The sequence below is a fragment of the Artibeus jamaicensis genome, unplaced genomic scaffold (genome assembly GCF_021234435.1).
Source record: "Artibeus jamaicensis isolate MK-2021 breed Jamaican fruit bat unplaced genomic scaffold, CSHL_Jam_final contig_497, whole genome shotgun sequence".
In the NCBI taxonomy this organism is placed as follows: domain Eukaryota; kingdom Metazoa; phylum Chordata; class Mammalia; order Chiroptera; family Phyllostomidae; genus Artibeus; species Artibeus jamaicensis.
In genome coordinates this window covers 9,430,492-9,502,580 of record NW_026521863.1, presented here as the reverse complement: position 1 = coordinate 9,502,580, position 72,089 = coordinate 9,430,492, and the positions used below count along the sequence as shown (strand labels likewise).

The 72,089-nt window shown below is 37.2% G+C and overlaps 1 pseudogene; it reads left to right on the top strand.

The window, feature by feature from the left end:
• The first annotated feature begins 34,623 nt into the window (after nt 1-34,623).
• On the top strand, nt 34,624-56,960 carry LOC119058446 (small ubiquitin-related modifier 2-like; annotated as a pseudogene).
• Nucleotides 56,961-72,089: the final 15,129 nt, after the last annotated feature.

The following is a 72,089-nucleotide window of genomic DNA, read 5'->3' as shown; positions in this document are numbered from 1 at the left end:
AATAAAAAACATGTACAGTAAAATGACAGCAAACTCACAATTATTACCAACCACACCTAAAACAAAAACAAAAACAAACTAAGCAAACAACAAGAACAGGAACAGAACCAAAAAAAATGGAGGTCACATGGAGGGTTATCAACAGGGGAGTGGGAAGGGGAGAGGGGGGGAAATGAAACAGACAATAAGTAGTATAGAAGGTAGGTAGAAAATAGACAGGGGGATGGTAAGAATAGTATGGGAAATGTAGACGTTAAAGAATTTATAAGTATGACACATGGACATGAACTAAAGTGGGGGAATGTGGGTGGGAGAGGGTGTAAGGGTGGAGGAGAGTGAAGGGGGGAAATGGGACAACTGTAATAGCATAGTCAATAAAATATATTTAAAAAATTAAGCCCAGAATATTTTATGACTTTTTGGTAACCACAAAGAGACTCAGAAAAGGCTGTAAATGAACTGAAAGCCCATCAAATGCTTGCACCTACAGACCTCGGCTGGTGGATGTGGATTCCCATCCAAGGCATCTCCTGTTCCTCTTTCTTCTGTTCTCTCCACTATGTCCCACCAAAGCCACACTAGTCCTTAAACATGCCAGACACATCAGGGACATTGAACTCACTGTGCCCTTCCGTGGACACTATTCTATCATGTAACTCTATGGCTAGCTTTTCTCAGCAATTCTTCTAGTCTTTTCTTAGCAATCTTCTTCTCTTAGACACATTTCCTGGTCACCTAATGTTCACCACCTTTCTCCTCTGATGAGTTTTTATCCTCTCAACTGCTTTAGCATTTTCATTCACCCATTCATGGCATTTTTTATTATCTAACATATATTTTGTGCTGTTTATTGCTTAAATATAATAATAATATATATAGCATAAATAAGAATAAATAAATTATTATTTATTCTCTTTTATTCCCCTTAGCTAAATATAAGCTCCATGGGGAAGGGATTTTCATTGTTGTCTGTTTTATTCATTACCATAGCCCTAGCATTTAGCAATTTGTTGAACACATATTAGGCGTTTAATCAACACTTGTCGAATTAATAAGTGCTATTTTTATTTTGAATTCCTTAATTTTACTAAATATAGCTCCTGTTGTAATTTTCATATTTTGAGTAGTACCATCCTTCCCCAGTTTTTATATATAGTATTTACATTACTCAAGTGTTTCTAGTGCACATTTCCATGACCCTTTGTTGAGTATCATGTTGTATTATATTCTCCCCTATTACACAATTATGGTGGTATTTGTATTTGATTAAAAATATTTTCCAAGGAAGAGTTTCAAAATACAATATTTTTATGTGCTATTTGGTTAGAGTTGTAAAGTAATAAACACAGAGAAAATCGAGAAAAGCCGATAAAATGAAAATGAACACAATCACATTTAACAGCCTGTGAAGTGAAACCACATTGAAGAACTAATTCCACATGGTAAAGGGGCTACAGATGCATTTTCTACGTTCAACTCTTCTCTTCCTTCTGTGTTGCTGGTAGGTGTGAAAAAAATATGTGAAATAATACATTAGCCTTAAAAAATAGCTATCTCTTATTTCTATTTGCATTTTGTAACTATTCTTTACAGGAAAAATATAATAATTGAGACTATGTGAAAAAATACCTTTACAATTTTTTTTTATATTTAGGGATTCAGCTTCCATGGAGATAAAGGCAAAAATGAAAGTCGAGAGGAAATCTCAATGAATTAATAATAATAGAAAGCATTTTACAGCATCTTTTGGATACTTTGTACCCTTTAACACATCATGTCATTTAATCCTATTATGTCATCTTAGAGGGAAATTCAGACTTAGAGAAAAGTAAGTTCTCTCTAGATCACAGAAGAAGTAAGTTTCATAATTTTACTTTAAACTAAAATCTGTCTAGATCTTGAGCCAACAACTAGGCCATTTCTTCCAAACTTGTATATATTGTTTTACCCAAGTAACTGTTCAATTTCAGAAGGTTGCTAAGAAAAACTTCAATAATTTTTACATTTGAAATTTTACTTAATTTACATAATAGGATTTTTAAAAATTCAAAGATGTCTCTTTAACATTTAAATTCAAAGATAAGATGTCATAAAGTTAGATGTGACCTTATTGAAAAAAATCAAGATTTGCTGATTATTCTAATATTAATCCAGAAACTATAAAAATATACAACACCTTTTATACACTTGTGAAGTGTAGAATATAATAATAAAAAGCCAGTAACCTTTTCTATTCCTCAAATCATTTCTACCTTTTATATTCCTCAAATCATTTCTAATACACAAAATTTTATATTGGCCCTAAATTCTTTAAATATATATCTTCAATATTTTCTTTTTCCTAAATTCCCTTTATTCACCCCTTATGTTTTTTTTTCCTGTATGAATAAAGTTACTACTTTGACTTTGGTTCATTTTACTTTCTCCTGCACTCTAGCAAGTTTATTCATAACCACCAGACTGGATGCTCCCTTGCCTACCTCCTCTCGGAAATACAGAAGTGGGACCAGTTGTCAGCAGATGCATTATCTCAACTCAGCAGGGGGATACCAAATAAAAATTAGGCTCTCAGCAATTTCTTAAATTCTTACGGGCTGAAAATCAATGGTTGCATGCCCAAAAAGCTAGGAAATTAAACAGTGATCTTTAAAATCATCAGTGCTTTATTAAGTACTGGGAGAAATTTCTTTTTATAAATGTGCAGATTTATGGTTCACATATTGCCAGAACTGAAAAAAACATGAAAATCACTTTGAACCAATTTTCTCTTTCCATAAATAAGAAAATATAAGATGTGGTGATTTGCTCAAAGCAACTTTGGTAAACAGAAAAAGAGTCCAGAAAAAGGTACTGGAAAGCCAAAAGTCCATTGTTTCTCTTTAGAATAGAACTTTCTAACACTACATCTGCCTCTGCTCTTGACCTCTATTGGCAATTCTCAACCCAGCAGCCAGGGTCACCTCTGTACCATGTAAATCAGATCATCCAGCTTGCCTAGTGAATCCCTTAAAATGGCCTCCAATCTCAGGGTGAAGTCAAAGTCTCAAAATGCCTATTAAGTTCCTACATGATCAAATTTCCTTTCAGTTCCCTTATACCAATTGCTCATGTTCCTTTAACTGTAATTAGTCCTACCTGTTCTTCCAACATGACTGTTGACCTTTCACTGTTAGTTGCCTCTTCCTGGAAGCCTTCCGCCAAATATAACATAACACACCCTCAAGTTCAAATATTACCTTCTTAATGAATTTTATCTTGACCACCATATTTCAAACTACAATTTCCCCCCAAAGCAGCACTTCTAATACCTTCCATGTACCTTTGGTTTTTTCCCACAGCTTGTATACCACCTTCTAACACCTTCTACCATTTATATATTTATTATAGTTTTTGTTTGTTTTCTCTCTTCCTTTGCTATACTGAAAACTAGAAAAGAGTAAGCTTGTGGTTTTGTTTCTGTTATATCTTATGCCTCACTACAGTCCCAAAGACCTGATAAATATTTGGTGAAATATTTGGTGAATTTGGTAAATGCATGAAAAGGCTATCACCAATTGTTCTAATGTTAATGTACACTTGACCTTAATAAGATTGAAGGCTGGAATACTCCATGTTAAACCAACATAGTATTATAATATTTTTAAATGCCCACAAGAAAGCACATTATTTTACAATAGAACAGGAATGGTATCATAGAATACCATATTTTGCCATGTATAATGAGCATGCTTTTGCCCAAATTTTGGAGGGGAAATAAGGATGTGCATTATACATGGGTATAACAATGACCTACTACGGGTATAATAAACCCAGGAACAATGCTCACCAAAATGTGGGTGTGCATTATACATGGAAAATTACAGTATACAGTCCGTGCAATTTCTTAGGATTTGGAAAAGTGTAATCAGTCTTAACTTTCTTTGGGTTCATACTACAGCTTAGGCATATGATTTTGGAATGAGAAATTTCTGATGCTAATCAAGTGTGTCTTCAACAGTTAATGTTTAACCACAAACACAGCTCCAAATGTTAGCTCTTCAAACACAGTCTGGTAAAAATGGAAATATTGATTTAGCATTTAAGACTACTAGTTTTCTCTATGGAAAATGTAGTTTTATGCAGTCTGAAGCTTAGAAAGCACTTTCACATAGAGATCACCATTTAAGCCTTACACATTTGCAAGAAAAACTAGAAAAAAAAACACCTCTTTCCACACACCTGGGCCTCTTCCTCATGGACCACCAGGCACTCTATGAAGAGGGGCCCCATGGATCCCTGTGAGATTATGACTCAGTGAAAAAATAGTTTACAGGGAATTCTATATTGGCAAGGCCTAGCTGCCATTTCTCCACTGATGAAATGTTATTTATTTTTCCACAAACAAATCAATTGTTATCGTGTTTGTTTTTTATTACTTCTTTGTCCATATTCCCATGGGATTTTGTAGTCTAATATTGGAGAGAGCACACTCGGGTACACAGTATATCATGTCTAGTTGCACCTGTTTCTGTTTGTTCTTCCGTTAGAACAGGATCTTCTTGAGGCCATGGATGACAGAATGGAAAGGGCGGAGTCTTTGGAGCAAAGCAGGCGTCAGCCAAAAACCCGAGCTCTGCCACTGACTGAGTAAATTCTCTGTGGCACATCTTTGAAGCTCTCCAATCTTCGGTTTCTTACTATATGGTTTATCTGCCTTTTATCTCTGACTTTTAACTTTTTTTCTACATAGTAATAGAGCTGTCCAGTGAGTTGGTATTTATTTATTGCACTGAAGATCTATTGTGTTTCCTGCACATAAAAATCCATGCATATTGTCAATTCTGGAAAATTTTCAGCTAATTTATATTTAACAGACTCCTCTTAAATCTGTTAGATATATGGTATATTAGATCATTCTTTCTTCACTTCTTCTTTGTCTTGTTTTTTGTAACAGAGTTCTCTGTATCTGTTTGGTTTTCTCCAAGGACATAAAATTGTTTATCTCTTATCTGCTAATAGCTAAATTAATAATTTAAGACCCTAAATTCCCTAAGGACCTTTAAGATCATGTTTAGTGTTAGAAAGCTCAAGAAGTTTTAAACTAGTTTCTGACACAGACAACAAAAGTAGCACATTATATGGTTAATCACTCAACTTTAAGAGCTTAGTCATTAGGACAAACAGGGAGATTAACAGAAACACAAAGACCCCAAAGCTGGTGCCAGGATGAGAACAGAACTTCCTTAGAGGGAAGGCGGTTAGGTACCCAGAGGCGTTGCCCAGGATTCCCTGAGTCATTTCAGTAGAAAACTCGTTTATTTTCCTTTCCTCTTCTTTATCAGCTCTAACATTTTCATGCCATTTTCAATTTGATTTTTATTGCAAATCTTTGTTCATTCAGTTTAATAAAGTTTATATTTTATCCAAAGTAAAATGTGTTTTGAATACCAGCATATGTGTATACTTTGCAACACATTATTTGAGATTCAGTTTCTTAGAGGACAGTATACTCCTGCGGCATGAAAATATTCTAGAAAGCATCTGACTGGAATATAGATTTAAGTTTGGAATTGTTTCGCTTTCAAATTATTTCCAGTACAAATCGACTGGATGAATATAAAAGCAGACTACTGCATGAAATAAACATTGCCCTTGTACAGGCTGACCCCTCTCTGGAGTCAACTCCTAGGCTATTCCTGGGAAACATTCAGGTTTATCTAATGCTACCCAAAGAAAGAAGTTGGTGGCACGTGTGTTCCTGAGGCACAGTTCACAGTGGTATAATGCCTCAAATATGCCCTTTAAACACCTTCCTTAGGTATTTCTAGCATAGCAGAGGACAGACTAAGAAACAGCATTCCTATCTGCTGCTAGTTATGTTTGTCTCATTCAAGAGTGAAGCTGGGATGTTGGTTGTTTGCTGATTGTCTCAGCTGTGAGGACTACAGAAGTAGGACGAGGAACTATCATTTAGTACACAATATACAGACAAAGAATATTACCATAATGCGCTTCGAAGTATGCTGTCGCTCCAGGCACAGCAGAGCACTTTTGTGAGACCCCAGTAAGTTCTAATGGCTGGATGAAACAGTCTCAGGCCTCCCCTTATCTTCTGAATAGTTTTGATTATAAAGGACATTTTGCATTTACATTTGTCAGTGAATTAACAGCTTCTTTGGAGAGTAAAAATAATACTTTAAACAATGTTTCAAATTTTACTATGATTCTGGGTGCATAATAATATGCATATTTTATTTGAATAAATCTGAGAAAAATCAATCATGGGATCAGATATTGAAGGACCTGGGATATAAGCTACAGATACTCTAAAGATGATAGCGATGAAGCAAATTTTGACATTAACAGTTGAGAAGGAGATTAAGATCTCTTTGGAAGTGAAAAATAATACGTGTGTCTTCACTGATAACAAATGAGACTATATTGCTAACAAGCAATCAAAAAACAATGTGATACTGCTGAAAACTGCCCTGACAAAGGGAAGAAAGATGTAATGTTCAGGGCAGAGCAGAAAAGGAAACATTTTCTATTATAGTACTCCAGAAAAAATAAATGGATCCCCCGCATGGACTATACAAGTAGTTGCTGTTAAAATTTGCAGTCCTCCAAGACATTATGGAGAGCATGTTTTTATACGCTTGTTTACCAATCTTTTGTGAGGAATCCGTTCGGATCTTTTCCCATTTTTTAATTTTCTTTTTGTTGACTTTTGAGAGTTCTTTGCATATTTGGGATACAAATTCTTTATCAGATCTCTGTTTTCCAAATATTTTCTTGCTGTCTATACTTTGTCTTTTTATTCCTACCAGCATGTTTTACAGAACAGATGCTTCAATTTTAATGAATTTCAGCTTATTTTTTTCTTATATGGTTTATGCTGTTAGCTTTGAACCATGAGTTTGTAACTAAAAACTCATCACTAAACTCCAGGCCACCTAAATTTTCTTCTGTTACCTCTTATAACTTTTATAGTTTATGTTTTACATTTGGGTTTATGAACTATAAAAGGCCAAAGGTCTCTGTCTAGATTTTTTATGTGGACATCCAGTTGTTTTAGCTCAGTTAGTTGGGAAAAAAATGCATTTTATTCATTAAATTGCCTTTGTTCTTTTTTTCAAAGATAGGTTGATTAAATATGTGGGTTCATTTCTGACCTCTGGAGTGTTCCATTGAAATGTCAGTCAGTCCTTTTCACTAATACCACACTGCTTGGATTACTGCAGCTTTATAGAAAGTCTTGAGGAGGGTTAGTAATGTCAACCAATTGCAGTTGGCAGTTCCCAGCTGGAGGTGCAGTGAAGGAGTAAACTCGATTCAGTGCAGAACTCAGGCGTGATATAGTATAGGTGTAAAAACAGCACAGTTGTGAGGCAGTCATAGAAGCCAGGCCCCTCTCTAGCTAGATAGCTCTATCCCTTGCAGGTCTGCTTTGCACTGGATTTGTCTGTTTTGCTATGCTTTGGTGTGTTCTGTTTGGTGCCAGTCTGCTCTGGCCTGTGCTAATCTGGTCCATTCTGCTTTCTGCTCTCTGCTCCCATAAAACATTGTCTATGTTTCAGCTCAGCCAGGGAAACCCAGTCTTTAGTATTAACAAAAAATATGCTCTCAAACCAGAGAGGAGCTGGCTTATATTAACAGTAGTCCCTGCCTCTGGTCCCTGATTGGTCTCTGACAGCTCTGTTCTCAGGTAAGTGAGAAATTCATAGCCTTGCTATTTGATTGGTCCAAAACACAATGTGTTAATTGGTCAGAATAGAGTCACTCTGATTGGTTGGACCTGCACAACTCCAATTGGCTTGGGAAAGCCTCAGTCTTACTGGCTGATACAGGATTCCAGGAAGTCTTTTATAAGGGTTAGCTTAGATGGTAGAAACACAGTATAGGCAGGCAGTTTAGTGCAGAGGTGGGCATTTGGTGTAGGCTTCTGTCTGAAACGCCCTCTGTGTGAGGCCCCTGTGTATAAATGGCTGGTAGGCTATGTTCGTTTTTTTTTAAAAAATTGAGACCAGTTAGCCACCACCATCCTTCTCAGTAAGTGTCTTTTTTCTCAGAGTCCACAGCATCAAATTCTTGTTCTAAACTCTTGTTTAAAATTAGTTTGAAGAACTAATTTTGTTCTTCAAACTCTTTTGGGTCTTTTGCTCTGTGGTACAAAATTTGATTTAGTTTTTCAATATTCACAAAATAATTTATTAGGATTGTAACTGAAATTGCATTGAACTGCGTAGATCATATAGGGTAAAACCAATATTTTGACAATATTGAATCCTTCAAAAAGATTGGAAAACAGTCAACAACTTGCCCATACAGGGATTGGTCTCATTAAATAAATGTTTGAGGTCCCTGGACTTGTTTTTGGGACCCCTCAAATCATTCTCTTTGACACCTTAATATAACAACCCCCCTGCACACATACCCCCACACTGCTGAAATCATTGCCACATTTGTTTGCATTTTTAATCACTGTGATGAAAAATCAAGGTTTTAAAATTTTTTTAATTAAACTATAGTTGAGATACAATATTATATTAGTTCCAGATGTGCAACACAGTGATTTGACATTTATATACATTATGTGATCACCACAGTAAGTCCAGTAACCAACTGCCACTCTGCAAAGTTGTTATAATATTATTGACTATTTTCCTTGTGCTGTACATTACATACCCATGACTTACATATATGATAACTGGAAGCTTGTAACTCTTATTCCTTTGTCATCTTTTACCTTTGTCACCCTCCCAATACTCCTTTCTGCTGGCAACCAAGATATGGAAGCAAACTAAGTGCCCATCAATATATAAATGAATAAAGAAGATATGATATATATATTAAAATATTACACAGCAATAAAAGTGTTCAGTAAATAATACGACAAGATTCACTGTAGTACATAACTCTGAAGGAGTGGAATGGAAAGGAATGCAACCAGTGAGGAATGACAAAGAATTTGTGATAAGTTATATTAAGTAACCTGATGTAGGAGTCTGTGGATATCAATTTTAAAAAATTAAGTGTACATGTTAGTGCACACTGCAAAATCTTGATATGTGATATTTCAATTAAATATTAAGTTATATTGTTCTATATATTCTAATAAAAATTACTTTAGAAACCCCTAAAACAACCAACTCTCCCCCAAAATAGAAGAGTTTAGGCTAACTCATCTGATATAAAAAACTATATAAAATATGTGACATTTTATCTGGCAAGATGGATTCTCTGATATCCTTTTCCCTCAATTTACCATTTACAGATGGTTAAATATTTATCTTTCAGCATCTCTCTTAACATATAAAATCAGAACATGAAAAGTATTAAAGCTATGGATATTGTCATCACAATATTTCTAAAAATGTGTTTTGTATAGTACTTGTTCTATTAAATGTAAACTGATTGATTAAACATTGATTAAAGAAACAAACAGATATTTTTATGTGTGCTTTCTTTCAGTCTACAGTATACAAATATATAACAGAACACAATAGAAAGAGTGAGCAGTATGTTTCATTCACAAGCTTATTTATCTATCTAAGCTCTTCTCAAAAAGCATTTCACAGAACAAATGTTTTTAAAGCACAAATTGAGATACACACTGTCAGATGAGCTTTAATAATTTGCAATCGCTAGATTTTGCAAAGGGAAATATCAGACATCTCTATCACTAGTAACAAAAAACTTGAAACTCCCAGGCTTATAAATATTCTTTCTTCTTTAATATTTACTCTCAATCGGTTTTCTTTACCAGTAAGTAAGTAAACACATTCATTATTGATGTTCATATTTTACTTCTGGTCTGCCAAAATGTAGTTGTGATGTTAAAGATGATATATTACATTTTCAGCACTAACTGACCAATTTTAGTGATGGTTTGTTCTCCATGAACAAATAGTGGTCAACTGGCTATCCAATGAGACTAAAGGTTTTATTTTAGTGCTATCTCTGTATATTAAAATAGCTGTTGCGGTGGAAACCTTGTATCAGCTATACATTTTTAAGGAAGATTATCTGGCAAGTGGATCACAGCTTTTCTACTCTGGTAGATACTTTATTTATAGGCCTGCATTTTCCCACATGCTGTGACTATCGACCAGCCTGAATACATGCAATTGTGTGCACACAACTGACACACCAGCCTCATTCTGCATTCACAACATATCCCCCCAAACAAGAGCAATATGTGGGGTTGTTTTTATATTTCTGGTTATTTGTGTTTGTTTGAGTGGAAACATATATAGCTTTTCATAGCTGGTATCTTATTACAAACTCTTATACCCACATAAATTAACCACTATACACATTAAAGAGCATAGAGCACTAGAGACACACAATGAAAAATTTCAAAACAGAAATGTTTTATCTTTTGGCTTTTAAAATGTGCAACATAATACAAAAGAAATCTTAGTTGTTTGCTTTGAGAGATTTAAATATGTTGTCTGTTGCTCAGTCTTTGATAGTTCTTTACACAGTGGATGGTAAGTACCTAACTGTGTTAATTCTAAATTACTTTTTGGTACATTGCCAAGTATACTGTGTGGGCTCATTTTTGATGGAACAGCATGTTCTGAACTGGTTTCTGCAAAGGTTGTAATTGACCTTGATATGAACTGTATCTCCTGTAATTTAGCTCTTAATCAAATAGAAAATATATTAAATTTGAATACAATTAGGCTGAATTAGTTGTAATGGATTCCAAGACTGTTGATTTAAATATCAAGTAATTATGATGATGGCCATCAATGTACTTACTACTTAATATATTCAGATTTTGTTGAACCTGAATGTGTTTAAATGTGTTGCATCTCTTCCATTTTCATAAATGTTTACCACAATAAAATAAAAAACCCACCAAATACCCACAAAGAACATGGAATGTCTAACTTATATTCTTAAACATCATTAAAACCACAACTTTCTCTGATACTTAATATTGCAGGAATAAAATAACTAGTGAAATTTTAGATGATGGATGTCAATACGTGATGATTCTTGAGTCATGCAGCAAAGAGGCATCAGGTGAATCGAGATCTGCCTTCTTAACCCTGGATACTTTGTTTACATGAACAGTTGGGCAACTATGAGCAACAGAGAGAATTGAACATTGCCTTTTTTTCTCCTTCATTTCCAACTGTAAGATTCTTGCTTCCCTTGAGTCAGAAAACTATGAAGTCTCCGTGACACTGGTAACAAATGAGGCAGCGTCTCTCTTGAGAACCTGAAGAGGGAATTGATGAAGACATAAAATGTAGTAGTCCACACAATGGAATATTAGTTAGCAGCACACCGCAGCACGGAGCGACTGAAATATTCTGCTAAGTGAAAGAAGGCAGTCTCAAAAGGTCATGCATTGTGAGATTTATCAAAACTCACCAGAATAGGCCAAACTATAGACACAGAAAGTGAAATACTAGTTTTCTAGGGCTCAAGTAAGAAGAGTGGAGGTGGTTACTCCTTTCTGGGGTAATATGAGTGCTCTGAAATTGATTGTAGTGATAGTTACTTAACTGTGTAAATATACTGAAAGTCATTGAAGTTTACACTTTAAATGGGTGAATTACATGGTATGTGAATTACATTTCATTTGAATGTGGGAGGTGGGGTGGGTAGGGCAGGGGAGAGTAATGGGGGAAATGGGGACAAACAGAATTTTACAACAATAAAAATTCTTTTAAAAAATCTTAAAATAGATAATGTTAAGGTTATTTGTACTTTTGCAGATCCTAGGCACAAAAACAAAGTTTCTCATTTCTTGTTACAACCCAGCTTAAATCTAACATAAAACTTGACACAGAAAGAATTTTAAAAGTAAGTAAAGCTGGTGTGGCTTATGATAATAAATGATAATGTATAAACTGGTAGAAGTAAAATCCAGGTATGTATAAAAAAATAACAGAGAAGGGAATTTAAAGAGGACAATCAGAAATTCTCTAACCTAACCTATAATCCATAACATCATAAAGTTAATGTAGCAAATGATTACTATAATCAGCTTAATTAATATATCCATCACCTTATAAAGGTACCTTTTATTATTTTTCAAGGTGATAATATTAAGGTCTACTATCTTAGCAAATTCTGAGTATTCAGCATGGATTTATTAACTGTAGTCACCATGTTGCACAGTAGATCTCCGGAATTATTCATTTTATAAATGAAGGGTTGTACTCTTTGACTAGCATCTACCCATCTTTCCTACCCTCCAAACCCTAATAAACTTTGTGTACTTTAAACATGTACACTGTACATTCAAAAAATTTTAACTTCATGTACAACCTTGCCAATTATACCTCAATAAAGGTGAAAACTTCAAGTGAACATACGTCTGAAGTGTGTCCAAAGACTTGTGCATGAATGTTTATAGCAGCTTTACTCATAACAACTCAAAACCGGAAACAATGTAACTGTCTATTAACAAGTATTAAAAAACAGTATGGTATATCCTTACATTGGAATACAGCTACTAACAAAAAGCAAACTATTTACACACGAAAGATGTGTGAGTATTGCAAGCAACATGCTGAACGGAAGAAGTCAGACACAAGGCAAAGTTAATTTATAGTGACACTAAGCATGTTAATGAGTCACCAGGGCAGGGTAGGCTTGGGGACGCTGGCTTCAACAAGGGAACTTTTGGGAAGCATAGAAATGTTCTGTATACTGATTGGTTATAAAAGTGCATACATTTGCTTAATTTCATCAAATTGTTCACTCAGAAAGGTGCCATTTTTATGTAGTTTACATCTCAATAAAAAAGGAATCTAAGAAATAGCAACATGCCTACCACTTATTACCTACACCTCCCTATATTCTGGAGTAAACCTTATTTTTCCAATAGTTCTAATCATCATCTAACACATCATATTTTTTTACTTATTTATTTATAATGTCTCCCACTATAATGTAAGCACCTCAAAGGCAGAGATTTTTATTTGAATTAAACATCAAAGAGTTCCATCATCAAGACTAGCCAGGCGTTTCTAAATATTTTTAAATAAATAGTGGTTTAATGGATATTATTCTCTTTCTTCAATCTTATTTCCTATAGAAAGGTAGCTTAATGTATATCTCAGAACATAAGATATTCTTAGAACATAAGATAAAGTGAAAGTAGTAACAACAATATCTGTATATGACATTCATGATTTAAAAAGCTATGAGACACAAAACTTTACGTTTAAAACTAAGAGAACACAGATGGACCTGGAGAGCATTATGCTAAGTAAAACTAGTCAGTCGGAGAAGGACAAATACCATATAACTTCACTCATATGTGGAGTCTAATGAACAAAATGGAAACAGACTCATAGATACAGAGCAGGCTGACAGCTGTCAAAGTGGATGGGGGTTGGGGGACTAGGTGAAAACAGGCAAAGAGATTAAGCAAAAACAGTAAAAACAGCAACAACAACTCATAGACACAGACAACAGTATGGTGATTACCAGAGGGAAGGCAGGTGGGGGGAGGTAGAAGCCAGTGTAGGAGAAACAGTGATGGAAGGAGACTTGATTTTGGGTGGTGAACACACAATATAATATGCAGATGATGAATTACAGAATTGTATACCTGAAACCTGTATAACTGCATTAACCACTGTCCACCCAATAAATTCAATTAATGAATGAAAAATAAAAAAGAAATAAACAGTACTGGTTAGTGATTTTATCAACTCTAATGATTACCAGAGGTTTTTAAAGGAAAAGCATAGTGAGAATGAGAGGGTTTCACAATCTGCTCTTATCACCAGGTAAATAATGAATAAAACATCGGTATCTGTGAGACTGAGTTTTAGCTTGGCTATCTTCACTGTGGCCACACGTCAATCATGGCTCTGTAGAACTTCTTTTTTTTTTAATGTATTTTATTGATTATGCCATTACAGTTGTTCTGTTTCCCCCCTTCATTCCCCTCCACCCTGTACACCCCCTCCCCCACCATTACCCCCTTTAGTTTATGACCACATGTCTCAAGTTCTTTAGATTCTATATTTCCCCTACTATTCTTGCCCTCCCCCTATTTTCTACCTACCATCTATGCTACTTATTTTCTATACCTTTCCCTCCTTCTCCTTCTCACACTCCCCTGTTGCTAACCCTCCATGTGATCTTCATTTCTATGGTTCACTACTGATCTAGCTGTCCTCTTAGTTTGCTTTTGTTTTAGGTGTGGTTCTTAATAACTGTGAATTTGCTATCCTTTCACTGTTCAAATTGTTTATCTTCTTTTTCTTAGATAAGTCCCTTTAACATTTCATATAATAAGGGCTTGGTGATGATGATCTCCTTGAACTTGACCTTATCTGAGAAGCACTTTATCTGCCCTTCCATTCTAAATGAAAGCTTTGCTGGATAGAGTAATCTTGGATGTAGGTCCTTGCATTTCATGACTTGGAATACTTCTTTCCAGCCCCTTCTTGCCTGTAAGGTCTCTTTTGATAAATCAGCTGACAGTCTGATGGGAACTCCTTTGTAGAACTTCTTAAAGGGGACTTCAAACAAATGCATGTATATGGAGCAGGAAGAAGGCAGTAGAGAGTGAACAAAAGGTGATGAAAAGCAGAAGAAAAAAGGGAAATGTGTACTTTTAATTCGACGTGATTAGATTGTGCCAATAAGAAAGATTAACAAATACTGTCACACTCTCTCTCTGCCTTTATAAAATCCAACCACGTTCAAAATCTTCCACAACACATTTCCATTGCATCCAGTTACTGACACTGCCAAGGCCAGCAGCGTTCTGAATACGTGGACAATTCCATCTCTGAAAAAGCTTGAGGAAGGTGAGAAGAATACATACTGTATTTTTTAAAAGCAGCAACGATAAAACCTAAGAGAATATGTAGTTGAGACTTATTTTGATCTTTCTTTTTCTTGTTTAAATGCCATCTCAGAAATGTAGCATTTTTATTTGTGGAATCCATTTTAATCTAAAGTCAATTTCACAGTTCAGTTAAAGTTAGCTTTAAGAAATGGTAACAAGGTAGTTGATATAAGAGCTATGAATATTATTTTTTGGCTGAATGTATTTCACTCTATCAACTCAATCATCTATATTCCTCTTTTTATCAGATTGTCAGGATGTAAACAGAGACATTCTTCTCTGAGAGAACATAAATAGGAAAGACTTGTTGGCAAGGCCTGAGGACAAATTTGTGACTTTCGTTTTCAGAAACCTAAAAGGCAAGAGAACCCCAAAGTAAATGCTTTTCACCACATTTCCTTTACTAATGGCACCCATCAAAGCACAGAATTGTTTAACCACATAGCAGGACTGCATTTATAGATCATGTAACTCAAAACTATGAAAATGCCTTTGCTAATTCCCACAAAATCGTGAGCCTTGCAAAGAACTATCCCTCCACAGTGCCATTCTCGTGCACAGAGGACCACTGCCCCGAGGTCTGGATTGAGTCATTAGTTTCTAACCACCTATGAAATAAATGAATTGTCGAGTAGAAGTAATGCCTTAGGCACTAATTAATGAAAACTAAGTAAGACAATTTTTCAGTTCTCTGTGGCTTAAGGGTAATTGTTTTTTGACATATACGGTTTAGAGTAACTTAATATAAGAAAACATGTAATAAAAGAAAAATAAATGCTCATTTCAGTTAAATGCTTGTTTGTGAAAGGATTCATGATCCTTTCTCATTCTGAAGGCATCTGACATGCCTGGAGATCAATCAAGTAAACATCTTGGTAAAAATGGATACACCATAAACCTAAAACCCATTATAATTAAAGACAAAAGGGTGATACTTCTATAGGGTAAAAATGGATACACTATAAACCTAAAATCCATTATAATTAAAGACAAAAGGGTGATACTTCTACAGTATTTTCAAAATGTAACTTTAATCCTAAAAAAGGAAAATCTTAAATGAAACCGATGAGGGGGAGTTATCAAACCTGTTTCTTAGAACCTCTTCTTCTTAAACACCCAGGGTGAAGGCCTTTACGGGGCATTGTCATGACCGGCCAGTGACCCCAGAAGCCTAGCAGATACCCATCTGCACCGAAGATGTGAATGTCTGATTTGGACTCTCGGCAGCTACCATTCTTTCGTAGGAGACACTCGAACAAGAAGAATCCCATGTGAGAATCCCAATGTGTTGCTTCTGTAGAGAAAGAATACACCTTTTCTTCAATCCCTGAAGAGTGTCATGTGTTGAATTCCATCGTGTGAACAGACATCCCGCCTTTGTCAGAACAACTCTGAATCTTGAAATTCGTCTTGCTTCATTGCATACACATTTCATTTGTCACTGAGTTCCACATCTTTTCCTCTCCCCTTATCTCTTTCTTTGTATTTTTTATTTTTGCTTTCACTCTTTTGCATGTACTTTACTTACTAAATCATAGTCTTCCGACTTCTCAGAGCCCTGCTTCACAGCAGAGTGTTTACAGCTCATTTTCATCCAATTTTCCGAATTGTTCCTGTTTCTCGGAATTCACCAATTCAACTTGGCTAAATTCCCTATCTTTCTAACTTTAATATAACGAAGAACCCCACTGATGACTATTCTCTCTCAAGCCACAGAACAAGAAGCCTGGTCTTTTGAGGTCTTTTGAGCACATCTGTACTTACACATTTTGTGGAAAAATAATTACAACCCCCCCCTCCCATATCTTTATAATTGGCAGTAATCATCCGTGCTTCTGCCTCTACCAACTCATCCCTTTCTCCCAAAAAAGCCACATGCTTCTCTCCTCTTTCACAGACTTAGAATAAGCCCTCACCTTCTCTCATTGGGACAGGAAATTATTCCCTCCATTTTCATCTACTTATAATCTTTTACAGTGACCTGAGTGATATTTGTAACATCCCAGTCTTATTTCATTATCCTTTGTTAAAATGTTAAATGAACATTTATATTCAGAGGAAATCTCTCAACTTCTGCATCACATCCAAGCCACTTTAAGGTTGGATACTTACCCAGTTCCTCTCTTAATTCCACCTGACATGTGAGTTCCAACATACGCCTCTCAAAGAGCAGAAACCACATTAGCTCTCTCAGGCCTTTGTGCTGGTTCTTGTCTCTCTGCCCAGAGTGCTTTGCTCTGGATTATGGCCTCCTTTATACTCCCACTGATTCTTCAAATCCTACGCAAAATAATGCCTCCTCTGTGCAGTCTCTAGGCTTCAGTAAGAATCTCATACTTTCTCACCTAAGTTGCCTCTGGATGCCAGGCAGGAAGTAGAGTTTTTGCCAAACAGAACTTAAATTCAGTTTAAGATGGTTAAGAGTAATTTTGGAAAACATTCAGTTTTTAAAAGAACAATTTTCTATTAATAATATCCAGGAGGTTAAATACATACTTATGAAAATCCTAAAGGACCTTGAGATTTGGAATTCTGTTTTCTTGTAATTATCAAGTTTCTGATTAATTAACCAGATTTTGCTGTCTCAAAATACGGAGAAAATGTTAACAGGTCTAAAATGTTCTAAAACCTCTTCAATATAGCTGTGATATTTGCTGTTGGTTTTAATTGGATCTAAGGGCTGGATTGGATTTCCGGGGCACTAATGGCATTTTAAGTAGCAGCACCATCCCCACCTCTTAAACAAAAGACCCTGCACAAGAAACACAGCGTATACTGTAAATACACTGTTTGCCCACAGAATTCAACTGCATGTTTGTTAGCTGGTAGAGTGTTTCAAACACCTGGATATCCTTCAAGGGACGTGAAGGAAACATGACTTTCAGAAGGAAGGCTGTAAAAGCTCTCAATGACAAACTGAGAAAGGCCAAGGAAAAATAATCTCTCCTATACCTGGTCTGATGGCAGGTCCCTGAGGTGGTTAAATAGAAGGTGGCTCACTAATTGTCCCAGTTGATACTAGTACTGGCACCTACAGGACAGTTTTTCTGTCCCCATTTCACTACCACCCCTCCAACCAAACCCATATGCATATCTACATTGATATGCATATCTACAGAGCTTTTGATTAAAAATTAAATTACTAGTTGCATTAATGTTGAGTTCAATGGGAAAACACAGAACTACTAATGAGGACATGAGAATTTTTGTCTGAGATCCACTATTTACTGTGACCATGACCAAGTCAGTTACATCTTGGTTTTCTTCATCTCCCAAATGAAGAAGATGAGGTTCACCTTTTCTCTCTAGAATTGTTGCGAAGATCAAGTAATATAGTGACTCCACATTACTTTGTTAATGAAAGAGCGCTGCACCAGTGGAAGAAAGACATTTTATTTATGTACCTGGTTAGTTCTCATCACCTCCCCCCAACCTCTCCCTCCTCCTCTGTTCATTTGGTTAGATTAAAGACATCATTCTCCTTTCATGACTTGCAGGTTGAAACCATGAAGCATTATACTCCTCCTTCTCCTTTCTCTCTCTCCATCAACTCAGGCATCACCCTTTTCAATTAGGCCCAAACAGTATCTATCAAACTGTTCCTCTCCCACTTCTTTCTACCCGACCCCAGTCCCACACCCTGCAAAATTTTCTTCAGGCCTCATTACTTCCCTGACAGGCCACAGGCTGCTTTTCCTGGTCGTAGCTTCTCTTCTAATTCATTGTCAAAAGTGGTTGAAATTCTTTATTACAAATACACATTTCTATCAGACAACATACAAGCTTCCTAGGTTAGTATTCAAAGCCCACTGCAGTTCTGCCATTTTCAGCCATTCTCACTGTGCATGTTTTTATGGAGGGGTCCTGGGACCAGACTCATGACCTTCTGGCAATCATTCTCAGTACAGTTCAAGTTTTCTGCAAACACGGACTATTCAGTCAGCTTGGCAGACCTGTGCCTCTCTGCCACTCACAATTGCCTTTATTTTTTTAAGCACTATTTCAACCCTCTTCTTCAAGATTTCTCCAGCTCTCTAATTATAACAGATTTCTCCCTTTCTTGTTCTTCCACATTGTCTCAGTATTCATTATCTATTAATGTGTAAAACAGAACTCCAAGAATTAAGAGCTTAAAATAGTAAATATTTATTATTTCACACAGCTTCCAAAGGTCAGGAATTGAGGAGCAAGCCTACTGCTAGCTCAAGGCTTCTCATAAAGCCACAGGCTAGTAGTCAGGCCCGGCTGCAGTCATCTCAAGATTTAACTGGGGCTGAAGATCCTGCTTCCAATTTATCTCATGGGGCTGTTGGCATGAGGCTTCTATGTCTCCTTATATGGGTCCCTCCAGAGGGACATGGATTTCCCCTGAGCCAGTCATCCAAGAGAAAGTGATCCAAGGTGAAGACAAAACAGGCACTCAAGACGAAAGCCCTAGTCTTTTTTCCACCTCATCTCAGAAGTGAGATATCATCACTTTACCCACATGCTATTGGTCACATGATCATGATCAACATTAAAGTGATGGGAGAAGGCTATACCAGGCCTGAATGTCAGGGGCTACAAATCTTTCAAATGTTGCAGGTAGTTTGCCACATTCTCCTAGCACATTATTTTGTGGCAAAATTATTTATGTAAGCATGCTGCCTGTTAAATGTTGATTTGCATGAGTTTAGGACTATCATATTCAAAGTTTTGAATTATTTATAGTATTTGTTAAAATAGTTGAGGCCCCGAGTTGAGTTTGATTTTCTCTGAAGGTTAGTGAATCATATGCTGAAACCAAACTTGGGAAACCCATATACCAAATATATATCAATGCTAATAAAACGATCTGTGAAAACATTTGGGTGGCATTCATGCCATTGCCTCAGCATTATTAAAATTTAGTAAAGAACATGCATGTGCTCTATCAATGTAGTTACAGTGGTTGAATATGCTTACTTGTTTTCATAGGAAGAACGTGGTACATGAGAGCAATAATACTAATCTCAGTTTCAAAAGACTTCTCAAAATAAATTCACTTTTTTACTTTAGACAGTTTGCATGTCATCTTCTATTTTCATCACCAAGAAAGTTTATCTCAACTCTGTGTTATAGAATCGTACCCCTGAAACCTATGTAATTTTATTAACCAGTAACTCCAATAAATTCAGTAAAAATAAATAAAATAGATAAAGTTTCCCTTGTATAACTGAAATATCTAATAAAGATTAGAATAGACAATGCATGCAGCATTTCAATGAAAAGATCAAACATTTACTCAAGATAATACTAAGCAAAATTGAATAATTATTTATTCATCATTTGAGACTTTTATATAAGTTGAGAGAGGGTAGATGATCCACCGTTCTCCTCCATACCTCCATCCTTCACCAGTAGTTCCAATAACCGGCTCTCTGTGACCCTGTTTAACAGCTATCAGCTATCCATCTAGAATGTAGGTCTCATTTGGAACCTAGAAGTTAGGACAAGTAAAGGTGAGCCACTTCCATTGGGGTTAAGGGCTGCTGCTGCTTCATCTTAAGAAACTCTTCTACACATTAGTTAATCTAGGGTAATTTTTAAGATAAAATCCCAAATCTTCCAAAGGCCAATTAAGTCAAAATCCTTAGAAGCAGGACCCTAGGATCATCATTTCTGTAAGATCCACAGATCTTTTAAACATGAATTCTAATATAAATTCCAACTCTAATGTGCATCTATCATTGAGAATCACTGGGGGATAAAATACAGAATGGAAAAGAAGGACATCCAGAAGGCATGCAGCGAAATGTCATTTTGTTTTGTGCTCAGCAAGTGACAGAATTAGAATTTTCCAAGGCTCAAAGAGAACTACTAGATTGACTGTGAATCACTGAGTGTTAATATGCAAGTGAAACACTCTCTTTTTGAATAGTCAATTCAGATCTATAATATTTTTGGTCATACTTTTAATGTCAATGTTTTTCCAAATTCAAAATGTACATAATTACAAATAATGGACTTATTTCTGGTTTGTTTCTCTTATTAGATATTGTACAGTTTCCAATAAGAAAAAGCCAAACCCATTTCTCTGGCACTAATTAGCAAAATGAATAGCAGACTTTGGACTAGAATTTATGTACCTAGATTGCTAGCTATGTTTCTTTTTTCTACTACGTAGGAATACACCATAATGCAGTTGGTCATGTAAGTTTGTAATATAAGACTCTTGGTATACGTGTGTGCACACACATGCATGTGTTTAGTGTGTGGGGTAGGGAACTGAGTCTTCCTACAGAAGCATGTCAGCCAAGAAGACACTCAGGACCTAATGGAACTCCTTATAATTAACCATTTTGGAGAACTGCTCTCAGACTGAGAGATCTCCTCACTGGACTCTTTCAGCTCAGTAACCAATTTTGAAATCACGTCTCTGAAAAAATAAGTTTACTTTATATCTGTTAAAGGATGCAAAGGAAAGCTGATCTCTAATCTTGTTTTAAAAGGACTCTGTTTTTAGCATCTTTGAAGAGGTGTTTCTAATTATTAAAAATAATCTAGAGAAAAACCTCATATTTTGCTTTTTACCTTCTATCAATTATAGTAATATATAATTTATAGTAAACTAGAAAAGAAACACAAAAATACTTTAAAGTTCAATATAGTTTCAGAAAAACATGACCTTCTAGAAAAGATGAACTTAATGTCAAATGCCAAGTCTTTGACTCCATATAAATTACTCTATTCATTAAATGTTAAAGCATACCACATTATAAAGATGAAAGCCAAGGTTCTTTTCATTACCAATACCCTCCTGTTGAGTATTTGGGAAAATAGTTTCATCGATGCATTTGATCTTTTCAAATTAAATTATTCTCTAAGTGAACCAGATGAAAAATGAGTTTTATTAAAATTAATGCCCTTCCTCATTTTCAAATATGAGCCATAACTTCTAATTTTAAATGGTATTCTCAGATAATAATCTTGTTTTAAACCCTCTCTTGGTAAATAGAATCCTGCTGGACTAATACTGAGACAACGTTTGAAGTGAGCACAATTTGACCTTGTAATAGCTAGGGTATATTACATATCTTTGAGCCAAGTTTTGTGAGCAAGTGTGCAGTTTTCACTATGTTTTCTTTTCTGTTTTACTGTGAGGAAAATGTTTTATTATAAATAAAGAGAAGGTATGACTTGATTAAACACATGCTCTGTCCAGCAAGTCATTGGGACTCTGTACTGGGAGTCTAGGAACTGGGGAATCTCCTCTTACTTCTGGTAATAGAAACATCCTCAGCCTTTGGTCCCATACTGAGCACAGTAGATGTTGCTCAGCAAACATTTCTACTAAAATCTGAGACCTAAGAACTGGGTGGTAAGGTCTTTCACCCCTTCTCAACTATAATATTGTGCAGAAGGTGTTACACCACATTTCGTATTAAATCCTAGCCCTTATTCAGGAGCAGTTTATTGCCCAAGATTTGGTTCTTTGATAATATCAAGGAACAACATTATTAGAGAAAGTTCTGACCATAAGATCAGTCAAACTATTTATATGGGATTTTCCATAAAATTTTCCCCAAAGATAAAGCAGTTATAGCTGTTTTGATTATGCCACTGTGTTGACATATGTGACCATTGACCCAAATTAACATAATATTTGGAAATATATTTATACATTACTTGGGAAATAAAACCTACAAGATAGATCCTCTGCTCTAAAACAAAGCAGTTTGATACATGACTTTCAAACTCACACTATCAACTTGTGGCAGAGAATGGTTGACTGGTACACAATAAACCATTTAAAATAAATCTGTTGCAGACAGCCATAGACTCTGTTCAATTGACTCAGAAAGGAAGAATAGATAAATGAGATTTTAGTTATTCCTTCATTTTATTCAATTTGCAACAGTACATTTATTACATTTATAACCTCCAAAACTCATTTTTTACTGTTTTTGAGATCTTATATTTTATATGGAGAAAGATTCATTTAGATAAAAGTTTGAACTTGCATAATGCCCAAAGTAGTGTTGCAAATACAGTAATAATATAGAAGTTTTTAAATTCCACTAAAATATTGTTATTAATTTGCCGGTAAAAGCAATTAACCAATCTACTACATATACTTTGCTGAAACTTACACTCATGTTATAATGTACACATAAAAGCATGAGGTGATTATGAATCATTTGAGTGTGTCTAGGGAAAAAGGGCATGGTTTTGTAACTTTTTGATTTATATCAAAACTATTTCATTAGTTTTCTAGCAACTAGAAAGTCTAGAATTTCAGAAGCTGGTAGAGAGGTGAGATGAAGCACAGATTCCCCATGGGGGTCACTGTGAGTGATCTTAAACAGAGACATTCTTACTCCCATAGTTCCCTGGCCATATGGGGATATAGTAGTTGTTGATTTAGGGTATATTTCCAATCCTAAAAGATGATGCCCAAGTATTTTAAGGTTCCCCTAAGCCAACCCATTAGCTACATCACCAGAAGGCTGTTCCATTGCTCTGTCACAGAGGAGCTCCTGGGGGCCATAATAATATGGTATGACCAGAGGGTCCTATGGTCATGTGCTCATCTCAACAAGCCCTTGACTTACAGTGGTAGTTTCTTGCTCTGATATAACATGAGGCCTGATCCTGTATTGCTGAATCAAACACTCAATAATGCTTAGTCACTTAAGCCAGGGAAACAAAATAAAAACCCAGAACACATGCTAATTCCAATAAGATGTAGAGTTGGGATTTCTGATGTAATTAACTTGCCACCAAGTAGCTGGTTTGTTTTGAAAAGGGATGAATCAATGTGGTCTACCTTGGACCACTGTTAACAGCAGGTTGGACATTTGACATCAACAAAAGCCGGCCGCAACAAAAGTTCACCATTCCCCGGTCAGTGGAAGGCATACATAGCCTTCCACACTGTATGGTACCAAGGATATTCCATTCTTGTGTCCATTATGCCAGCACTGGAGTAGTCTGACCAAGGTGACTGATGCCACTATCAGGTCAGGTTGTTAGAAGCAACAGAAAATACACAGAAAATATCTCTTATGCCATAGATGCTTTCTGGGTGGAATTAACATATGATGAAATATTTTCCCACTTTGTGACCATATGGTTGTATGTCTCCTTGTGTCAATTACCCAGAGCTCCTTGCTTCTGATCTTCCAATCTATTCCTTCTAGCCCCCTGGCTAATTCATCTCCACTCCTAAATTAATAATATTCTTACATGGAACATTTGTCTTTCCATATAATGTGACGTTTTGGAGACACTGCAATGCCTTGTGGGAGAATTTCCCACATCACAAATTTTCAAGGCATCCCTAAGTGGGACTGTAATGCAAGATGGTCTATCTTTGGCTTGGATTCACATCCCCTTCTCTGAAAAAGTTTGGCTTATTTCCAATGCCGGCAGGTTGTTAGAAGCTACTTCTATTGCTCACACAAACATACATATATCAGTTCCCAAACAATCGTAATGGACCTTAGGGAGAGAGGAAGCCAAGAGAGATGACATGAGATTCTACTTCAGATTACACAGTTTACATGATTCTGGATGGGGCACTTTCACATTATGATTGACAGTTCCTGCACCTGCCCAACCTTTTGATTTAATGTGTTGGACAGAACCTGGGTCATGATGGCAGCTCTTTCTTTGACATCTGTCCTAATATGTTCCATCTCCACCAGGGCATAGTCAGCATTCCACTTGGGCTTCTTAAAGCATTACATGGAAATAGATTGCTATTGCCCCAGTATATAATGTCATTGATTGGTTCTAGAGACATTCTCTGCTAGTGGTTAATCAAATTTAGAGACAACTTACATGGACATCATCTGTTTACAAGTGTAGATGAAGATTTTCAAAGAATCAAGACTCAATAGGTTAACAGCTACTGATTGACTCATGTCAACAGTATGTAGATGGTAAAGTCATGTGATTGGATAGATTTAGCAAGAAGGAGTGTTTAAAGAAAAAAAATGAGACAGCCGACTAATGGCATCATTTAAATAGAAGGCAGGAGAAGAAAAACTTGAGGAAGACTGAAGACAAAGAACTACAATAAAAACCTCAGAAAAGTAGTCTCAAAAAATAACAGGAAAGAATGATTTTAAGATGAAATATTTGTAATTTCAAAAAATTTAGACAGGTAGTAAGGGCTAGGGAAAAATATATATAGTTACTATTAAACATATAAATGTACATAGTATTTGTTCTATGAGATGATAGTAATTTGAGGATGGTGGTTTTCTTGTAGATAAGGGATTTGAGACCACATTTAAATGCTGATGGAAAAATACTGAATAGAGGGCTTTGTTGAAAATAACAGAATGGCAGCAAATCAGAGTTTCCACTCTGTTTCTAGGTAACCCATCAATGCAAAGTTAATTTCTTTTTTTTCATTCTCATTTAAGTAGAGCATAGAAATCCATTTGCCTAGAAGTTTATTGAAGGTATTTATGTATTCGGAATGGGCTAGACTAAATGTTTTTCCTCTAACATTTGTTCTAACTCCTTCTCTGATGTTTGATTTGTTCTCCCAAATCAAACATTCTTTAATTTTATGATCACTAAAGTGGTACTATGTTTTTATTTATTTAGGTGACTTTATTGAACTAACCTGAATGATTAAATGCGTATTTATGAATAGTCAGTAATAATTCTATTTCAGACAAGGTAGTGAACTGACTTGGTCATTTTTTCAATACAAGCAACTGGAGGTTACAGTAAAAGTTGAATGTGTAAACTATGGTTTTATTTTTTAATATTGATCCTGCATTATGTATACATGTGATTTCACATCATCTAGTATTAGTATATATATTAGCAGGTATCAGTAGTAGAAATGGCTGCTATAATTTGTGAAATGCTTCCAATCAAAAATGCATTTTATAAGTGGACTTTTAAAATTTAATTCTTATAGTAACTGATTTATTTCTAATTTACATCTACTTCTTATAAAATTAATATGCCTTATATTCATGCATGTTTAAAAATGCACATTTATTCTAATTAAAGCATGCATTTTTATCTGCCCTTTCTTCATGATTATTATAATTTCATGATTTAATTCATTTACTTATTTTTATTATTTGCAAGCTGTTCATATCTTTACTAGAGTGGTATGCCTCAGAGAATAAATTATTTTAATGCTGCCAAATCCAGTGGATTTCTAGCCACCGGCAAGTAGTTATTTGCAAGGTTGATTTACTATATTTTAGATGCATGAGCTGCTGAATAAAATAACCAGAGAAAGTATTTTGTTTATAAGTAGATTTTATTAGCCTTATATTCTAAACTAAATAAATTTAACCAGTTATTGAAATGTGATCACTGTTTAATGATATGCAGAGTTCAAAAATAAAACCTCTTTGTTTTATTATTTTCTGAATGTCTTTCATTAACCATTTACTTTTAATGTATCATAGTTTTTTGTGTGTATGTCTACAAATCCTTGCAAATTACCGGTACTTTGCTACTCTAATTCAAATAAAACAGCACTAATGCCCTGAAATATGAAGGCAGACTAGCTGAACTATCTGCCTTTTAATGCTGAATGCCCCTTAATTTATTAGTTCCTCATTACCAATCAGAGTTCTATTTTGGTGTTTCAAACTGTTGTTAAACTGATGGGCTGACTCGGCTCCCTGCCCAGAAAAAGTAAATCTTCACAGGTAATGACGTAACATATCAAACATATGCACACACACACACACACACACACAAAATGAAGTTTGCTGGGTTGAAAGTTTTCCTGACAGATGGGAAGATAGTAAAGAACAAGTGCTTGCAGTATACTTCTACATCTATTTTAAATATAGAATAGCCATTGAGGAATTATTTTTTCTTGATCTGTTCACCTTAAGGAAATGCATAAGCTCAGTTAATTAGATGACAATGGAATGGGTATAGACAGGGATATATTGAAAAATCTATGCAAAAGCCAAGATAAACACACTTATTTTTTCAAGTCCAAGTGAGAACACAGGTTGTTCGAAAGCACTTCACCTTTTCTGTTTACTACTTAGTCAGTAAACTAGCAAGCACTTATGTGATGACTAAGTAGAGATTCCAACACGGAAAAGTCTATCAAAGAGCCAGCCATGTATCACTGCATGGGCAGCCTTGTAATAAGCAGAGTCCAGAGTTTGGGAGGTACATTAACAAGTTTTTTCTTCATTTTCTATATGTTATTTTAACATGTACTATTGCTCAACACTTTTATAGCTTCTCATAAGATAATGTGACCCGGAAAGAAATGATGAGAAGCAAGAAGGAGAGATGAAATATCAGCATGGGGGAGAAATCAGCATTAGACTAATAACAGTCTAAATACTTTATAAGCATTATCTCATTTTCTTCTCATAAGAACCACAGAAGTGTTTTATTATTCAGCTAGTACAGATGAAGACATTTCTGTATATTTATTAAGTGGCAGAACTAAGTTTTGAAAACAGGCTTTTATCATTCTTGACTATCAGAACCTATTTTAAAATGACATATGATTTATAAGTCATTTGTAAATTGCAATTTTCAACATTATTTTAAATTCTAACCCCAACATGAATTGAGAACTTTAACTGATTTGTTGGCTCTTAGGAGCAGACAGGAACTGGAATTTTATAGCTTCATTAATTAAGCCCTGAGCCATCTGAACTTGACTTTAGGTGAGGTTCATGTGGATAATTGTGTATTCCAGAGTACACCAATGGGACCCTTAAGCACTTTTTAAAATATAGGCATGGCCACGGTAAGCATGTTTATATTCATTAAGGAATCCCAAGGGGTCTGTTCTAAATCTCTAAAGTTCCTTGGAAATACCAAGAGCTATTATTCCTCAAGTTCTTCAAAGTGAAATTGTAAAGTACTGGATTATAAAATTCAAAGACTTGTAGGTGCCCTATCAAACTGCCTTGGTACTTTTATAGCAGGTGGGCATTAAAATGTATTGTATTTCTTAATTTTCAATGATTTATTAAAATGTTACAATTATGTATGTAAAATATGGCATTAAATGGGCTGTTTAAACATGTCACAGAAGCGAGCCATTTTTCTTTATTTAATGATAATTAGGTTCAGCAAATCTCAGGCAGTATTGGAAGGACTGCTTTTATTTTTAAATTTACTTTTTGCTTGCATTCAGTGCACTGGTTTGTTTTTAATGTTTAAGAAGATTTTATTTATTTTTAGGAAGGGAGAAAGAGAGGGAGAGGAACATCGATGTGCTTGAAAAATATCAATTGGTTGTCTTTCACATGCCCCCAACTGGTGACCTGGCCCACAACCAGGGTATGTGCCCTGACCTGGAATTGAAGCAGGGAAGTCTCAGTTCTCAGGACGACACACAACTCACTGAGCCGCCCCAATCAGGGCATCAGTGATCTGACTTTAGATGGAGCTTCTCCGTGCCCAGCACCTCATCAGTCATTAGACAGCACGACCCTGTGCAAAGACTAGAGTCAGAGAGACAAAATCTAGAACTTGTCCACATGCAGTAGACAGGTGCCTTCAGGTGAGCTACACATTATATCTAAGCTTTAGTGTCCTTGCCTGTGAAATATAAATAGCACGCAGACTTACCAGGACAGTTTTCAGGTAAGCAGAGGCAATGTTTGTGATTTGACAAACATATAGTTTCCAATAATGTGGTACCACATTAATAGTAGACAGTATTGTCCATAATCTTTTTTAAGTCATTTTATATCATCTTATTATGTTGTTATGACTAATGGTAGTGATTTTTCATATTTTTGTGTCAGATTGAATAACGGTAAACCTAGCTGGTCAGAGCTAAGTAACACCTTGCTTCTACCATCTAGACTGCAAAAAAAAAAAGTGTCTTAAGAATAAATAAAATTGATATCAGGATTATTTGGAGAATGATCTACATTTCCAAGTTTGTTTATGTTGCACCAGATTATTGTTTTCCCTAAAGGCTCTTTATCTTTTCTTGTGCTTTAACGTTGGACTTCCCTGTGCTCTCTTGTATCAGTGGCAGGATGGTGCCAGTGGAAGTGGGGCTCTTCCATGGGCACAAGGAAAGCATTTCAGGGACCTGCATGAAAGGTTGGTCTTGTGGTAAGGTGCATTCCAGTGGAGTGCTGCCCCTGTGTTCCATCTCCATCCACCCCACCATGGAAAAAGTCCAACCATGTCCATAGCAAGGCTGAACAAAGGCTAGGTCCAGAGTTTCTGTGTCATAGTAAAGCTTAGTCCTTTGGAGTCCACAGGCAGCTGCTAAGTAGTCTCAGTCCCCACTCAGGCAGCTTGGCACAGTTCCCAGCTGAGCTGTTGTACCCAGGCTCAGCCTGTGTTTGGAGTCCTCCCAGCTGCTAGGGCCAGGTGGTTATGGGCAGAGAACACACAAGTGCATGGGGGTGAGGGCAGGTTTCTGGACTGGGATTTTATTATCTTGAGAAGGGCCAGGAGCTTTTTCAAAATAACCAATCAACTTTGCAAGCTTTCACTGTTCTGACAGGTCCATCTCCTGTTTAGACTGACAGGCTTCAGTGATCAAGCACCTCCCCCTGCTCCCCACAGCAACCTGGTACCAGATGGGGGAAGGGAGAAGGGTTAATCCTTGATGGGGCAGCTCTCTGATCCCCTGGAGTGTGTGAAGTTTTAGCTTCCTGGTGAAGCAAACAGATTTATTCACCCCCAATTTATTAAGGTCGATGTCTACTTCCTTTTGTTCCCTTTCTTATAAATAATTAGTTAACTATCTATAGCAGGGATGTCAAACCCATTTTCACCAGGGGCCAAACAGTTGGTGGCATCAGCCTTACAGTTGTCTTCAAAGGGCCGAATGAAATTTCCACTCCTTAACAGTTAAGGAGTAGTTATGTTACCGAACAAGAAGAGGTCCGAGGGAGGGGCAATACAATATTCGGCCCACCTAGGGATGCCCAAAACTGCTATACAACAGGGGCCCCTCCCAAAAACCAAAATACTAAAATCTACTGGGCCCTTCTGTCCGCAGCCAATTGGAAAGACATCTCTTAATGCCAGAGATTTGTGAAAAGGAAACAAAATGTTTATTTAATGCTATTCAGGCCTAATGCCACCACTAAAATATCAAAGTCCTTTAGGTTGTACACCTACACCCACACAGCGCTCCCTTCTCCCACTGTCCCAACTCTGGGTACCGTAAATTAGGAAAAGAGCACACGTCTGTGTTGCAGGCCGCTGGCACCGTCAGCTGTGTCACCGTACAGGCAGGATCTCGAGTTAATCCAAAGTACTGTGGTACCCTCTCATGGTCCACTGGCAAGAGTCCTTTGTACCCAGTTCCAGTCAAAGTCTCTGTTGCTTTTCAGGCCCCGCAGCCAAAGGGGGCACCCCAAAGCCGCGTGGGCCTCTTCTACCAAAGCTGCAGGAGTCCGCACTCCACCAAAAGCACGTGGCTTTCTTCTTCACCTGGCTGCAGGGATCTCCATTCTGGCAAAGCTGCGTGGTTTTTCCCTTTCATCTGGGAAAGAGGGGGTCCACACCCTGCCAAAACCACGTGGCTCTCCCTTTCACCTCACCAAGAGGGGGTCCTCACTCTGCTGAAACCGCGTGGCTCTCCCTTTCAATGGCTGCTGTGTCTGGCTTTTAAATCCTAGCACCCATCTTCCTCTGTACCCTTATTTCTGACTCCTCCCAAGATCAGTTACACCTGCCAGTATTTCTGTATTAATACAAGTTTACTGGGCTGCCATCGTTAGTCTGGGCAGTAATCATCCCATGTCCTCGAGCCAATCTTCTCCAAGCCCCTACGCAGGCGCTGTAACTTGGGGGACCTGCCCCCAGTTACATCTTGGGGGGAAGTGACTTCATCCCCCTAGCTCCAAGCCTGGCCACAGCCATTTAACATATCCAAGTGACCGCCAAAGGCTATAGATATGTTAAAAGACAATGCCATGGATTAGCTGCAAGGCTGTGGCTGTACAAAACTGTCCCTTCCCCCCAACTCACACCTGTGGGGGGGGGTGAGGACATCTTATATGTCTCTCCATTATTCCCATACACTTTGAATTCTGGACACCATTCCAAATCTTTTTTTGGGGGCCCCCCTTGGCTGCACCCTGTATCAGTTACATTTATGCAGTACTAAAATTATTTTGGCCCTTTGAAGGCAACTGCGTGAGGCTGATGTGGCCCCTGGTGAAAATGAGTTTGACGTCCCTGATCTGTAGTAACAAGATAAACATAAACTATCTCATTTCCTGAACCCCACAGTGATGCTGGGCATTGTCTCACCATACATATATGATTGGGCATAACATCCAGTTCTTTTTGTCTCACATTGTCTTTATTAAAACATTTTCCCAATTCCCAAATTGTACATCAACTACTACCTAAATTTTGGACCTCCCTCTATATTTATTGCCTAAACTGCTTGAGTTTACTGACAGTGATATTTCACTAGCCCAGAACTAACCTCCCAGCTTTCCACAGTGGTTTACACTGTCACAGTGTGTTCACTTATATTACTTCCATGTGTATTTTTAAGTGCACACACTATTTGAATTATTTTCTGACTCCCATCAATTCAGAGACCCACACAATTTTCATAGGTGATTATAGAGTTATATTTTGCTCCACTGTTGACTGAGCCTGTTAATTGGTGTCACGGAGGAATTGGCAAGTGAAGTGACTGTACACATGAGTAATTATTTTTTAATTTCACTTCAACCCAGAAAATATTCTTCATGCCAAAAGGGCTTTAAAAACACCATGCTTGCCAGCAGCCCGGTGTGAAGAATAATTGCTGATTGTTACAGATCAATAATATCCAATTTAGAGAGCCTAGTGTCTAAAGAATTTTACAGCTATAATCTATAAAGCATTTTTGAGGAAAGCAAAACATCGGAGTAATTAATGAATTAAAACTCAAAATAGGAGGAAAGCAGAAATTAGTAAGAAATAAATAATATGGGTCAGAAGCAAGAAACAAATGTACTTGACCTAGCTGTGCACCCAGAAAAAGATCCATACTGGGACAGAACTGGAGGTCCTGGAAACACATTCATGTGCCTCTGTCTTGAACAGTTTGTTATATCTACTACGTAAAACCCAGAAGCCATTTAAATGTTAGAAATAGCACAGCAGGTATTTTGCATGTTTCAAGAAACGCTGTATGCTTCAATGCAAATTATTTTCTTACAAACATGTCACATTCTGCTTTCTTCTTCCTCAGTTCATCGTGCACTGTATCTACCTTAGTGCTTCTACTGATTATCCAACACATTTCAGGCTTTAAACATTTACAATCTCATCGGTCTTCTCTAAAGATCAAGATTCTTTGTGCATGCACATTTTATTTTATTTTCACGAGTTGCCACAAAATCTCTGCATATCTGCAAATTTTGCAATTGTTATCTATCTATTATAAAACCCGTGATTCTCCCACCAAACTGGAAAGTGAGGAGATGTGGGAGAGTATAAGATTGTTCCATATAATAAGGAAATAGCACAAACCATAGGATTGTGCCCCAAGTGTGGAGGGTTTATTAATTTAAGCTTGGGCTGAGAAACTAGGGAGACTTTCAGGGAAAAAAAGGGAGGCAATTATTGTAGCTTACTAAGATTTTCAGTTTTCTTTTTTTTTTTTTTTTTAAGATTTTATTTATTTATCTTTAGAGGGAAAGGGAAGGAGAGAGGGAGAGAAAATCATGTTGGTTGCTTCTGCGTCCCTGCTGGGATGGCCTGCAGGAATGGTCCATGTGGGTAGCGGGAGATTTTCAGTTTTCTGCTTAAGGTGTCCATATGGTCACAAATAAGATGGAAGTTAACATTCAGTGAAGATACCAAAGGAGGAATTAATTTTAAAAAATATAGTAACTCTCAAATATAATTTTTAAGCATTTGGAATTATCATAATAAAGTTCCAAAAATCATCATTACAATTTTAAGTGAGGGGTAGAAAGATTTAATCAAGATTTAAAATGTCTATTTCTATAATTGAAGTAAAGAAATCAAATTTTCTTATGCTCTGTAATTGTTTAATTTCTAACATAAAAATTTGAGCTAGAAATAAAATGCTCTATTTCTGTAGCAGTTAGACATCTCCAACATAGAATGGATCAATGACAAAAAAAATAAGAATAAATCCTTTCATTTTTTTGTTTATTGTTGTTCAGTTATAGTCATCCTGCCTTTTTCCCCATTGGTCTCCCCTACCCTGGGCATGGCCCCCCAGTCCTAGAGTTATGTTCCCCATTGTCCACACCCATGAGTCCTTTATTCCTTGGCTTGGGCCTTTCCCTTCTTTCCCCTATTCTCCCTGCCCCCCCTCTCCTCTGGTTACTGTCAGTTTGTTCTTTATTTCAATGTCTGTGGTTGTATTTTGTTTACTTGTTTGTCTTGCTGATTAGGTTCCACTTATAGATGTGATCATGTGGTATCTGTCTTTCACCACACTGCTTATTTCACTTAGCATAATGCTCTCCAGTTCCATCCATGCTGTTGTGAAAGGGTAGGAGTTCTTTCTTTCTGCTGCATAGTATTCCATTGTGTAAATGCACCACAGTTTTTGGTCCACTCATTTACTATAGGCAATTAGGCTGTTTCCAGCACTTGGAATAAAGCTTTTCTTATTTATATAAATACATTCTGATAATGTTCATTTAGAAAGGCCCTAGAATATAAAGAATTTTCTGAGCTCTTGTCCCTCTGATCCCTGGAGGACACTAAGAATTCTTGGGTGCACAGAAACATACTGATTATTAAACTGATGGACACAATTAACATAGTAGCCTCCACAAAAAGTCTAAGTACATGTAGAAGGAGTACATGTACTTAGAGCAAGTACTTAGAGTACATGTACCAAAGAGCAAGACAATCTTATGTCCATTGCAGAATTAGTACACAATTGGAATTTAGTGTGTTCTCTACTTGATTTATATTTTGAGGGTAAATTATGATTATCAAACTTCATGCTAATAAAACTAGCCACTATGGGACTGAGGGAGGTTTAAAATATCATGATTCTAAACCTGCAACATTTAACAGTAGTCATTTTGGGGCAATCTGTTATCACTGTCCTAGATAATCTTTTATCAATGAGTTATTCTTTCAAAATTTTCATTAATAATATCTGACACAGAGTTGAAGAGAAACTTCTCAGATTAAAATTAGATAACAAAAATGATATATGGTGAAATGTTAGCTGTAGGATAATAATAATGCTAGATACATATAATAGGAATAATCTCACATGCTAGTGACAGTACATTTTATTACTAGTTTTTAAACATTTTGGCTATAGATGGAAAAAGACACTTAACATTTCAAAGTACCCTTTGATATAGTACATGTAGTTACTAGTGCATGCCCATCAATCTCTGCTACTCATGTTTTCAGATTTAAAAATGATGCTTCTTGTAAGTTACCTTAGAATGCAATTCCAAGTCTCTCATTGGGGTGGAGGGGGGGGAGAGGGGAAAAAAAAAAGAGGATAATTTAAAATTTTTAGGGGGGGGGGGGGGGGGGGGGGGGGGGGGGGGGGGGGGGGGTGGGGGGTGTGGGTTGGGGGTGTTTTGTTTTTTTGTTTTTTCATTTTGCTGTATGATGAATACCCACAAGCAACTGAAGTGTTGTATTATAAGCATCCCTTCAGTATACTACCTCTGTAAAAATAAAAAATTTGGTTACAGAGAACTGGAAGTCAGCACAAGATTATACATTCCATTTGTTTTCAAATGCTGACCCATGAAAGCTTTCTAACTAGTTAAACATATCCCACCGCAAACTCTGGTTTCTCTTCATATTGTATAAATCTTTTGCCTTTTAAACATATATCCCACTAGGGCTGCTTATTTAAACATGAAGTGCTTGGTCCAACTATGAGACACCGTTTTTTCATAAGTGGATCCAAAGCATTTGATGCCCAAGAAATGGCCCTGGATGTGCCAAGTGGGTGTTACTTCCAAGCTCATAAGAAATCGGAAGCTCAGGCCCCATCTCACTCAGACCTGCTCAGTAAGAGATCCCCAGGTAACTCATATGCTCAAAGCTGATGCTTGTTCTTTGTTTTGTTTCATCTTTTTTGTTTTTAAAACACCCAAGTGAGCTTTATTCATAATAGCCAAACAAAAATTTGTTTTTGTTTTTTTTCCTATACAGAACTGACTTTATCTTTTCACCATTGTTCGATTACAGGTTGTCCCCATTTTTCTCCCATTACTCTTCCTTGCCCTCCCCACCTCCACCCTCCACATTCAATCCTCCTCCCCTGTTGTGTCTTTGCCCACAAGTCCTTTATACATGTTCTTCAACTACCTTCCCCTCCTGTGCTCCATTATCTCCCTTCCCCCTCCCCTCTGGTCATAATTGCCAACATTTGGAAGCAACCAACATGTCCTTCCATGGGACATGTGAATGGAAAAGTAAGCCGTGATATATCCAGACAATGGAATATTAAACAGTGCTGAAAAGAAATGAGCTTTCAAGCCATGAAAATGCATGGAGAAAAGTTCAATGAATATTAGAAGTGAAAGAAGCCAATCTGAAAAGGCCATATGCTATGTGATTCCAGCTACATGACACTCTGAAAAAAGGCAAACTATGAAAACAATAAGAAACATAATCAATGTTTGCCAGCGGTGGGGGTGAGCAGGGAGAGGTGAACAGGCAGAGCACAGAAGCTATTTAAGGCAGTGAAAATAGTCTGTATAATATGATGATAAACAATATGTCATTGTACATTTGTCCAAACCCTTAGAATATATAACACAAGGTGTGCTTTGAGTAATTAGGGTTTGTCGAGGTCAGTCCATCCTTAGCAAAAGTAGATGATTCTAGTGAGTGATGTTAGTAATGAGGGAAACTGTGTTTGAATGTAGGGGAATTTCTGTATCTTCCTCTCCGTCTTGTTCTACACCTAAAACTGCTCTGAAAAAAAGGCTTTAAAAATACCAAAGTGATGCAAGATTTCAGAACCAGTGATCTAATCCAATTTCTCACGGGTTTCTGTTCTTCAATGATGAGGCTATAAAACGACATCATTTTTCACAGACCAGCTGGACTCTGAGTAGCAAAGGGACTAAAGAAAGCATAACCGGAAAATATTTTTGTGCTTTCTTACTGTATCAATATATTTTTCTTGAACAACATCCCAGAATATGAAGTAGGATCAAGTCAGCTGAGAGCACAGATGTTCTTGGATGGACATAAAAATATCGGGCATCATTTGCAGAAGAATATGCCACAGAAACCAATTACTAGACATTGTGACTAGAGATAATTTCAAGGAAATCACATACATTCCCTTAACTTTTATTACAGTATATTGTTATAACTGTTCTACTTTATTAGTAGTAATTATTAAAATCTTGCTGTGTCTGATTTATAAATTAATCTTTTCATACCTATGTATGTATAGGAAAAATATCCATTGGGGGTCTTGAAACATACCCCCTCTGTACAAGGGGAGACTACTGCAATGTCCTTCAATAAAATGAGCAAATGACTTGCTTTTTAAATTCAGGTAAGGTTTGTGATAACCAAAGAAAAAGAATTTCTGGACCTTTAATTTCATTTTCTGATGATAAATAAATAAATAACCTTTCATAGTTTGACTTCCCTCTCTTCAAAGATAAGGACAGGAGAAAGGTCATCCTGCTAATAAACAGGAAGAACTAGACAAGCTGTTCTTGATGAGTTTCACTTGGGATGCTTTTATTTAGTTTACTTAAAATTTTAGTGTTCACAGTCTCTAATTGGTACTCTAACGGCTCCATCTTTTGTTCCTGTGCAGTAATGTCAGTGGCATTAATAGACAAGTAACTAATGTGCTGAAAAGTGTGATTTAATGAAAGTCTTTTCAAATGTTGTGCAAATTCTTTGAAAAGCCATTCAGAGAAACGGTTCACTTTATTTTTTTCCAAGATGTGAGTTGGCGTTGAAGCAGTGTCTGCTCCTCCCTGGAGATTGATTTTTCTAAGCCTGTAGTTCAGATCAGTCAATGTGATTTCCCCTTCTGCCAAACAAAGTTGCTGCCTGCTCCAAGTCATGCTGGGTAAGAAAGATGTGCTTTGTGCTGCCAGAGGATTCCACGTAAATAAGGATAATCATCATGTTCTCACCAGTTGTGAATTCTTTCTGTCATTCTAAAGGAAAAGACATGGATCAGAATTTCAAGTGACAGCTTCACTGAAGATTTCTTCGATTCACCTAGATCACCCTTTCAAATAGGTGGAAGCGTCTAGAAGAAGCGTATCGCTTTTTCTAATAAAACACTGAAGACCACTCAGCTTGAAAACAGAGGGAATCCTTTTTAAACATAAAATACTCCTGGCTGAACAATGAAATGTGTCCTGTATACCACCTGAAGTACTGTAAAACTGTTGAAATGAGACAAAATATAATGTTGTTCTCTTCCTTAAAGCGTGACAACTCCACAGTCTGACACAATGTAGGAGAAAAAGAAGGCTAAGAAATTTTGAAGTTGCCTCTTGTTAGGGGGGTATTAGCAACAAAATAAAGGAGGCCCAAAAATCAGGATGGCAGACATACCATAGTTAAAATTTCATATTTCTTGTGACACTAGAAGAGGCTGGTTTTCACTTTATTTAAATTAAATTAAATTCAATTAAATGTCATTTTATTGCCAAGGACACACCAGAAGTGAGAAACATTTCTCCTAATGCACCATTTTCCCCTGAAAGTCACTTTGATCCATTACGTTTTTATTAGGCTAAACAATTTCCTAGAAAGAGATTAATGCAATGTGGACTTTTTATTCAAAATATACATGTAATTCATATACCTAAGGGTTTCTTACTAAAAGTAGTATAATACTTTGCCCTGGCCACTGTGGCTGGCTCAGTTGGTTGGAGAGTAGTCTTGAAATGGAAGGGTTGTGGGTTCAATTTTGAGTCCAGGTGCCGGTCTGGGCACTAATGGGAGGCAACCATTTGATGCTTCTTTCTTGCATTGATAGTTCTCCCTCTCCTTTTTTCTCTAAAAGCAATAAAAAATGTCCTTGGTGAGGATACAAAAATCATAAAATAAAACAAAAGTAGCATAGATTTTTTGAATACTTCTCTTTAAGTTTCAATTGACTTACTGTGGGAGAGGAGACAATTTGGGCAACTTTATGTTTTTAACATAACGAGAGCAAGAATATCTTTCCTCTCTGAAGAAATCAGCACTATCGTCTTACATTTTCTTGATCTACTAATGTGTTTCCGAGATTGTAGCATTTTGAGGAAATGGAAACCTGCTGCTGAGGCCAGACTGTCAGTTTTAAAGTAACATCACTCTAAAAGTCACAGTATTTAAAACCATTTTTACATATAAGTATTAAAAACTCATCTGTAGTCAAACTCTATTTCTTTTTCTGTCATTGTCACCTCTTTCATCGCTACAAGTAATCAGATAGTTTAAAAACCCCAGACATCGCCAGAGCAGAACCCTACTCTGCTGTTTTGGGTTCTCCTAGTGCTCAGAGAGAGACCATTTGTAGCCACGGAAGAGTGATGTTCGGTCGTGCACAAGGTAGAGCAAAACTGAACTGATTTCTTTAGCCTGAGAATAATGTAACAATTCCAATGTTTCAATAAATTCTCACATTCATCCGAAAGTCCATTTCATTTCTTTGTTGACGTTGTGGTTGAGTGGGAAGGGCCAGGGTCTAGCGTGAGGGCACTGGAACTGAGTCCCCTGTGCATCCCTGAGAACCAGGCTTGGGGACCATATCAGTCAACTGTAGAAATGAATCGGGTTCTTTTAATATGACTTAAAACTCTAAATTCTCTAATGTTATGATTACTAACACTACTTCTGTAATCATTCAAGGGCTCTGCAGTGTCTTGTATCAGACATTTTTGAAAGCAGGCCATATATAATTCCTCAAACTCAGAATACTTTCCTATAAAATGTGTGGCATCTTTAAGGATTGGGGGGGCAAGAGAGAGATGATCGCTTAACTGAAGCTGCAGCCTCAGCTACTGTTATAAAATGATGCTTGAACCTTTTAAACTTGAGATGAAGGTCTTCTCTAGCTTCTGACACAGTGATTGATTCAGCAAAGGGCGCATAGCTCTAATTGGAGCAGTGGGAATAGAACACGGCTGCCTTGGCCACTGGAGCAGCGGGAGGAAGGGGATTATTGATCGTCCACCATACGAATTGCATTGCTATGCATTAAGTGCTTCCAATATTTGGGATTTTACTGAGCCAAAGGCTCTGGATTCATTAAGGGTAACACAAGATCTGCTCTGTAGGAAAGAGTGGCATTTCCCAATCACCAATACAGAAATCAAAGGGCCTATTTTCCAGAAGAAATTACTGTTTATAGTTAACACATAGCAGTGCCTATGCTAGTTTGCCGGGGCTGCCTTATCAGAGGCGGCAGAAATCTGGTTTTCAGTCCCTGGAGACTCGAAGTCTGAGATCGGGGTGTCAGCAGGGCGTCACAAGAGAGTGTCTTCCATTCCAGACCTCTGTCCTTGACTTGTGGATGGGCATTTTCTGTGTCTTTACATCATCTTCCCTCTGGACGTGTCTGTGTCCAAGTTCCTTTTTCATATACGAACACTAGTCCTACTGGGTTAGGATCTACTCTGAAATGACTTCGTTTTAAAGAGCTTTCTCCAAATACAGTTGCATTCTGAGGTCCTGGGGTTAGGACTTTACCGTATGCAGTTTTTGTGGCACAGCATTTAGTCCATCACAGTGCCTCACAAGTGCAAAGCCCTTGCCACAAAGCGTTACATGTATTAACTTCTTTCATTTTACAACAACAGGGCCAGTTCTGTGCTTACCCAGAGTCAAGACAATGCTCACGTGCCCTAGGATGGCACGGAACCCTCGCTGCCCGTGTTCTCACCGGAACTTTTTACCACACCTCATGGAGACCCAGCCCAAACACTGGAACTAATAAATAATTGGGTCAAGTTTGCTGGAGCCGAGGTTAGTGTACAGATCAATGACTTTCCTTTGTAACAGAATGAAGGAGTAGAATTTGAAATTAAAAACACAATGCCCTCACTGACGGTCGGTGGGATTGTAAAATGGTGTAGTCCCTATGGAAACCAATATGGACATTCCTCAAAAAATTAAAAATAGAACTACCATAAGACTTAGCAATCCCACTTCTGGGTATACATGTAACAAATCAAAAACATTAATTTGAAAAGATATATGCACTCCTATGTTCACTGTAGCATTATTTACCAATAGCCAAGATATGAAAACAAACCTTGTTTTGACACAAGTACCAAGAAAATGTCTACTCCTCCTGGGCAGGAAGCAAGAAAATCCTGCCCAGCATCAACTGTAGATAAAAGACAGTTTGTCTGCCTCAGGGAACAGAAGCAGTGATTCTGAAGAAGGTGGCGCAGGGCCTGCCTGGGAGAGACCGGAGCTGGCAGTGATGTGCAGCAGGAATGTGGGGCAGGGGCCACAGGGGAACGAGACCATGGAGAAATGCCCTTTGACTCACAGGCTTGTTGTGCCCATCACAAAAAGTAAAGAGAGCAGCTGGAACATTGAGAAATGTGTCTGGAGTTCCGGGAGCTCATTCTAAGCACAAGGTAGCAATCCGCAACTAATCCGAAATTGAATGAAGCTAAGAATATCAACAGTAAAATTGAAGCCAAGCTCAACTCCTGATCGAATTGATTAAATCTTCTGACCCCTTTACGCCATTGACATGACAAAAGAAGAGGAAGGCGTGGATCTACTCCTCGCATATATGAGAGACATTCAATAAAGAATTGTGAGACACACAAACAAAAGAAGAAATAAAACCCCACCTCACTGTCGTAATCATTTCCCAATGCATATGTGTATCAAATCCTCACATCGTATACCTTAAACTTACCTACATTATATGTCAGTAATATCTTAATAAATCTGGGTGGTTCATTGCAGATGTAATGGGTTACTGTGCATTCATTTCCTTAGCATTGTTTTCTATATACAGTTCTATTTCAAAGGGGCTACGGCTCAGTTTCTCTGCAATATCAAATAAGAAATCAATATATTCCTATGACAAGTCTTTTGGCTTGCTATCAAAGACTAGCTTCAGGTATAAACTAAAATAATAGTACTGTATTTTTTCATTTGTTGAAAAGAATGAAAGCTCTGGGGAAGCTGCTGGCTATTAAATATTTTTCTAATGGAAAGAAAACAAAAGCATACCTGGTGGACTGTCAGAAGTGAACAAACAGATTGCAGTTCTAAGAATAATATGTCATTTTACAGCCTGAACTTTCTCCAGATTCCTGGCAGTGGAGGGACACAAAGAGTGGAATATTGTCACAAAGGGACAGCGAACAAGATCAAAAGATAAACAAATAGAAGATCCATCTTCCTCTTTTCTCTCTGAGCAGCCAAACCTAATTATGTAAACCTTATCACAGATGCTTAAAGAAAGGCTGGGTGCAACAGCATCTTTTCAAAATTGCAAGAAAAGAAATGCTCATCATTATCCATTAAATTCTGTTCTGGTTTTGGTCTCCTTTTGTCTTTGCTCTGAACAAGTAAAGGAAGCTTCGGTTCGATAGAGCAATACTACTGGGCAAAGAAATCCACTGTGAGCCTAGGACAAAGTACTCTCTGCTCTTCTTCATGACATGTCCTTAGTTACACATAAGGGTATGATGCAGGTTAAGCACATAACTGGGAGAGGACACTTGCAATTCATATTAAAAAATATAAATAATTTGGTCAAATCATCACAAAGAAACAATGTATACATTACACCATATGCCACAGAGTAGGATACTACTCAGCAGCACATATAATGGTGATATCCTGGATAAATCTCTCAAACACAGTGCCAAGGGGAAGAGGCAGACAGAAAGGAGTACACGCCCTGAGATTTGCCTTTTGTGACGGTCCTGAAAGGGCGGTAGTAAGTCAGATCAGCACTGGCCTGAGCCGGTATAGGGGGTGATTTGAGAACTGGAAAACTGGCGGGGGAAGATAGCAATTTTACTTCTTAGGATTTCAGTGTTTTTCATACTGTCTGATAGAAGAGACCAAAATGACAGTGAACAAATTGCAAAGCCCTCTGTGACAAGCAGTGACAATATTTCCCCTCAGGAGCAAATCTTTCTTCATAACAATGGAAATTCATAATTTGACATGTCATAGGAGAGGAGCTGAGTGGCCAATTAGATGAACATGGTAGCTAAGTTTTCTGATCACATTAAAAGTAACATTGTACTTGAAGTGAAAAATACTGTATTGTACACTTAAAACTTAAATGTGAATTGCTTTTAATTTAGCTATTTCTATTTCATTTTGAAGTTTGACCAATTTTTCATTGTTGCTCATAGTTGTTATTTTAGTATGCTACTGTCTTCATCCTTTTGGGCTGATATAAAAAATACCATAAACTGAATGGATTGTGAACAATGGAAATGTATTTCTTTTTTTTAATCTTCACCCAAGGACATTTTTTTCATTGCCTAGAGAGAGAGAGGAAGGGAGAGAAAGAAAGAGAGAGGAACATGCTTGCCTTCTCATATAGGTCCTGCTGGGGGATTGAACCCTCAACCTGAGCATGTGCCCTCACCAGGAATCGAACCTGCACCATTTGGTCTATGGGATGATGCTCCAACCAACTGAGCCACACCAGCAAGGGCAGAAATGTATTTCTTGCAGCTCTGGAAGCTGAGAAGTCAAAAATCAAGGTGCAGGCAGCTTTGAAGTCTGACAAGAACAAGCTCCTTGGTGCACAGACACCGCCCTATTAGCCATAACCTGAGATGGCGGAAGGTCTGGAGATTGCACTGGGAACTCTTTTATTTATAAGGGCATTAATCTCTTTTACGAGGGCCCTCATGGTCTTCTCACCTCCCAAAGGCCCCATCTCCTACTACTATTATCTTTGAAGTTAGGTTTCAACATACAAATTTGGGGGGATGAACACAAACATTTAGTCCATAGCAGATGGTTAATCAAGAATATGGACTTGATTACTGTCAATGTGGGGTCAGAGAGTAGAATCGTGAGGGACGAGTCTGCAACTGCCACGTAGCAATGTCATGAAACTAATTCTGTAACTGTGTTGGTTCCAATGTGTCCTCTACAAGGGAAAGGCACTGAAGCTACCAGGCAAAGTCTCGAGTAGGATTGACTGAAGGTAACCCATTCTATGGGATACCTGGCACAGAAGGACTTGCTAGGCAAAAGTGTTGTTTTAAAAAATAGTAATAATAATAATAAAGTCTATTTTTCAGCCTAGACTGTGTCTTCATCTTTTAAATCAGTTTTAGGAAACAATAGTTAATGATTCACTTTTAAAATATCTTCCCTATCCTCACAACATTTTAAGAAAATAACACAAGTGCGCAAGTTAACATTATTACCCTCAAATATATAAGCCTCAAACAAAGTTTAGGCAACAAGGTATGAGATAGTGCCCCTCGCCCTGTTGCCTTAGTCACAGTGTGCGTCTAGGGGGTGGGGGGGCACTCTCTAAGCCAGAGAAGCAGAAACACTGGGGACATGAGAGGATAGCTGTTTATCTTTTTGCAAACTTGAATTGTCATCACGTGGAGGCACTAGTATTTAAAATAACAACAATGAACCAACAATGATGACAACAGCAACAATAATAATTTGAAAACCCAGTAGTTCAAGTTGGCTGGGCTGTCTCCCCAATGCGCCAGCATTTCCTTATTCTTCAGGAAAAGGATTTTTCAGTACTATCATGAGAGCCGCCCTGTGGAGCTTGCCTGACCAAATTTTCACATCAATTATTTTTTGAGGCTTTGCCCATGAAAGCAACAGAAGCTCCTGTGGTTGGTCTTTTAATATGGACACTGGACTTCTCTGTTCACTTGGGAAATTAAGACACGTTGCATGTTCGTGTTACTATGTTTTTTAAAATGTGTCATATTTGCATTTATCTCCTGTATATAAATGGGCACTACTTCTCCTGAGTAATATACTACATTGTAAATTCAGCCACATAGTAGGAGAGCATATTGGAGAGTTGCCCTGCCCCAGGAAAGAAACACAGGAAGCAGGCAAGTTCAAGGCCAGCCATCCCAGTTCAACCTGAAGGGATATTCCTCTGTCGTTATTGCCTGAAGGGCATGCAAAATGTAACTAAACTTCAGCCGAGTTAATTACTTCCCATGGGCAGCTTTATTTGTAAGAAGTCTGAATGAAAGAATCCCTTTTCTATTGGTACACTATATTGTAACTAATTTAATTTTGTTGGATGGCAAACCTAATCTTGCTGACAATATGAAAAGATGTGAAGAAGAAAGTGAATGACTTGTGATAACATTTTGGTACAGATTCTCTCCAAATTTTCTAGTAACAAATGTGTACACGCATATTCACATAATGTTTAAGTAAACATCAGACCATATGGTGTACACATACATGATTTCGTAACTTGGTTTCACAGATAACTTTACATTACAGACATCATTCCAGATTCATAATTATGAATATAATAGAGTGCCAATTTGTGTGGGTTTGTCATTTTTATTTGGCGGATGCCCCTTGAGTTATTTCACAGCTTTCACAAGTATTGTTCACACTGCAATGAACTTTCTTTTACCTTGTGCCTTTTAGCCAATTATTTCTTTGGGGGGACAAAGTTCCAGAATTGGAATTACTGTACAGTAAGCAGAGTATCTAAAACCTTCCTTAAGGTTTTCTCTTGCTCTTTTCTAATCTAGAGTATGAGATCTGCTTCACATTATTGTGACTAGTTTTATTTTTTGATTTCTATAAATTTTAAATGTGTTTTATTTCTTATATTGCAGGCAAATTTTATATTCATATTATTTAACTGTTTTTGTTCAAATTTTACATGATGATTTATAGGTGATGTCCATATGTTATGGTATCAGGAATTTTCTATACATATGTTTTTAAATTTATTAGTTGTGTAATATGATCTATTATGATATTATAATTCATTATCTTCTTGTATAATAAATCATATCTTATTGAGATGATATGAGTGTCTAATTATGTATAAAACTAAATATCTTTATATACTAAGTAAACATTTATAATCTTTTTAAATTTCATAGTATTTGTCAATTTCTTATGTTGAATTGGTCATTTGTAAGGTGTATCACAATTAATTTATATTCAATTTCTCTTCTTTTTGAACTTTTTCATATAAATTTGGCATGCACAGTTCTTCATCATCTTCATTTATCATTTAGTTTTCATGTCATCTTTTTTCATTGTTTCTTCATGGCTTCTGAATTGGGAGCAATGATTTGATTCAAAACTCAATAATGAGGACAAAACAGAAACAGACTCTTAGATACAGTCCAAAGCACTGCTGCCAGAAGAGAAAGGGGGTAAGGTGGATGGTGAAAAAGTGAAGAGAGTAAAAGTTGTACATCTGCACTTGTAAGATAAACAAGGCACAGGGAAGTCAGGGAAAGCACAGGGGTACAGTCCATAATATCAGAATAACTTTGCTCAGTGGTAGATGGTTACTTGACTTATCATGGTGATCACACTGTAAGACACATAAATGTTGAGTCACTATGTTGTACACTGAAAACAAATAGAATATTCTATGCTAACTATACTTTGTCAGACAGAAAAAGTGAAGAACCATATGATATCACTCATATATCCCACATGGGATATAAAACTGAAAGCAACAAACAAACAAACAAATAAGAGAAACTAACAAACAAAAGCTTACATACAGAGACAATAAATAGTATGGTGCTTACCAGGGGAAAGGGCAGTGGCAGATAATAAAGGGGAAAGGGGTTAAAATATATGGTATTAGGTCAAGACTTGACCTTGGGTGGTGGGTAAGCAATGCAATATATGGAGGATATATTATAGAATTGTGTATTTAACCTCTATATAATTTTATTAACAAATGTCACCCCAATAAATTTAATTAAAATATGTTTAAAAGGCAATAATGATGATCCTGCGTCTAGTTAAAATTTCGGTATTTTAGTCACCATGGAGTTTTCTGCATTGATTTTTAAAACATTTTACACTGTATGCAAATGACACAAACACCTCATCACAATCCCCTGGCTGTAGGAACATGGAGGCCTATCTTCATTTCTGTGTCATTACGGAAGAAGGTAAAGATTCTGAAAGTGGAAATTATACCTGAACAATGCAGCTATAATATTACATTTATTCAGGGAACAGGAGGGAAAACTTGAGAAACTTACTTTGTTGCACAAAATCAGAATTATTTCCTCTGATAAATACAACACAGTATTAAGAAAACTGATTTCTGTAGATGTCCTACTTATAGAAAATAGTGATGTACAGTGAACATTATTTTCACTCACATGTACAGTGACATTGAAACTACTTATATCCGGATATGAAGAAATTTTAAATATTTATTTCAGTACTGCCATTAATTTCTATTTTTATATTCCAAAAAGGCAATATGAAATCTCAGGGATTTTATCTGTCCTTCTATAGCCATCACAAAAAGACCATCATTCTGAGAAAATGCTTACATAAAAACCAGGACACACTCAAAGACTCCAAATAGAAAAAATATATATTCTCCAAAGAAAGACATAAAAGGGCTATGAAAATTTTTAAAGAAATAGAAGTTTATCTTAAGCCAAAAGCACATTATAAAAAATAATTAGTTTTAGGATTTCATAAATTTGCTTCTTCTATTCACTAACTATTGTGACTGCATTTCTGCTTTCTGGTATTTTAATAATTCAAGAAATCACAAACCTGTTCTTGTAACTCTAGAATATGGTGTTAAGTATGTTTAAAAGGAAAACTGCAAGGGAAAAGAAATGTAAATATGGAAGATAGCTCCTCATTTCATATCTGAAATTCTGCAACAATGAGCGAGAAAGTGCTAGCCATGTGACTACAGCTTAAAAGAAATGGCATTAAAGAAAGTGAGAATAAAAAATGAGGAGAGGCTTAGGAACCTCCAGGTCATCTTCAAACGTTCCATCATTCGAATTATAGGAGTACCAGAAGGGGAAGAGGAACAGTCATGAGTGGAAATCTTATTTGAACAAATAATAAAAGAGAACTTCCCCATTTTGGCAAAGGAAATAGACTTCCAGGAAATCCAGGAAGCTCAGAGAGTCCCAAAGCAGTTGGACCCAAGAAGGAACACACCAAGGCACATCATCATTACATTAGCCAAGATTAAAATGAAGGAGAGAATCCTAGAAGCAACAAGAGCTAAGGGGACAGTCACCTACAAAGGAGTTCCCATCAGACTGTCAGCAGATTTCTCAAAAGAGACCTTACAGGCAAGAAGGGGCTGGAAAGAAGTATTCCGAGTCATGAAAACCAAAGACCTACAACCAAGATTGCTCTATCCAGCAAAGCTTTCATTTAGAATGGAAGGTCAGGTAAAGTGCTTCTCAGATAAGATCAAATTCAAGAAGTTCATCATCACCAAGCCCTTATTATATGAAATGTTAAAGGGACTTGCCTAAGAAAAAGAAGATAAAAAATGATGAACAGTGAAAGCACAGCAAACTCACAGTTATCAACAACCACACCTAAAACAAAAGCAAATTAAGAGGCAGCTAGATCAGGAGTGAACCATAGAAATGAAGATCACATGGAGGGTTAGCAACAGGGGAGTGGGAGAAGGAGAGGGGGGAGAAGGTACAGAAAATAAGCAGCATAGATACTAGATAGAAAATAGGGGGGAGGGTAAGAATAGTAGGGGAAATATAGAGTCTAAAGAACTTGAGACAAGTGTTCATGAACTAAAGGGGGAGAATGGTGGGGGAGGGGTATGCTGGGTGGAGGGGAATGAAGGGGGGGATAGAACAAATGTAATGGCATAATCAATAAAATAAAAATATTTTAAAAAAGAAAGTGAGAATAAGTAAATTATTAATGTTTCCACAGCCATCTGAAAAAGAAAATGTCAAATTTGACACAATATATTCCAGTATCCAAAGACAAGAAAAAATTTTCTTTATAAGTCAAGATTTAAATATTAACAAATGATTGCCTGTCAAAAATATTTTCATTACATGTGTAATGGTTAAATGACCATCCTATCACAGAGTCAGCCCTTGGGATTCAAGCACTGCTTACGAAAGCTTAAAGCACACCACCAGGAAGGGTGTGCACGGGAGCTGGCCTGCTGGACTCCGCACCATCCAGTCTGCCTGCTGCGATGCACTTCTATGCCGTGATCAGTTTTCTAGGTACAGTAGGAGTCCTGATGTTTAGAAACTATTTCCAGAGGGTGTTTTATCTTTGTTTGTTTGTTTGTTTGTTTGTTTACTTTTGTGTGAAGAGGAGAATTCTGCTTCCTGCCATGATGGAGTAACAGGAACTGGATGACCTTCCTCCTCTAAAGAGATGAGAAAACTGGGCAAAGAGTATAAAATAATTTTGATATTAGTCACTGCAGGACTGCTATCCTTGCAAGAAGAGAACAAAACTATGTAAACTTTATGATAGCCCCTGGCTTAATTAGTGGAACACACTGTGGAGAGCAGGCCAGCAAAGGAGGTCCCAAACAGAGCAGGACAGTCTTACCGACTCTAGGAGACATTCATTGGAGTTGGTAACAAGATCTGCACAGAGTCCTTTGATGAACTTTGAAAATTTACTAAATATGAAGTGTGCATATACAGGTTCACACTCAGTGAAGTTAGGAAAAGAGCGAGTCTTGAGTTCTTGCTGAATCCAAAGTTGTGCTTGAGTTGAAATTCAACGAGGTCTGGCAATAAGAGCCACTGGGGAGCTGTGAGTTGAGTGGATTGGAGAACTGACATGATTTTGAGCTCCGACAAGGCAAAGTGCAGAGTCTTGTCAGTCTCACGGAGAATTCAAAAAGCTGTCAGGATGACAAGCTGTAAGAGTGGGCCCAAACCACCCCCAGGGTAGGAAGGACTGCCTTACGCCCACTCCTATGAAGATGGCAGCCCCTGAGAGAATCAGACTGAATCACAAGTCATCTGACTGCCAAAATAAAGCCTCCTGCCACTCATTTAAAAAGAGAGCACAATCCTAACATTCAATAACATAAAATAAAAATATCTGGCATGCCTCAAAATTTACTAGATATGAAGTGACAAATAAAAATATATAATCCATAATCATGAGAAAAAGTGGTCGAGGGAAAAGGATCACTTCAAGCAGAAATCAAACCAGTAAATCCCAAGAAGGGAAACCAGAACTGTTGTAGGTGAACAAATATCCACTTCCTTCCCTCGCTGCACACACCTGTCTCTCTCACACTTGGGATCGGCTGTTTGCCTAACAGCCATAGGTTTCTGGTGGGCTTTTAAAACATTGCGAATTTTTGCTTTTCCCCCAGACTTTTGTAAGTATGGAGGCAATGCTTTGTCTAGTGCTCCAAAGCCCCAACCTGAACAAAATCCCCATACTTGAGGCACCGGGCCTTAAATAGAGAATTCAAGAACCAAGAACAGTCCTTGTTGCTCCTTGTTGTCACTGCCAAAGCGTTCTCTGTAAGAAACCCAATGGTCTAAAGTCCATTACCCTAGTGTGGTATATATTTATCAGTGTATACATACTGCTCTCCACTCATTTTTTAAAGATTTTTATTTATTTATCTTTAGAGGGGAAGAGAAGAAGAGAGGAGGAGAAACATCAATGTATGGTTGCCTTTCGTGCATCTCCTGCTGGGAACTGGCCTGCAGGGAACCAGCCTGCAACCCAGGCATGTGCCCTGACTGGGAATTGAACTGAAATTGTCTGGTTCGCGGGCCCGCGCTCAATCCACTGAGCTACACCAGCCAGGGCTCCACTCATGTTTTAGTCAACCTACAGATTTGACTATTAGTGAAGATTTTAGCTTCCATATCCAAGTCTACCCAATATTAGCTCATAATTCTTTGTGATTTCAATATTCATTTAGATAATATATTGAATACCATAGCAATTCTCCAATCGGTGACAATTTCTGCTGTAATAAATTTGTCCTCTCTCTAATATATGCTCTACTCTCAAGATTAAATGGAAGGCTGTGTTATAACCCAAATTGAATTCAATCTATATGTGATATATAGAGCACCACAATCTCTTCTGTTTTAAGTTTGCTCCTTCAAGGATTCTGACTCCAATAAATCTTCAACTAGGTTGAGGTTCACGGCCTCTTCTGACTGATCCTCAGCCCTTTACCTTCCATTTTTTTCCTGTTTAGGTTCCACAGCCTGTAGCTGTAATGATCCTTTTACATATATTTCAAAGTCCCTGGCCCTGCCTCTCTTGGTTGAACACAACTAGCATATTGTCATCCCAGGCTGCATTACAGCTTGCTGTCTCTTTCAGGGAGCGGGAACATAGTAAAAAAACCGCAAGTACAATGATCAGTTCACTTTAAATTGATGAACTTTAACTTCAGCTGAGTTCATAAGGCTATTCAGACACCAACCGTATTTTCACTTCTCCATTCACTCCCCCTCTCATCTAGGTGACTAATTCACACGCGTGGTAACTAACAACCTCACCCACCGCACTCCCCTTCATCAACATTCATCCCCTCCCCCTGCTTTATTCCCCTCCCCCACAGCACTCATCTCCGTCTGGCATCCACACTTACATTTTTACTTCTTTCCAATCTGCAAACTAAAATATAAGCTTTGCGATGCAGGCAGCTTGTCTATTTTGTTCACTATTGCATCCTTACTGTCTAAGATAGTACTTGGCCTACAATGTTGGCAGTCAACTACAGTGGCGATGAATTTAGAGAATGATTTCTTTCTTTGATGGCTTAGGAAAATGAGCCCATTAATTTATTTAGGACACATGTCTTTGGGAGGGATAGGTTTTTTATTACAATTGCAAAGATTTAGTAATATTGAGTGTACATGCAAAAAAGATTATATGTCATAGCATTCTCTATATAAGTTAACATTACTGTTTATTTCTTAATATTAGACATGACACATTAACTGACTTACAGCATACTATTATGGACAATGGAGTATTAATTCCTGGGTCTGCTTGTCCCTTTAAGGATGCAAAAGGCCCGAGGTTCTCAAAGACAGTACTAAATATCCACTTCTAAACCATCCTCTAAAACATTTTCAGAAAGCAGAAGGTTCCTCACCTCTACCCCATCACCTACCCCCATTTCTCTCCAGCGTGAGCAATACAGAACACCCACGCGTTTAGTCATGGTCTCAGGGAATGAAATAATCCTAGAGGTAAGTCAGCTTCTGGTACTTTTATTGCTTTGGCAATTAATAACTGTTTGGTCTGGCACAGGGCTGATGAATTAGACTCATCCTAAAATGGTTTAGGCAATGCACGATTCCTCCAAACCATCTGTGAAATTTTATCATATAATCTCTAGGATCAATTCCAAGGAAATTACCCTACCATCATAATTACTGTGGTTGGATAAACAACTACTTTGGGGCAAGAGGAAGGGTGGAGATGAACAGACGCTGGGAGTAATTTCTTTTACAATGCCCTAAAACAACAGTTGCAATTTAACTGTGCTAGGCCTGTCTAGGGACAGAATCAAAACTGACATGCTACAATACAAAGAATTACACAAACCATTCTCCTTGGCCTAGGCTCCCAGTTTACAAAAGACTGTTTCCTTTGAAGTGGCGCCCACAGTGAAACAATCTTCTGATCTAGTTATCTGTGTCTTAGTGAGTGAGACTCTGACAGGCTCTTGGAAGAATTTCTCTGTTTAAAGATCATTCACTTTCTACCAGAGTTAATGTCCATCATAGCAGATCAAAACTTCGCCTATCATCCTGGCCAAATTGATTTGGTTTTCATCGCATGTAGATAAATGAATTTTGTTCAAATTAATTTCAAATAAATATATTAATGAGGGCTATGCTTTCAGTGACTCTGAGTGTCAGGGGATTTCAATATTGGCTCCACTGTTTATAAACTAGGACCCTGAGTAGTATATTAATCTCTCTGTGCTTTTTCCCCTCACATATAAAATGGGTTTATGGGAAGGGTGTTTTAAAGATCAACCTATGCTTGCTGTTGTTTATTTTGTACTTTTATTCTATCTTCAGCCACATTATCTTACCAAAATTTAACCAAATCTGACCCTCTCATAGTTGATTGGATCTTTTATTTGAGAAATGTAAAGATTTTCTCTCAGTCTTCACTCTCTTGAGATGTCTTCACCATTTAGCGTTTTGATCTTCCTTTAATCAAGAAATGTTTCCTTGGCTTCTGATACTATTGTCTTCTATTTCTCTTCTGACTCCATGAGAATAGTTTTCCCCTTTCAGATGCAATTATTCTCAAACAATCCTTCTAGATCACTTAAAAAAATCATGTAACATAATTGCTTTGAGTATAACTCCAGATACTACCTATCTAATGGTGACCCTGAATGTTTACTTCCAGCCTTAATCATATTTCCAAAGTTCCCAACTATTTTTAACCCCCTATGTCTCAGAGTATTCTAAGCTAAAGACCACCACCAGCACCATAAGATCATCATAACCATTATTATAAATGTAATATAAACCCTTTATTAAACACTGGCCTTTATTAAACACTGGCTATGATCCAGGGATCATTAAATGCTTTGGAAATGTTATCTCATTTCATAATCATGGCCATTTTTCCCCACAGAACAGGACAAAGAGTATAAGTGGGGTTAACCAATTACCTATGGTTTCATAGTGTGAAGGGGCAAAGCTGAAATTGTAACCTGGCTTTGACACTCCAGCCTCTCACTGTGACTGCCACACTCTACGGTTCTCTCCCTGGACTTCACCATTCAACTACAGCACAAGGATTCTATTAGTAAAATGCCCCTCAAACCTGTCTGATCTTGTTGCTATTGCTCTACTTCAGACTTTTTATTATTTGTTTATTAGCACTTCTAGATAAGTGAATTTGGAACTAATTTTGCATCAAATCAAATTTAAATTAAAACACAAAATTACATGTCTTCCTTGCTTTTCAGAAAGATAATGTATATTTTTAATATCTTTTTAGTTTTATGGCTATAATACATGAGGCCCATTATTTTCAGAGAACTAAGAAGTAATCATGAAATTTGTGAAAATGGCAAATAGACTAAATCCATTTTCGCTACTATAATGTTAATAGTAAAAAATGTAGCATGCACATTTTAAAATTAATTTGATCTTATTAGATCAGTAAATCAGGAACAAGTTAAAAAACCCAATTGGGATTCAAACATTTGCACACATAGTGAAATAATATATACAGAGTAAATAATATATCCAAAGTGAACTCTCTTTTTTATTGGATTATATTAGAATTCTATAAAAATGTAAGAAGAAAAAAATGGTTTATTTTGGGTTTTCTTCTCCAAAAATAGTACCAGTTAATGTTTTCTGACTCACGTAGTTATATCCTCTTTGCTCTTCAAATTCCAAGACTTAACACATGTTCTTTTCTATGAATTTCTTTCGGTAATAGACGCTGCCTAAAATGTAGCATTGAGTGGAGAGATGGGTAAGTATACTTTTCAGTATGTAGCTGACACTTTTACAATTGATATACTTTTTATCTTGAGGTTTGTTTGAATTGTTTCACGTTTCTTTTTTTTTTGTTAAGGTCAAATTTCTACTTCTGGCCACAGTGGGGCTGTGCTTAATCTGCCAATAATCACTGAGCCTGACCTGCCAATATAAACAGAATGCTGGTAAACATGTAGAAGAACTGCTGTTAGATGTCAGCCAAGGAAAGTGCATGACCGTGGTCCCCAAGAGGAGAGAAACAGATGGGGCTGGCCAAGTGATCCTTCCAGCTTTATACCTGGAAACAATTTCTGGACCAGGAGTGCTTAGAGCTGGAAGCCAAACGGACCCCGTGGCTCCTCTGGTGACCTTCATAACAGAACATTTTGATTCAAAATGAGATTTTTTAAAATCAAAGTGGCCTTATCTCTTATGTAACATTTAGAAAGTCTGCCCGTATTTCACCAGGCTTGAACTTTTCAATGCTCAAATCCATTTTTACTGTAAAAAAATCCAATGAGATCCTATTTATCTTGATTTGAGGTTTGAATTGTTCTTCAAATGGCATTGCATAGAGGCCACTTTCCCCCCCACACATAAAGCTGGCCTAGATTAAAGAAGCTTCGAGTGACAGAGATGTGCATAAACATCCCAGTGGCTCTGGTCTCTGATACACGACTTGAGACAAGTTGGAGAACCCTTCTTCCTCCTGTGCCAGGGACCAAACGCAATAGCAGGGTTCACCTCTGTGGAAGCACTTAGAGGAAAGAGTTTTTCCATTAAGGGTTAATATCTCTTACCTTGGAATGGTACATATAAAAAATGAACTGACTATTTCTTACCAGGGTATAGATGTAGCCACACTTCTTACAGAAGTAATGCTGAAATCACCCACTTTAACGATTTCAAAGTTGTCTCACAAAAGGCAATCTAGTATTTTTCGAAATTATTATGTATACATGCTTAGCAATACTGGTAATCAGAAAGAAAAGTCCTTTTCCTCTTGGTGTTATATCTTTTGTATACTTGAGATGTCAATTAATCACATACAAAAGCACAACCTTTATTGAGTGTCTCATGTTATTAATATACAGTGTGCCTTCCCAAAGTAATGCTTTTAAAAACTATCTTATAAATCATGTTTAGAAGAACTAGTATTTGTTGAGGGTTGAATTAGTGTCAAATATTGTTCTAAATCCTTTATACATCTCAAAATACTTAATCCTCGCATGAACCCCAATTTACCAATAAGTAAACTGAGGCACAGAATGGTTTGCTCACAAAGTCTAGCTGGTAGTCTAGCTCCAAAGCTCAAGTGCTACTATCCTGACCATAAATGCATTTTTTTATACAGAAATACTCAAGAAACATGGAACGCATTCTTAATGTTCTAACATTGATTACTAATGCTCTTTTTTTTATTATTTATCATTATTGTTGAAATAGTTGAAAGGATAAAGCGAGTGACATGCAATGTGACCAGGGCCACAATCATACCTTTTAATAAACTAGCCATACAAATAACAGATCCTTGTTAGACTGTGCATTTAATGACAATTAGAATGTGCACCAACCGACATGCATGTTGAGTCAAAAATCATACAGCCTCTGTGTAAGATATGCTGTTGACCCTCATTCCAGCAACAACGGCAGAGAACAGGCCAAGAAACCTTATTTACAGTAGCATTTATTTAAAACTGACATGTAATATCATGATTGGGGCATCATACAGTAATTTCTTCCTTAGTTGTATGGGATTAATTTTTCCCAAGGGGGAAATTGTTCTTGAATGCTCATTACCAAAATATGGGTTGGAATTGAAGCATTCAGTCTTTTGAAAATATTGAGCAGTGAGCTTCCAAAAATGATTTCAAACTCGGAGTCCATCAACCAGTTTTGCTGTAAAACATGCTTTAGAAATACTGGTTACTGTGATTAGCTCCTCCATACAAAGACAGAATGAGCAAATAAAGTGAATTCAAACAAATTAACAAAGCCTGTTCTCAATTTCAGGGTCTTTAGTTATATTTTGCTTGTTTGTTTGTTTTGTTGATTAGGTTCCTGTTAAAGGTGAGATCATGTGGTATTTGTCTTTCATGTTAATTTGTTCTATTTTGATGATGTTTGTCAAGGTCTTTTTCAACTTTTTCCTATTTTTCAGTTTATTTTTTTCTACTACATAGGAAAATGCATTTTTTGAGACCTATTCATTTTTTCTTTAAAGTTGATGGGTAAAATTCCTTAGAAATCCTCTTGTAGCTCTAATTTTCAACTAAAATCTACTGTCCAGGAGAAGATAGTCCCAATAGCCTATATATGTTATTTGATTACTTGAGTGCTTCCTTTATTCCTCACTTTTCCAAAGCCTTAGTTGTACTTTATTATCTCATTTACAGTTATTCATCATAATCACTTAGAGAAATCACCAAGAACAATTATCCCTCATTTTTTAGCTTTCTTCATGAAATTCCTGCTTCCCTCTAGTATTTTTAAATAATACAAAGATGTAAAAGGGTAGTACTTCTTTTGTGAAATCTCATTATATCTGAAGTATTATGAACCTAAAATTTCCTCAAGAGGTTTGGGTTTTCAAAGTGCATGACAAATGCCTTTTGCTCATGTATTTCATGATAGGCTGTCCCCTGGCCTATCATTCATGGTCATCCAATGGCAGACATCAAAGATGAAGCACAAATCAATAACAGTTTTCTAGTGGAAGGTACTGATTTGATCCTTACTGTAGAAATAAAGTTGTTCTTTTGATTCACTTGGCACATTTCTAATGCATATTTTGTAACATATTAAGCCCTCAAAAAATTTTGGGAGTGATACTTAGCATCTTGCAAAACCCTTTTCTCTTTCAAAGTTTACAGTAGTACCAAGAAAGATGTTATAATAAGACACCAGGTTAGGCCCTGGCTGGTGTAGCTCAGTGGATTGAGCGCGAGCCTGCTAACCAGAGGATTGTGGTTCAATTCCCAGTCAGGGCACATGCCCAGGTTGCAGGCCAGTTCCCAGCAGGGGACATATGAGAGGCAACATACATTGATATTTTTCTCCCTCTCTCCTTCCCTTCCCCTCTAAAGATAAATAAATAAAATAAAAATATTATTTAAAAGACATCAGGTTAAACTGAAATGAATAAAAATTTGAATTACGATATTATCTTTTTTGTATTTTATATTTTTTTAATTATTGTTCAAGTATAGTTTGTCTTTTACTCCCATCCCAGCCCCCAGGGCTTTATAAAATCCAGTTAGCATACGAGTTCTGTCTGCAGAACTCAAATGGAGAGATTTTAAAGATTTTAACAAGAAACACAATAAGTTCAGTATAATATGCGCAATATAAACTGTGAGGAAACTACAGCTAATAAAAAGGAAATGATCAACAGGGTTATATAATGTAGCAAACATTTATGAAATTAAAACTGAATTTTAGTCTCTTTCAGTGTGGACCCAGTACCTCTTTTGTGAAGCGGCAGCTGAGGAGGCTCCAACGCTCGCCACGGCTGATGAAAAGCCCAAGGAAGGAGTCAAGACTGAGAACAAAGATCATATTAATTTTAAGGTGAAGGTGGCGGGGCAGGATGGTTCTGTGGTGCAGTTTAAGATCAGGAAGCATACACCACTAGGAAACCAATGAAAGCCTATTGTGAAACACAGGGTTTGTCAATGAGGCAGATTAGGTTCCAATCTGATGGGCAGCCAATCAAGAAAACAGACACACCTGCAGAGTGGGACGCGGAGGATGAAGATACGATTAATGTGCTCCAGCAGCAGACAGCGGGTCTCTACTAAGAGAATCCGCTGCTTTACTGCGGAGCTCTGTTCCTCCAGACCAAGAGGACATTCTCAACCAGAAAACTGCAGTTTGGTTCCACCACATCCTGACTGCTGCAGTATAGTTTTCTCTGTTCTTCCATTGTCCCTTTCCCCTTTTCTTTATTGCACATAAAAAAAACTGATGTACGTGCACAAGCATTTGCATTTTTTAAACTAAACGGCCAATGGGATGTTTTGATGAACATCAAATGAAGACGGGATGGGGAAAAATACTGGTTCTGGGAAGATACCCTCTTTCTCCATTAGTGGCATGCTCATTCAGCTCTTTATATTCCTGTAAGTTATTTTGCTCTCACTGTTTAACAAAAAAAAAAGAAAGAACAACATAAAAATTCTTGCATACCTTGTTTGATTATATAATTTTAATGTTTTTCATTTTTTCCTTGTAAAACCAAGGACAATTTTACAACTTGTTTGTACAGAGCTGTTACATGTAGGGCAATCTGTCGTTAAGTAGGGATAAATTACTTTAAAAGAAAAGTATCCTAGGTAATTTCCCCTTCAAGTCAACACGCTTGTTGTTTAAATAAACTCCTTGTTTCAAATGAAAAGAACTGAACTTTAAAATTAGCATACTTAAAACCGTGGCATCGACCATTTCAGACATCGTAACAGCAATTCAGTATAAAACGTTTTTGATCATGATGTTTCCCTCAGTGGTTTTACGGCAGAACCACCTTAAATACTGTTACAGCGGCACTTCTGGATTCTTATTCCAAGGCTGTCAGTGGAATCACTCCTCGTCTTTCCCCAGCTGGTTCCAGCATCACCGGGGACAGACTGCAGGTGGCGAGCTGACTGGGAGACTGGCACAGACCCGGGAGTCAAAATCGTGATTAGGCGGAATTGTACTCCATGCATGATTACGAGCCTCACATATTTTAAGGATTTTAATTTTTGAGAAAGATGCGATAGAGATAGATGAGCTAAGAAGCCAAAATTAGTAAGTTAGAAAAATCCAAAAATTAAACAAATACATCAACCCAATTACTGAACATTTTGACATGTGTATTATGATTCTTTAAAAAAAACTATTAATCTCAGAAAACTATACAGAATTACATATTACTTGTGATGATAATGACTTTTACCAGAGTAAATCTGTAATACTTCATTCCTACAATAATTATGTGATTTTCATTTTGGATAAATTCCATCTTTAGTGTGTGATAAATCAAGGAAATCATCTTACAGTTAGGTTTCTCTTCCCTCTTAGTGCCGATGCACGTCTGTCTCAGTCCCTCTGTTCTGCCACTAGACGGTTTCGTATGATCTGTCTGTAGAGATGTTCCTGCCCACACCGACCCTTAGTGCCATTATGATTTCGTGTGTAGTTCAAATATGGAGGAAAAACCAATTACTAGAACTGCACATCACGTGAAATCATGTCCTCATGAGCAAGGTAGGAGGTTCAAGGCCAGAAAGATATGGGTTGCAAAAGTGCTTTATTGCTGAGCCCTGCTCTGTTATATCAAAAAATCTTAAATAAATTGTAGAAAGATCAGAATTGTTCTTCTGAGCCCTGGCTGGTGTAGCTCAGTGGATTGAGCGCGGGCCTGCGAACCAGACAAGCGCGGTTCCATTCACAGTTCCTGGGTTGCAGGCCGGTTCCCTGCAGGCCAGTTCCCAGCCGGGGATGCACAAAAGGCAACCATACATTGATGTTTCTTTCCCTCTCTCCTTCCCTTTCCCTCTAAAGATAAATAAATAAAATATTTTTTTAAAAGAAGAATTGTTCTTCTGTTGTAGAATGAGTCATACGAGGAAGCAAAATAAAGGAAGAGAAAAAAGATGAGGGTTTTCATTAGCTTTCAAACCTTATGATTCTGAAGTCCAAATAGAAAGGTATTATAGTCAGTTTTGCCTTAAATCCTGCTATGCAAACACAAATTTGTTCCAATGTGACAGTATGTTAGGGAACAATGGGGACATTATGCAGATTTCATATTCGATTGTGCAGGGCTTCCTCTGTGAGAAACACTGAGGAAATAAGAAAACGTACCTGTCATAACTCAATAGCATTGAAATACATAAAACGCATGTACGACATGTATGCACACACTTCAGCATCTATCGGCTACCTCGGTTCATCATGCATATTACGAACCAAGCCCATTCACATCTGCTGTTCCAAATTTGTCCTTATTTCAGGTGACCCTCTAGTACCACTTTTGCAAAAACTCACAAGTTGCTACTATTCTGATACCCATTTATGTTCGTTTTTCTATAAAGCATCATATTTATTGTAGTATTTGTTTATTTTTAAAACAGTTAATAAATAACACATGCTGTGTTTATTAGTTTTTTACCTATTTTTAAAATATCTTACAAAGTTTTTGAGTAGTATGCTCCTAACCCCATTTTCCTTATACTTCCCAAAGTTTTATTATTGGTTTGCATAAAACAGAAAAATGTATAAATGCATGCCATATTATAGCAGAACTGACTGTATTTAATCATGAAAAATTAATATATAATGTTTTTATTTGTTAAATTTATAAAGATATTACAATAAATTTTAAACTAAATGAAAAAGAGGATGTAAATTACTAAATGGAAACTTTTCTTATTTGTTAAATTTAGAAATATATGAAAATAAACTTTACAGCAAACATACTAATTTTATTTTTTTGAGTCCTTAGGGAAAAAACAACACTGAGAGTATTCTATATAAAAACACATGAATGTCTAGAATAATCACATCTGTGTTTCTCCTATGAAAAATTGATCTAAAATCTAAGACCTGTAGAATTTACCCAATATGTATTTTTTTTGAATCGACAAAAGAAACAAATGAACAAAATAGAACCAGAGACTTGGAAATAAAGAACAAATTGACAGTAACCAGAGGGGAAGGAGGTGAGGCTAATGGGGAAAAGAAAAAGAAAGGGCAAGCAAAGGAACATGAATAGAGGACTCCTGTGCATGGACAATGGGAGGGATTGACTGTGGGAGAGGGGGATGGGGAAGGGGTGGGCAATGGGGAAGAAGGCAGAACGTCTGTAACTGAACAATAAAGTTAAAAATCAAGAAAGAAAAAATGAATTAGTCTGTTTAAACAGGAACAAAATCCATTCTATTTTATTCTGCTGGTAAAACACTTGATGATTCATGGAATACATTGAAGAAGAAAGCAGAATAGGAAATAAACTGACCTTGAAAGTTTCCAGCTACTCCCTAAAGTCATTGACTAGAACTGAGTTATGACTGATAACTTAAAGTATCTTCTGTCTAGTTTTCAAAATGGTGGTGTTTTATTTTAAGCCAAGAAATCAGTTAATCAAGTTCTAAAGCGTATTTTAGCACTTCATCAACATTTTCTGTATGCAAAGACTTTAGTTTGGACAGGTAGTTTTATGAGAAAGCTCAGCTATCTTCATTCTTATTTATTTTACTTTGCAGTGCTTTCCTACTTTTGAATGTTCTTCTCTCCACATTGCTTACTGATGTTAAAATGCTTGAAAATATGTAATTGATATGGTCAACCTTCACTATTAAACTTTGAAAGATAAGTTGATACCTGTCATCTAAAGCCATCAGGAACACACCTGTAGTCAAATAAAGTTGGATTGATTGGCTCATGTCAATACGGAGAGAACACCCCACAGGGAACTCTGGTGCTCCGTGTTAACCGTGGCAGGAGACGTTTTTTACGGATGTGAGTCTAATGATTCAGAGAAGAGTTTGAGACTCCTGAGGACTCATGAGCCTCATATTGTGCTTTGGATTGCATGATATTAAAAGTGGAGGGAGTTCTATGATTTGATATTTTTTAAATTTTCCTCTAGAAGGCAGGAAGAATGAATTGGTACTAAACACAAATTGGTAAAGAAACAACACTTACTCTAGCCAGATGAAAGATATGCTCGATCAGTTTGTGATTGGTGTTTAGTGCTCGATTATGATTGTAAAGTGCTCTTGCTAAGCAGAATGAAACCAAAGCTGACTCTTAAAATAAACTATATGCAGATCTTGTGTCATAGAAATGTGCACTTGAAACCTATGTGATCCTATTAACCAGTATAATCCAATAAATGTAATTAAAAATTAAAAAGCAAAATAAAAACAAGCTAACACTGTCTGACTCACTGCTCACCAAGAAGATATGCCTCAACAGTGGTGAAATGCCAAAATGATTTCTTTTGTTGCCAGAAATATCAACTGCAAAATAGCTAAATATGAGTGATTATCTTTTTTGTTTCTCCTAGATAAACAACTATTCCTTATTCATACTCACTTATTGAAAGTTCAGTTTTTAAGAAATTAAATCATTGCTAGACACATTTGTTGGCTAATAGGCAATATTGAGTGAGTCCTATTATTTTTATCTGGACTTCTCTTAATTAAATGTCTTTAAAATGAATGAGACAAAGAATTGATCATATAATTATGAAAAATAATCTTACTCTGTATGGAAATTTCAGCTCATAAAGTCTTTTTCACTTTTCAAAAATATGGTCAGCTGTTGCCTTAATTGATTCATTCAATAGCCTTTTGAAGTAGATGAGGTAGCTATTATATTTAAACCCCAGTTCTTCCTGTGAAATTAAATTAAAATGGATCATTCTTTCCAAAGGAAAGTAGTTCAAATACCACTGAATAAGATTTTCTTTCTTCAGTGCAAGGAGATTTATTTCAGACAAGTAACTTTTATTTTTATTATCTCTGGAAAATTCCGTATTTACATACAGAATCGTCCTTTGCACATCTTCCTATCTGTAGCTAGACTTTCCTATTTGCATCAGCTAACGGAGGTGGCTAGAAGCTAGCAGACTACCTCAGATTGCCACTGTAATATGCTTTGTTGTCACCTTGGTTGACTGTTGAAATAGGACCTCAAGTCTCATAGCTTTTTAAATGTCACCACTTGAATTCCAAAAGCAACAGAGGGTAAAAGCAAAATTTGGAAGCACTTTTCCAAGTTTCTGCTTAGATCACATTTAGTATCATCCTATTCACCAAAGTAAATTACATAAACAGACTAGAATCAAGTTGCTGAAAAGTCACATTGCAATAAACAAGAATATAAAGAGGATTGAATAGCAAAAAGCACTTCTGCAATAAATCTGTCATTGATATTGCTCAACTTTTAGATAACTCAGTTAAGTAGTGGATGTAGGTCCAGCTATAAAGATGCTAGAGTCAACAGGTTATTGGGAAAATTTCTAAACAATTGTCCAAGGAGTCAGCTACTTTGTGCTTAACATTTGCTCCACCGTTCTTGAACTCATATGTCCATGTAACCTGCCTCTAACCTGGAACCCTTGTATCTTCATCAAGTTCTGTGTTGTTATGTTATAAACCTTCTTAATATGATTCACTGGGCAATCCCTGCTAATTGATCACAGTTGTGAAACTTATTTACCATTCATATTAATGATACTAATGTTAGATTATAAAATTCTGAAAAGAAATAAAAAATTTAGAAAAGGCACTTAAAAACACTGGCATCTCAAATTGCTAAAAATCAGAACTATTTTATAAATATATTTACATACGTATTGATTAATAATAAATATTTAAACGATTATATGATACAGTCTAGCTCCTTTACTTTTAAGTAAATATAGCAAAAATTTCTTGATTCAAGTTCCTAAAGGGTGAACCCTGGATTACAGGTGTTGAAAGGCCTTGGCAGTCAAGGTCGAATGCATATTGTTGCAGTGTCTTGGGATTACAAATCGCCATGTACTTCAGTCTGAGACAAGAGAATCAGTACTGTAGGAGGCACCTAAAATAGATTATCAATATTTAATTTGAAGATGCTTTAAACTTTACAAAGAAGGCACTACATATAGAGTTGTAAAGGTAAATGTGGGGCAGGATTTAGGAAAACGACCAACGTAGGAGAAGATGAGAATTTCCTGAGCAGACAGCTCAGACAGATGAGAATTTCCTGAGCAGACAGACAGTTTAGGATAATTGGACTTTCCTAAATGAGATCTGTCTTAATTAAGATAGGCTTTTAAAACTCATGAAACATTTTGTTAGGTTTTTCACTATAGATTCTTACCTTGGGCAACATTTAAAACATATGAAGTATATTGTAAAATATACCTCATATATAATGTGTAAAAACTCTTAAACCATATGAAATATTATCATTTTTATTTTACAAGTTTATTCAAATAGGTCTGCTACATAAGAAACAAACATCTCATCATATTGGTGAATGTGTTTACTAGAAACATTTTTGAGAGCTTACTTGCTGTTTCTCTCATATGTATTTAACAAAAAAAATAATTTTCAACTTTAACATTAGAAGGTTTTTTAAAAATAGGCAACTTTGGTTTATCAAAGTTCTGTATGATTCAACCATATAATGTATAATCTATTTTGACATTTTAGGATAAAGTATTCTTTCTCTAGTTGATTGTTTTTCCAAATTGTGATACTGTATTTCAGAATAAAAATGATAGAACTGAATTAAAGTATTAGACGGTTGAGGTCAAAGACAGATAATGTTCGATATTAGATAAATAATTATTTCCTGTGATGCAACATTGTGATAGATCCCCATTAAGTAATTTTGAATAAATGACATTGTCCCTGTAGCCACGGAGTTTGTAACCTAATACAGAATACAGACAATAAATCTTAATTATAATAAAGGCTTATGTCAAAGAAAAGCAAATCCGAATTCATGTGTGAAGAGCCTTTATTCAAAAGGATTGTTGCAATAAAGAGTGGGGATGCATAGGTTATTTTGGATTGGTATTTTAGAGTTCTTGGAATATAATTCCAGCAGTGAAATTGCTGAGTCAAAAGGCAGGTCCATTTTTAGTTTTCTGAGGGATTTCTATACTGTTTTCCACAGTGGCTGCACCAGACTGCATTCCCACCAAACGTGCAATACAGTTCCCTTTTCTCCACATCCTCCCCAACACTTGTTTGTTGATTTGTTTATGATGGCCATTCTGACCGGTGTGAAGTGGTATCTCATTGTGGTTTTAATTTGCATCTCTCTGATACCTAGTGATGCTGAGCATCTTTCCATATGTCTCTGGGCCCTCTGTGTTCTTGGAGAAGTGTCTGTTCAAGTCTTTTGCCCATTTTTAATTGGGTGTTTTGTCTTCCTGGAGTGGAGTCATGTGAGTTCTTTATATATTTTGGAGATCAAACCCTTGTCCAAGGTATCATTGACAACATAGCAACACAATTCATAATAGCCAAGTGCTGGAAGCAACCTAAGTGCCCATCAGCAAATGAATCAATCAAAAAACTGTGGTACATTTACACAATGGAATACTATGCAGCAGAGAGAAGAAAGGAGCTCCTACCCTTTGCAACAGCATGGATGGAACTGGAGAGCATTATGCTAAGTGAAATAAGCCAGGAGGTGAGGAACAAATACCATATGATCTCACCTTTCACTGGAACATAATCAACAAAAGAAAAAAAGCAAGCAAAATATAAGCAGAGACATAGAAATTAAGAACAATCTGACAGTAACCAGAGGGGAGGTGTGAGGGGATAATGAGGGGAGAGGTTTTCAGGAACTACTATAAAGGACACATGGACACAACCAAGGGGGAGAGTGCAAGCAGGGGAGAAAGGTGAGTTTGGCTAGGGTGGGGGGAAGTGGTGGGGGGGGGACAGACAAAAAAAGAGAGAGAGGAATATTGTTAGGAGGAAAATAACTATTGCAATAGAAAAATCATCTCAAAGACCAGGGAGAAAAGGGCTTTTCTTTTATTGAGAGAAAGAGACAAGGCAAGAAAAAAACAGGTAATGGGATAAGGAATGAGGTGGTGTGGTTGCGAAGTCAATGTGTTTTTTTCCAGAGAGGCCGTTTAGGGCAAACTATTCTGTGTTTCAATGCTCTAGGATAGGACACACTTCAGGGGCCTGAGGGAAGGTTAATGGACAATTTATTCTGACTGATCTTTGTAGGCAACCACTTGAGCTCATCATCTATGAGATAAAAGTTAGGGGAATGGAAGGTCAATGTCTGCTTGTCCTAAGCTAACAAGTGGGCCTATCCGCGAGTTTTAACCAAGTTCCACAGAGAAGGGCAGTTCTTTGCACTAAGTCATTTTCCAGAACACGAATAGTAGATTTATTTAATTATGTTTCTTCTCTGGGAACTCAGGACTCAGGTAAAATTGTAAATATCATTCTACATGGTCTATGTGAAATGCTGTAATGAAGATTTGCAGAGTCCTATGGGAACACAAAGATGGGTTAGAGAGGAAGTGAGTCCAAGCTCTAAGTTTAAAAATTAATGATGAGAGTTGAAATGGCTATGGATCAGTGAATTAAAAGTCAAGGAATGTATCATTTGCAAGTAGAGTAAGTAACCCCATGCTTGAAAGAGTCCAAAACATGACTTCTGTGTGACTTGTGCACCAGCCCATAGTGTCCATGGCATTATGGATGAGATACAAGATAAATTCACATGGACTCCCAAGTTTTGTGGAGGAAAAGGGACAGCATGGCTACCCTCTCAAGGGGAGAGTGTCTTGGAGCAGCTCGGCCACTCCCTCAAGAGGAGAGCACCGTGTGCCCTTGCCTTGACAGGCCTTTATTGGGTTCATTTTGCATGGGAACACAGGTACAGCTCATTAATCATTGTTATGCAGTAAGGATCAAACAATAGATAGCATACAAAGAACTCTGAGGGCCTATTCTGAGTCAGGGTCTATTAGCTAAAGGACTACAAAACTTTGGGAAACAAACTTATTTCCTGCTTGGACCCTTGTTATTTAATTGAGAGCATTCTTAGCAAAGCAGGTTTCACAGGATTTTATGCATTCTTTCTCAGGCCTGATCACCTGGAGAACCCGCCCTCTCCAGCACAGGGCTGTACCACCTTCTGTCATTGCTTCAGGCTTAAGCAGGGTGGGGGAAGTAAGGCAGCCAAGAGATTAGGAGACTTCTTACAGACAGACTGAGGACCCAGGCTATGTCAAAGCTGAGAGGTGAGGGTCCGTCACCCCCTTTTGCTTTAGCCCCCCAAGTCCTTCCCTGAGGTCTCCATGTGATCATGCTTGTCTTAGGTCATTCCCTCTCTGGGGAATCTTACCTGTCATTGGCTAACTGACCAAGCATTGTGGGCCAGTTATGGATGAAGTAAAAGGAGCAGAAGCGGCATTCCTGCCAGGGAGATAAGCTTTGTCTCCTTAGTGGCTTATGGTCTGAAGGTCGTTCACTCAGCCTTAGCCACAAGGAGGGGTGCGGGGGATGTTACAGCTTCTGAAACCAGGATGGGCAGTTCCCAACATCTGTGGACTCAAGGACTTGCACAAAATTAGATTTTCATTGTATGTGTGTGTCCCTCTTGCTGAAAGAGCCAGGGGGCTTCACTGAGCAGAGGCACTTGGGAACAAGGGAGTGGTTGATATTTACTCAGAAGGTCTAGGCAATAGCAGGACTCCAGCCCCTAACAATGAGGGTTGACAATGAGCACCAAGGCTGGAATTCAGAGCACAGAACAGTGGTAGGTGGCACAGTGGGGACAAACACTTGGCTTAGTCACAGGCCTGGGCCTGGGAGAGGTGGGAGAAAGAGCAGTTTGGATTGGCAGATTCCAGGCCCGGGGGAAAAAGATTTATACCACGACCTCTGTCCCGGAGTTATTACTACATTTGCTAACCTATTTCCTGCCTCCCTCAGGTTGAACTCAGGATTGGAGGCAGCACTTTGCCATCAGTGATGATAATTAAGCACTGTGCTGTGCTGAACGGCTCCTGCACATACACTCACTTAGTCCTTCCAACAACACTTTGAATTAGGTGCTATCCTTATCTTCAAACATTTAGAGGTGAGTCATTTAAGCACAGAGAAGTTCAAATACTCTCCCAGCATTAGTGGGTAATTAATGACAGAGCTGGGCTTGGAAGCTCAGGTAATCTTGCTCCCTAGTCTGAGCTCCTAACCACCAACCACACTGTGTTGCCACTTCACATCAAGGCACCATGGTGACCAAAGTTGGGGGCAAAAGAATTTACTCCGGGGCTTGCAGGGATGCTATCTAAACTGAATATAAAGTTGGAGTACGTCTTAACTCAGTATTTCTTGGTGAAGGGGCACAGGGCTCCTTCCAGAGGTCTTTGTCTCAGGTATACTTATTCACACCAAGGAGAGACAACCTCAGTCCTTCTTTCTATACGCAGGAGATTGTAGCTGGATTAATATATCATCAAGTCTTCGCCACTTAGGTTTCGCCTTTTTTTTCTGGTACTTAGAGGAAGATGGAAAACTTCAACAGTCCCTAAAGAGAAGACAGAGGGCATTGGGACAAGTGGAATGTATCAAAAACGAAATCTATTTTCCCTTGGGCTCAATAAGACCTTTTTTAATTAAAAGTCAGTTTCCAATGGGCTGCAGCTGCTGCTGATGGACAAGATGAATGGTCCAATTTTTGATTCTCAGTGTCTCCTGAGTAATAAATCTGTACTGTAAATGCAGTTTTAGCAAATTATCATGTTTTTTAAGACTTTGAAACAATATTTTTTGTCTGAAGACAAACTGCATTAGGATACTTTTTCTCCATGGATTTTAACAGCTGATCCCTTCAAAATTACAATGAAATAGATCACTGTCAGTCAACTAAGTTAGCTACAGTCTCATTAATCTCTCTGTTTTTCTCCTTTCATGAGACTTGGTTGTTCACAAATGCCTCTTCATAACCCACCAAGTCCTGGTGCATTTACTGTTATCTCACAGCACTTGGATTTGGGGCAATAAGGAAGAGGGTCTCTGTCCCAAACTTCCATAAGAAACCCTCTGTTGCTGGTGGAAATCAGGCCTTCCCACAAGATCATGAGGAAAGCATTCTAAGGACCCGCACATGGCAGATGGTAGTGTGGCAAGATGGTTTATTCAGGAGGAAATCTGCCCCTGGGTTTCCAGTGTCCCATCTCTGTCTGTCCCACCATGAAAAAAATCCAACTGTGTCTTCAGCAAGGTCAAAACAAAAGCAGTGTCCAGAGTTTCTGCTTCATAGTAAAGCTTAGTTCTCCAGAGCACACACAGTCTGCTGCAGGGCCTGGTAGCTGCTAGGCACACGTGGTCTTGTGCTCCTGGGAGAGACCATAAGCAAATGTACTGGATGAGTATGGATCACACAGAGAGAGGCAGACAGACAGACAGACAGACAGTGCTTCTTTGTTCCCCTGAGATTATATTAACTTGGGTTTGGGACAGACCAGGTGTTTTTTCAAAAGAATCAATCAACCTCCCAAGATTTTGCAGGTTTTTGATAGGTCCACTCCCTAGTTAGACTGACAGGTCTCTATGGTCAAGCACCTGCCATTGTCCCCCCCAACAATCTGGTACTGGACCAGGGAAGGGAGGAGTGTTAATACCCTTGATGGAGCAATGCTATGAAGCTGTGGATTCCTGGTGAAGCAAACAGGTTTATGCTACCATTTATTAAGCTGTGTCCAATTCTCTTTGCCCTCTTCCTTAGTAATAACTAGTTAACTACATAGAGTAACACTTCATCTAATAATGATTGCAGTCCTCTCTCCCATCAAGATTGCTGTAATATTTTTTCCACTGTACTTACTCTTTATTTAGATCTTAGCAGACTTGGATGTTTTATGGTGAAATCTATATAAAAATATCATTTTATCCATAGAGTAGGCACAGAATGCCTCATCACCGGAAGGCTATATTTCTGTTAGATAACTTCTTTTTGAATATAGTATGAGCGTATTTCCTGGCCCTCATAAGTGCACCAAAAATGCTTTATTATTTCTTTTATGTGACTTTACTACCCTTGCAGAGCTTGTTAAACATCTCTGCTTTTAGTAGACTGCTGCTTCAGCTGGTTAAAAAAAAGGGTACAATGAAGTCTAGCAAAACTACCTTGTTGCTGCAAGAGGAATGCTCCTCAACTATTAGCACCTCAACTATTTTTTAAAATTAATATTTACCTGGCACATTAAAATCATAGAAAATGACAAGTCCCTCAGAAACCTATATTGTTCCCCATCTATTGTTTCTGGAAGTCCCATATGCTGGTGGACAACTCTGAAGTTCTTTCCTTGGTGCAGTTTTCAAACCTGATATATTTCCTACCTCCAATGGAATGTTTCTCTAAACTTAATTCTGGCCACAATAAGACCATCTGAGATAGTAGATGGGAAAGTCCTTAAATCTAATTTTTTTTGCCACACACTTGCCACTTGTTTGAGAGGTTGGTAAGGGGACCTTCTCTAACTAAATACCTTTCCAAGTCTTACCACTACAATTTAGGGTCTAAATGTAGTTGACATTTATAAGTGTAAGACTCGTGATCTTTGATGTTCTCCATTTGATCTAACATTTTCTTTATAAACTGCAATGTTTTGCCTATGCTTGTGAATGATGTTTTTTTTTTCTTATAATGCCTTGCTAAAGACAGCCAAAAGCAGCCAACACATACTTATTCTCTGCTGCCAGAGTTCAGGCTCAGTAGTCTTCCAAATAATGATTGGCATCTATTTGACCAGCTGCATGGCCTGTGTGTAATAGATTCTTCAGTGTTTCTGCCTGTGCTATGCTACCATGGTCTTTCATACTATCCCCAACCCTCAAGACCGTGAATTTCTTAATTAGAATGGCTTGATCTTACTCAGCTTTATATCTCCAAAGCCTATCCAGTGAGTTCAAGGTATAAGTACTTAACTAATATTTTTTGGATTGATAAATCATCTTTAGTTAAAGAAATAGCCATTATAGGAGACTTTCTGGGTGAACCATTAAGAGGACTCTTATTTATACTTACTCGTTTCATGCTTTTTCTCCTCTTCAAATGTGAAATGAAGAGGTTGGATGAATCACCTTCCAGCTTGGGTATTCCACATTTCTAGTGACCTGTACTTGTTCTCACTTCTTTTCACACCCAAAGTAGGAAATAAAGGTAAAAGTGAAGAACAGTAAAGAAAATATGCAGACCTTATCTCTCCTTCTCTTCCTTTATTTGTTCATTCATTTGAAAGCATGCATTGCTTTATTTTGCTAAATTCTGCTGAGAACTTTCAAAAATGAGTAAAACATTATTCATGCTTTCAGTGAGCTCACAAGACAATTGAGAATATAATGTCATTACCAAAATAGTATGTGTTAGCATTTTGTGTTCTTTAATAACAGTAAGTGCAAAGTGCTAGAAAAAGATTTTACCTTGATAATGGAAATCATGTAAAGAATCAGACAGAGAGACAGTATCTGAGTGAGTTCAGAAAAATAAATGAGAATTTGTAAGTATAGGAATAAAAGTTAGGATAGGATATTCCAGGCAAGGGAAGAGCTTACACAAAAGACATAAAGTCATACAAATGAAAGGTTTGTTTATTTTGGGATTGAAAATTCATCTAGGGTATGAAAGATCTTTCATGTAAAAGTGGTAGTAGATCAGATGGAGAAGAGACCATATACAATTTGTTGTAATCCTTGGTGGTCAAGGAAAAAAATGTTTGTGACCTTAAAATTGCTTTTGACTAATTTTGTTGACTTATTTTATGCATTAATTTATTTCATTATTAAATTCTTAAATAATAATGCTTGTGGCTTATGAACTTTCATGTTTTTATATAATTCTTCCATGATCTTTGATGTGATTACTTTTCATATAAGACTTATAAGAAATTATTGCAGGTTGATTCCAAAATTAACATCTTAAAGTACTAGTGCACAGTATTGCATGTTCAAGGCAGAATTTATAAATCCATCTTTCTTATTCTATTCCCCCAAGTGAATTTCCTACCCCTCAGCCAGCACTTCTGTAAGAAGGGAAGAGAGCAAGGGTAGTGCACGTTCAGCATTTCTGAAGAAAAGCAAAAGAAACATTCTCTCCCCCAAAAGCTCATTGAATGAGTGGCATGAATATCAGAGATGACTCTAGAAGAGAGGAAAAGTGTTTGACAATTGGGCATGAGTGTTCAGAATAACTGCCAAAAAGTATTTACTAGAGGTGGATCAAAGTTCTCAGCTCAGATATAAATGAAACATGAGTAAAAGTACCATATAGTGCCAATTACCCTTTTTTTCTCATATTCTATTTTTGTGTGTTACAGTCACCTATATTACAGTCCTGCTTCTTACTTCTAATTTACCCCAGACTCTAATCTCAAGAGCCCATTTCCTTCCCATGTACAAGGAGACTGATAAATATCAGAGGGTATTTGGCCATCTCGGCCTGTGCCCTTTAGAAGGAATACCTTCTGGGATGCTTTAGTGCTGCTGGCTGTCAGGATTCTGATGGAGAATACGCTGGCCCAGAGCATTGGGGACCATCGATGCAACTACATTCTCAGAGGACAGAACAAAAGAATCACCAAATGTCAGGCTTTGGTGTTCGCTTTGCACTTTTAAGCAGTGACATGGTGGGCTTGTTGTGGGTAGAACAGTAAGTGTGGGGAAGGATAATATTAAAAAGCTATGCTCAATACCAGTAGTCTCTGTTAGACCTCAGGTATTCTCTCTGCTAATTCAAATTTTCTCTAATGCAATATTCTAACTGGCTGGACAGTCAAAGATTTGGGAATTTGGTATCACTCAGCCTCACATTCCTTATTTGCAAACCGGAGACCCTGGGATAGTTGCATGCTAAGATCCTGTCCAGCTCTGATGGCCCATTGGGTCTGTGGTCAATGGGGTGTGACTATGGATGCCCCTCCAGCATGCGTGTTGTTTCTGGCATCCAATGGGCCTGAGGAACTCTCATCTCCCAGAAGTTCCTGGAGAGCTTTACGTCCAGTTTCTTGTTTTAGACCACGGTGAAAGCTATGGTCTAAGTGTTGTGTCCTCATGCCCAATGACGGGTATTAGCAGGAGGCCAGAGGTGATTAGGTGGTGAAGGTAGAAACTTCAGGGCTAGAATTCATGTCCCTATAAAAAAGATCTACCAGCTCCCTGGCCTCTTCTGCCATGGGAGGGCACAGCAAAAAAATGACCGTCTAGGAACAGACAGCAAGATCAGTCTGTACCCTTACCCTGGAGTTCCTAGCCCTCAGAACTGTAAGGTATACTTTTCCATTACTTATAAGCCACTCAGTCTCTCCATTTTGTTAGAGCAGACATAATGGACTATGTCATGAGATTAATTTTTTGGAAGTTGTTTGTTGATACATTACAAGTCATTCAGGAAAGCCTAAA